Here is a 60948-nt window from a genome sequence, read left to right as displayed (position 1 = left end):
GACGGGTGATGATGCCGGGGAGAGATCTGATTTGTGTTAAGTCCCAAACCCTTAGCAGCCCGGGCTCAGGCCCCAGCTGGATGCCAAGGCCAGCTTCTCCTCTCAGTCCCGGGGCCTTGAGACTCAGCCTCGGAAAGGGGCGCTCCCCAATTACCCTCCTGTGTCGGTCCTACTCTGCTAGGGACTTGAAAACCGGAAAGGTGTGTGTAGTGTATGCATTATATACCGAACTTGAATCCAGGAAGTCAGTGTTGGAGGACCGTCGATGGCCCTTGGCTGGCCCCTTCCCAGGGAGAATGAGGAAGGCCGAGGTGTGGAGAGAAAAGGGACTTACCCAGTCTGGGAGGGAAAAGACCAGGCCAGGGTTCAGAGGTCTGAATTGAGTCCTAGCTCCACCCATTTGCTGGGTGACCTGGGCCTAGTCATGTCTGCTCTCAAAGCCCCCATTTCCTTAAAAGGCCTGATTTGGATGTCTGCGTATGTCTCCTGGTCATGGGCGATGCCGGGCCTTCCCCTCTCCGTGTGGAGCAGAGCAGAACAAGGGCTCTGAAACCAGATCATCTTAATTAGAATCCCCAACCTGCCACTTCCCAGTAAAGGGACTTCAAATCTCTCACTTTCAAATTGAGATAATATACTGACCTCATGGGGTTATGAGGATTAAATGAGTTCGAAGTGCATGAGGCATTGAGAAGAGCTCCTGGCACGAAGCAGGAGCTTGGTGTCGGCTGCTATTGATTGCATGTGTATCTGAACACGTATGAGTGTGTGCACACATGTGCTCATGTATGGGTCGGTATGGCTGAAAGTAGATCAGAGTGTGTCTCTCGTTGTGTGTTTTCTCGGGCCTCGTTTCCCTTTAAGACGCAGGCCCGTGGGCCGAATCTGGCCCTCCGCCTTGTTTTATCGGCCTGGCACCTTGTTTCTCCCCAGCAGCAGCGCCGAGCTCCTTGCCCCTAGTTAAGGAGCAGTTACATATATACAGTCCTACAATTACATTCAGCCCTTTGAAGGCAACCACGAAGCTGATGTGGCCCCCGGTGAACATGAGTTTGACACCCCAGTTTTAAGACCTGTTATAGGAGATTCTGTAACATAGGCACCCCCTGCCTGCAGCGCTTCCAAGTCTTTTGGAATCATCTTTTGGAGTGAGGGTGACCTCCTTCTCTACCTTCCAAAGGGTTTGGCATTCCTGCTTCTTGGTTCCTTAGTCCCCCATTGCGCCTGCAGGGAGAGGGGTCCCTCGGGGTTGTCCCACAGCGGGGAGACTGCCTTGCTGCCTCTGTCCCTCTGTCCTGCCCCACCCCTCTTCCTTCCACTCACCCTTCACGCTTCCCTCTAGTGCCACTGGGAAAGTTTGGATGCCTCTTGGAGATCTAGGAGGGAGACCAAGAAGGAGGAGTGTGTGTGTGTGTGTGTGTGTGTGTGTGTGTGTGTTGGGGGGCCAGAGAGGGGTGGGGCGGAGGAAAGATTTCTCTAAATCATCAGTTGCTTTAAAAGAAAGCCTATATTTAGCCAGACTTAGAAGGCCTGCAAATATGTATTTTGCAACCCAGACAGTCAGAGCTGTGGGAGCTCCAGAGATATGCAGGAAGGTCAAAGAAAAAAAAAAAAACCAACCGGAAAGATTGGGCAATACATTTTGCCATCAGCAGATTCGAAGAATTCTTCCTGCTGCCTGCTTCTACCGTCAGCAACTCACATTCCTTCAGTTTTGATGGTGGCTCCTACTTTTCCTCTGCTCCCTGGATCTCTTGCAGTGGGTGCAGAGGAGGAGGCTGGCTCTCATAGTCACCTTCCTCCGCCAGCCTTCGCCGCCTCACTGGCCTGGGTCGGGGGAAACAGCATCCTGCCCCGGCCCCTGCCGGCTCTGCCTGACTGCGGTGGCGCCTGGCGCAGGTGTAGCCTCCATAAGTCCAGCTTGCCAGTCTCCCATGCACACCTCCTGGCCCTTCACGTGGTCTCCGGGATGAGGGACAGGAGGACAAATCCTGCTACCTCAGGGCAGTTTTTCTTCTCAGAACTCTCCTTTCAAGAAAAATTATTCATCCTTTGTTTGTTTGTTTGTTTTTGGTTTCTTTTGCGTTTAGTTTGGAAAGTTTCTTTAAAAATAAGAAAAGTTAGCCCTGGCTGGTATAGCTCAGTGGATTGAGCACGGGCTGGGAACCAAAGTGTCCCAGGTTCGATTCCCAGCCAGGGTACATGCCTGGGTTGTAGGCCATAACCCCCAGCAACCGCACATTGATGTTTCTCTCTCTCTCTCTCTATCCCTCCCTTCCCTCTCTAAAAATAAAATAAATAAAATCTTAAAAAAAAATAAGAAAAGTTCCCAGAATCACGTCACAAACCGAGTTCACAAATCCAGCATTGTGTCCGTTTTGCTCCAGGTTCTATCATGTAAAAGAAATAGACTGTGAGAGTTTGAGCGGAAGATCCCCTCTCTTCCCAGCCCTGCGGCCTGCCCTGCCCACTCTCACGAATTGGGAATGCGTCCTTAAGAACCCATGCTTTCAAAAGTATTAGTATTCATGGTAAGATATACTTAACACGGCATTTACTATTTTCACTTGAAGTGTATGGTTCAGTGGCATTAAGCACATTCACACGGTTGTGCAATTGTCACAGTCATCTGCCTCCAGAACGGTCTCCATCTTCCCAAATGAAACTCTGTGCCCATTAAATGGTAACTCGCTCTGTCTCCCCTTCCCAGCTCCTGACAACCACCGTCCTCCTTCCTGTCTCCATGAACTTGACTGCTCTGGGCACCCCACATCAGTGGAACCACAGTCTTTGTCCTTCTGTATTTGCCTTACTTCGCTTAGCGTAGTGCCTCCCAGGTTCATCTACGTTGTAGCGTGTGTCAGAATCCCCTTCCTCCTTACCTCTAGCCACAATTTCTTATTTTCCCTACATTATTAAGCATCCAGAAAGCAACACATTGTAATGCGTTCTGTATTATTAAAATGTACTCATGTATGACAACCATGGTACTGTGTTTATCATGTGTGGATTTCTTTTCCCACTTGATACATTTTTTGCAGTGTAGCCACATTAATATATGTGTCTTTGGTTCCTTCATTTCAACTCATGTGTTTTATTTCATCATGTGAATACACCACAGTTTATTTGTCACTTCCTCCATTGTACTTGTCTGAACCATCTTTAGAATATATATACCTAAGAGCAGAAAGCCAGGGTCGTAGGGTGGGCATGCATTCAACTTGACTGTGAAATTGCTGTCCATAGTGACCAAACCAATCTATGTTCTCACCACTCGAGTTTGTACAAGATGTCTGTCTGACTACATTCTCGCCAACATCTGCTCTTGTTAGACTTTATTTTCGCCAGTCTGATGGGCGTGAAGTGGTATCTCATTTGCATCTGCATTTCTTGTCTATGAGGTCAAGCATCTTATCATGCTCATGGGCCATCTGGGTTTCCTCGGGGCAAATTGCTTCTGTCCATATCCTCGGATATCTATTGCAGCATTTGCTACAAGAAAGCCCAACTAGATGTGATTTAAGCCAGAAAGGAATTTTGCTAGCTTACGTCACAAGAAGTACTAGGGTCGGTTCATTCAGAGGCTCACAGACCAGGTTCTTTCCATCTTCCTATCATACCCTCCTCACATGTGGGCTAGCCTCTCAGATTGGCCCCTTGGGGTCCAAGGTGGCAGGCTCAGCTCCCTGTGTCTCGTGAGGACAGCAATGTTTCAAGGCAGAAGAAAGTGAATGGTTCCCTAGTGTCTCTTCCCAAAGTCCCCACAGGAGACCTCTCTTTACGTCTTGGTGAACACAGTTGCACACATGTCCACACCTAAACTAATCATTAATCAGAGAACCTGAATCATCATGCTATTTAAACCAATCCCTGTCTACCTGCTGGGGATGGGACAAGCCCACTCTCCAGCAAAGCCTAGACCCCTGACTCCTGAACCACACTGGGGTTTTATTAGCAAGGAAGAGGGGAAAGCATGCCATTGGGGTGGCACTCAAATGGTCTGTGCTTTCCTGATTGATTTGTAGGAGGTCTTTATATCCTGGATACTAACTGTTACCTGTTTCGTGTGCTGCTAGCGTTACTGCCCAGGCTGTCAATGTCTTTTCACTTTGTTTATCATGGCATTTTCATAGCAGAAAGCTTGCTTTTATTTTTATTTTTGGTAATGTAGTAACATTGATCAATATGTTGTGAGTTATGGTTTGTTTGTTTTTTTTGTCTAAGAAATCTTTTCCTACCCCGAGATCTCCTACATTTTCTTCTAATTGTTTTAAAGTTTTATTTTTTGCTTGTAGGTCTTTCATCCATCTGGAATTAATCTTTCTGGATGGTGAGAAGATTTTTCATATGAAAAGCCAAATGTCACCACACTTTCTCATTGAATAGCTTATTCCCTCTCGCAGAACTGCAGTGCCACGGCCATCATAAATCAAATCCCCACATACACTTGGAACTGTTTCTGGGCACTCTGTTCTATTGATCTCTTTGTCTAGCCCTGCACGGGTACCACATTGTTTTAATTACTATCGCTTTCAAATAAGTCTTGGTCTCTGATAGGGACTTATTATATTTCGGAACTGTCTAGTCTCTTCCTGGTGCTTTGCTCTTCCATATGAATTTTAGAATCAGTTTGCCTTGCTCTCTGAGAAAATCCTCCAGGACTGTTGAGTAGACTCTCATTAAATAAGCAGATTAATATGGAGAAATTGTCTTTATGACATTGAGGCTTCTCATCCCTAAAATCAATACATCTCTCCATCTCTCAGTTTATGCCTTTTATAGCCTGTAGTTTTTCTTCACGAATATCTTCAAACATCTTTTCCAAGACATTTCTGGGTTCTGTATGATTTTGATTTTATTGTGAATTTCTTTTTAAAGAGATATTGTAGTTTCAAATAAATTATTGCTCGTGTATACAAACACGGTTGAATTTTGTGTTTTATTGGGTGTTAATCTTTGTCCAGCAGCCTTGCTGATCTCTCTTAATAACTCGATAACATGCCTGCAGAATCTTAGATTTTCTATACAAATAATCACACCATCTGCAAAAATATGTCAGAGATTTTCTTTATTTTATTTTCCTAATCCTTCTATTCCTGAGTGGTGGCTTCTACACCCGAGTTTTCCCAGCTCTCAGGCTGCACCAGTGGGCTGGCCCGGGGCAGATGGCCTTGCACTGTCAGTTATAAATAAATAAGAGGCCCCTTACTTTCTCCAGAGCTTTACAGTTTACAAAGCACTTTTGCTTCCGTTATTTCATCGACCCTCATTGGTCCCTTTTTGCAGAGAGAAAGTGTCTCAGTGGAAAAGGGCTCTGGACTTGCCCTCCACAGTCCTAGCTGTGCAGGATACTGTTCTGTAGGACCTCTCCTTCTCCGTAAATTAACAAGTTTGGCCAGGGAGGGTCTCGGGCAGTCTCGGAATCACGACGGACCACGTAGGCAGCCACCAGGCTCAAGGAACGAACACCTTTGAGGGCTGAAGTCCACTCGTAAGAAGGGAGGAGGAGGCTGGATATGCCTCAGGCAGGTGCCCCAAAATGTCGTGGGCGGGCGGGGGGGCGGTGACTGGGGCAACACAGAGATGTCCTTGGCAGTCCGAGGGTTGACACAAATGATGGGGAGGTGGGGAAGAGGGCACTGTGTCCAGCCCCCTGACTCCATGCGGGGTCCCTCCCCCGTTTGGAAGAACATCCTTTGGACCCGGAAGGGGAGGAAGAGGTACAGCTAGAGGCGTGGGTCCCCTCCTCCGTCACTCCCCCTAGTCGCCGCGTTCTGACGCGCATCCCCCACCCGGGGCCGGGCGCTCGGCAACCACCCAGGCTCTCCACTCCTGGCCGGGTGCCCACCCGCGAGCTGTCCTCAAGCTGCGCAGGCGCAAGTCCGAGCTGGAGCCGACGGATGCGCCCTCTCGTGGCGAGATGACAGATTGCACCCCATTGTTGTTGCGCGGGGAGCAGCGAAGAGGCTGGCTGAGAAGGATGTGGGTGGAGTCTGGGAAGCAGAGGCGACTATCAGATCACAATGACGGGAATCTCTTTCCTTTGTCCCTCATGATAACATATAATCCTCCGTTTTATTCACAGACGAAGAAAATATGGCCCTCGAGAGCAAGAGACAGGTCCGTAGAGACGGAAGTGGGTTGTGACAAAATTGGGGAGAAGATGCATTCATTCAATCCATCATTATTCACTCAGCAAACATTCACTGGGATGGGGAGAGAGAGGTACAAAGGACCGGGGAGAATAACTGAGACACTGAAGGGCCAAGATCCGGCAGAAATCTGGGGAGACAGGTGCAGATGGCAAAGTAGCAGGGACAGAGACCCAGCTAGCTGAGGGTAGGACGAGCTTATGGGGCAATGCTGAGAGAGACAGAGAGGTAGAGACCCGACCCTCCAGCACCTGAGATGGATGGATGCTGCAACTGGCAAGGACCAAGTCGGCAGCTGAAGACGGGACACTTTAGCACCAAACACTGGTCACAACAGATTGAAGCAATCGAATACGTTCAAAGTCATAAATTCATAATTGTGCTACTAACTTTAAAAAGCTAATTGGTCACCATTTAGAGGATGGTAGGGAACCAACTCATTATTTGGAAATTGGTGAACACAGGACTGGAGTCAAGCATTTATCCCGTCTTTCCTACATGAGCTGTGTATCATTCCACAACCAACTAGGAAGTGAGGGGCAGTTTTTCTGTGTAGAATTGTTCCAGCTAATGAAGGAAAGAGTGATTGCATTTGAATATCACCATTTTGTTTTTTAAAAAATGGGTGGGTGGATGAGGCACCAAGATCAATGTCCACTGTGCCTCTGGGTGGAAGAAGGGGTCTGGTCCAAAAAAAGGAACCTACACCTGATCGGGGCTCTTGACCCAATTACAGTTTATGAAAAGTGGCAATGTGCAGGAAATACAATTTACAAGAAGTGCAGAGGTCAGAGGGACACCAGAAAGAACACCACAGAGATGCAATCAGCAAAACTCAGGCTGTGGAAAATTATACAACAAATAACCTGTTCTCTCAAGGAAAAAGAGAAAAGAGAGAGAGAGAGAGAGAGAGGAGAGAGAGATGGAGCAGGAACCTATAAAGAGATTTAGGGGTCCTCTCAATCAGTTGCGGTGTGTGCATTTTATTTGAATCCTGATCCAAATACACCATAAAAAAAAAAGACATGATAAATTGGAAATTTGAACTCTATAGATCTGATATTAAGGAATTATTAACTTTGGGGTCTACTCATGTGATTAGATATAATACTTGTGATTAGGTTAAAAAATGATTCTCTTCCAGAGATACATACTGATATGTTGGCAGAGGCAATTGAACAGGAGGGGGAGATCGGGAAGGGTACGGATGAAAACCGGTGGGCTGAGAACTGACCGTTGAAGCTGGGTGATGGCTATATGGGGGCTCATTATACGACTCTATGTATCTGTTTTATTTAAACATTTCTAAAACATGTCGATAAGACGCTGTGCTGTGACTCTTCTCCCTACCTGCAGCCCCCAACGAAGAGAAGGTGCTGAGTGTCCCAGCGGCAGTCTGCTGTGAGGAGGGCAGGTCCCCTGCTGGGCCAGGGGAGACCTTCAGGGCACTTCCAGCTGGGCCCTGACACAGTCCCTGGTCCCCCTGGTTTTGGGGGAGGGAGAGAAGCATCAGTAAGGAAGTCTGGCCTCTCTGGGCCAGGTGGCACTGAGTTCGGGCACTGCCACCTTAAGACAGCTGAGGGTATGAGTGGGTGACTCCAAAAATAGCAAGGGAGATGGCAGGGGGTGGGGAGGGAGGGAGTCACATGGTGCTGCTGAGGGGCTGGGGCCTGGGCAGCTGGCCCGGCCCTGGCACCTCCGCCCGCTCCCCCAGGGCCCTCAGATTCTGCCTCTGCCTCCAGAGCCCTTCTGCCTCTCACCCTCCACCTCTGAGCGGGCAGAGAGGGGCCGAGGTGACTCTGGGTCAAACACCACCCTGCCCGAGAGCCCGGGTGGATGCTGACTCCGGAATTTGCTGGCTCTCCGGGGACAGGCGGGACAGTCAGAGGAAGGGAAAAGGACTAAGTCACCTGCTCACCAGACACCCCAGTCTGCAGGCCACCCCCCGCCGCTTCAGGCTACCTACCCAGGGCAGAGCCTAGATGGCCTTGGTCATGGGGGTGAGGTGGTGACATCTTTTTCCCAAGGTCAGCAGGGATGCTCCCATAGGCACCAAGAATTTTGGAAACTTAGCATCTGTGAGCCCCTGCCTCCTTCTGAGGGCAGCTGGGGGGTATAGCCCTCACCTGCTCTGAGTGGAAGCCCCTAGAAGGAAGGTACCCCCCATTACACCCACACTGGGGTCCTTCAGCGGATGCAGAAAGAAGGGGAAGAAGCGCCGTGGATTGAGTCAGGCCTGGGCTGAGGGCTTTACGTGCACTCAGCTGGTCAGCAGTGTGGCCTTGGGGAAGTTACACCCTCTCCGTGCCTCAGCTTCCTCATCTGCAAATGGGGACAATGGTAACTCCTACCTCACGGAACGGCTGTGAGGCGGAGTGAGTTACTCTACGTAAATGCACGTCAAACCTGCAGCAGGGAACAGGCAGGGCTTGGCTGTCACTGCCCACCAGCACTCGAGCCCCACCCGGCCAGGGTCTGCTCACCTCTGCCTCCTCGGCGCCTGCTCCAGAGTAGGTGCTCCGTGGACTTGTGCTGACTTCGTGATGTTGTGGATTCTTCACAAGGACACGGAGAGGCAGGTGTCATTGTCGTTGTGGAAACAATGTCCAGGGAGAGTGACCTCTTTGAAGGCCACATCTCCAGGAAGCAGTCAAGGCGCTTCACACCCAGGCCCGGGGGCCTCTCAGCCTGTGCCCCGCTCCCCTGACGCTCCCTGGCTGGTCCTGTCTGGGCACCTCTCTCCTTTCAGACCTGGGGGACGTGTCGGAGGACCCTGGACTGGGGCTGAGAGCTGGGTGGGCAGGAACCACGCGTGCTGTGGAGGAAGCTGTCGCCGGGTCCCCGGCACCTGCTCATTGTCAGGACCTGGACGAGGATCCAAAGAAAATAAGATCCTGTTTCACCCCACAAAGCTGTGTGGTTGGGCTGTCACAGGGGTTAAGGGGCCCTCCTGCTGGGCCTAGGGGAGAACAGAAAGGTTCAGGGAGGAGAGGATGCTGGTGAGCGGAGGTTTGCCAGCTGGATGAGGGCAGGAGGGGAGCCCGGGCAGAGGGCGCAGCGTGGGCGGAGTGTGCAGACCGAGGACAGTGTCTCAGACTGGGGGGGGGGGCAGCAGAGTGAGGCTGGGCAGAAGCCTGGGGTGGGGTGGGGTGGGGTGGGGCGTGGGTGGTGGGGGGTAGGGGAGGGGATTCTAGCCTGGATGGCCAGGGCCAGGAAAGACCTGAAGGCCCCCAGCAGCTAGGGAGCTCCGAGCGAGGGGAGCCAGGAAGGTTTCCAGTAGGTGGGGGTGAGGGGGGCTGTGGGTAGGAAACACACTCTCACCACCGGGAGGGGTGATCCAGGGGAGCTTGTCACGTGAGGAGGGTGTCCACCCCAGATTCAGCTCTGGGTGGGGAAGGGAGGGCTCCACTGGCTGAACCGGGGCCCAGCTGCTCTGGGGCACCTCCCGTCCCTCCCCCGGCCCCGCTCCAGGCCCCTGTCCCCGTCACTCACAGGGTGCCTGTCTCTGTCACTCTGTCACCGGGGCCGCCTGGCTGGGCTGCCATGGCCGCTGCGCCCGTCTGGACTCCTCTCCTTGTGGGCAAGTCAGGGCCTCCTTCGGGGCGAGGCCCGGGGTGACGGGGTGGGGTTTAGTTGTGATGACAGGGAAACAGGGGAATTCCTCTGAGGAGGAGGCTTCTGGGGTGAGGCCGGGTCAGTAGGACTGTGGTGGGGGGGGGGGCTGGTGGGAGGCCCAGGGGGACGTCGGGCTGGGAGCCGGGAGGTGGGGCTGGGAGCACTGAGGGGTAGGTCCAAGAGCAGGAGAGTCGTGGGCCCTTTAACGGGCTGCGTGGCCGCCTCTCCTCCTCTCCCTGGGCCCCGGCCCTGGCCCCAGCTAAATTCGGCCCTGGGAGGGGGTGGGGCCTGCGGAACACCTTTCCCTTGGCTCCTAGGGGCCTCCGGTGGGGGCCTGCTCCCCTGGATGTGAGGGGAGGTGGGTGAGGGTCCACGAATGGCTGCCCCCTCCCCCGAAGGCCCCTCCCCTGTCCCGCACCCCCAGACTTTCGGGCATTCGCCAAGGGGCTCTTTTCCAAGTGCCCTAACCACACACACACACACACACACACACTCCACCCCCTCCCAGCCACACCTTTGTCTCCACTCACTGTGACCCCCAACAGGGGCCTGAAATTAGAATCAGGGCTCCATGAATTCAAGCCAAACTGAGCTCTGGTCTCATCACTGGTTAAGTTTGTGACGGCTCCAGGGCCCTACCCTGTCTTTTCCCCAGAGCCAGCAAAGGAGCCCCCTCCTCTCACACACTTCTGGTCCCTTAGGGGTGCCAGGGTCATGGTGGGGGAGGGGAGCCCCAGGCTGAGGCCGAGACCAGCTGGGGGGCTGTGGGGTCCACACAGGTCTCCTGGCAGGGCTAGGGGGCGCCGAGGCCCAGCAGACCACTCTGCACCCGGTCGTGGGCCGTATCTTCGTGCACACGCTGGACCACGGAACCTTCTTCAGCCTTCCTGAGCCTGGCGGTGAGTGGGGCCTCCTGAGCACTGCGGTGGGTTGGGCAAGCCTGGCGCGTGGCTGGTGAAGGCTCCTGTCGTGTCTCCAATGCCCTCTCCTCCCTTCCACCAGCCGACCCGCCCACTGTCTCTGTCACCTACCACGCCCACCTCCAGGGTCACCCAGACCTGCCTCGGTGGCTTCGCTATACCCAGCGCAGCCCCCGCCAGCCTGGCTTCCTCTACGGTAGCCCCACCTCAGAAGATCGCGGACGCCAGGTCATTGAGGTACCAGCAGGGACCCCAGTGGACTGTGTCACACGTGGTGGTTCATTGGTGTTCATTGACACTATTTACACGCCTCTAATCTGGGAGTGGCTCAGCCCTTTCCTGCCAGGCCCCAGCTGCACCGCCTTCCTCCGCTAACCCCACGCCTCGGGCCTCTTCCCCGCCCCCTGCAGGTCGTAGCCTACAACCGGGACAGCTTCGACACCACCCAGCAGAGGCTGGTGCTGTTGATTGGGGACCCAGAAGGTACCGCCCCACCCACACCCCATCAGCAACAGTCTTGAAGCATCTCCCCTGGACGGGGTGTGTGGAAGGGAAACCTTGGAGAGCAGTGGGGAGCAGGGCATCTTGGAAAGCCTCTGGAGTTGTAATCTCGGCTGCTCTGCTGGCAGCCTGTGGGTGTTGGGGAGGGGCCTTTGGGGTCCGTGATCGATGGGGTGTCAGGGAGGAAGGAAGGAGTCTGAGGGGACATAGGGAGGAGCTGGGGTGCAGGGAGGCTTGGGAAGGGTCTCTGCAGAGCTGGGTGCAGCCTGAGGTGCGGACCGGATGCTTCCAGGGCCCCTGCTGCCATACCAGGCTGAGTTCTTGGTGCGCAGCCATGACGTGGAGGAGGTGCTGCCCTCGACACCTGCCAGCCGCTTCCTCACAGTCCTGGGGGGGCTCTGGGAGCCGGGAGAGCTCCAGCTGCTCAACATCACCTCTGCCTTGGACCGTGGGGGTCGTGTTCCCCTTCCCATCGAGGGACGCAAGGAAGGGTAGGCACGCAACCTAGGAGGGCCTCCTGAAGGAGGCAGTTTGCCTTCTGTCTGGGTGCTAGGCACAGAACACGGGTCTCCCTAATTTCCAGGTGGGGCTTTGCCCACCTTTGCACCCCTTCGCCATGGTTCTGTGTGTTTTCCCATAAACATCTTTGCTGCAAGCATTTTGGCCACGAGCATTTTTGCTGCAAACATTTCTTCTGCCTAACTAATTGGCCACGAGGCAATTTCGCTGTAAAAGATAAAAGAAAAATAAAAGAGAGACATTAAAAAAGACATAATGAAACATGAAAAATTAATAATAAAATAAAAGACTTTATTGCAAAAAATGAAAATGCATTCTTTTTGGAATCTTCCCTTCATAGTATTATACATTTTCTTTATTGTTAATTACTCTTGTTTGGCATTGCATTTTTTCTGTTCTGCTAAAACTTCTTCCTTAATTAAGGGAGGCATCAGCCCTGGCTGGTGTAGCTCAGTGGATTGAGCATGGGCCTGCAAACCAAAGGGTCACTGGTTCAATTCCCAGTCAGGGCACATGCCTGGGTTGTGGGCCAGATCCCGAATAGGGGATGCATGAGAGGCAACCACACATTGATGTTTCTGTCCCTTCTTTCTCCTTCTCTTCCCCTCTCTCTAAAAATAAATAAATAAAATCTTAAAGAGAGAGAGAGAGGCATCAGTTTCCAACTAGAGTCGATAAATTAGCAGTGCCTCTTTCATATGTGCGTGGCTGGGTAAACTTCTGGTTTTGAGAGGTGGGAAGAACAACTGTACTCACCGAAGGATTTGCAAGCTGAGACGTGGGCGTTTTCTAGCTGAGGATGCAATCTGGCTTCACACGGGCCTTTGCAGCCTGGCTCCTCGGGTCGTTGGGATCGCGCACTGTCTTCAGACCGCCGCGTCTGCTTGGCGCTGAGCGGACCACTGGGAGGGCTGAGACTTGTCTCACGATGAGAGTTCTGGGGGAACTTTGTCAATGGAGACATGAAACCAAGCTGACAAATGGCATTAAGTCTGCTGGAGTAAACCAAGCTGCCGAGCAGTCCACTTGCCTCAGTCAATTAGTTTACAGAGAATGTGCTCGTGGCAGAGATGCTTACTAGGAAGCTTGCAGACATGCCTCTCTAGGCCCATGTACACCTCCCAGTTCCACCGCACTGGCCCACTCCCTCCAGCCACCCCTCATCCCCCTCTGTCCCTGCCTGCACCCAAGCCCGGGCTACCCTGAACTCCACCCTCCCCATTTGCTAACAGTGGTCTCTCTCTGGGTCCAGGGTATACATCAAGGTGGGCTCTGCCTCACCATTTTCCACCTGCCTGAAGATGGTGGCGTCTCCCGACAGCCATGCTCGCTGTGCCCAGGGCCAGCCTCCGCTTCTGTCCTGCTATGACACCTTGGCCTCTCACTTCCGAGTTGACTGGTGCAATGTGTCCCTGGTGAGGAGAGGCCCTGGCTCCGGGTGGGGATTCAACATGGCTCTCATCACCATCCGATCCCTGCTCCCTTCCCATCTCTCTGATTATTCATATTCATTCTCCCTCTCCCTCTCCCTCCCTCCCTCCCTCTCTCTCTCTTTCTACACACACACACACACACACACACACACACACACACACACACATCCACCACCTACCACAAGAGGGCGACAGAGTCCACAACCCAGAGCTCTCTGGCTCGTGAAGGCCCATAATAGTCGTTCCCACAACGCGGTTCCAAAACCCTTACCCGACCACCAAAGGCCTCATGTGACAGCTCTGTCTGCTTCCTTCTAAGGTGTCACTGAGCAAATCTGCCTGCGGCCCATGTTATAAATCAGAGGCGCTCACCACTGTTCCTTGGTTGTTGAGCGGAGGTATCTGAGGTCCCTAGTGCTCTGTCTTTTTGGGACCTGGCCAATAGCGCAGCCAGGGGCTGGTAACCAGCAACACTCTGAAGCACTGGCTAGGGGCTGGGCTCTAGCATGCCACCCGTTTTATTCTTACAAGCACCGCAGGAGACAGGCACCAGTCGAGCTCCAGCTGTCCCGGTTAGAGTGCTGAGGCACCTGGGGGTAAGCACTTGTCTGAGTCAGGATTCGACCCCAGACAGTCAGACCCTGGAGCTGTGTGCTGGGACCAGGCTCCGCCCTGCTTCTGAAAATCGCTCTCCTGGATCCCAGTCCAGGGCGTGTCTTGCTGTGTCCCCTGAGCTGGGAGAGGCAGGCAGGAAACCTGTCACATGGAGCCGTAGGTAGTGGCACCCCGAATCCCTGCCCTGTTCCCCCGGGGGGAGGGTGGTCTCTGTGTCCAGCCAGAGGCGCCTGGCTCAGCCCTGGGCTCTCCGAGCAGGTGGATAAGTCGGTGCCAGAGCCTGCAGACGAGGTGCCCACCCTGGGAGATGGGGTCCTGGAACGTGACCCCTTCTTCTGCCCACCCACGGAGGCCACAGCCAGGGACTTCCTGACCGACGCCCTGGTCACCCTCCTGGTGCCTCTGCTGGTGGCCCTGCTGCTCACCCTGCTGCTGGCCTATGTCATGTGCTGCCGCCGGGAGGGACGGTGAGTGCCGGGGACAGAGGGCAGGGAGGGCCCCGAGGCTGGTGCTCTGTCGTGGAGTCCGGGTGGCATTTGTGCTGTGTGGGGACCCCCCAGGGAGTGGGGTGCCCAACCAGAAAAGGAGGGGGGCCCTTTCTAGGTGACTCAGGGCTCGGGTCCTGCCTGGCACCGGGAGGGGGATGTGGGTAACAGTTAATCCCTTTCCCTGATTTTCCACAGGCTGAAGAGAGACCTGGCCACCTCTGAGTGAGTAAAGGGGGAAGCTGGGGGCTGGGCGGGAGCCTCCGATCCCACCTCGGGGGGGGGGCCCTCTAGCCTCCATGAGAAGCACAGACAGACCAGATTATTTGGAGATGATGGGGGGCCACCCCTGGTCTCAGAAATCCAGTCCTGGGCTGGCTGGATGCTGGGCCTCACTAATCCTGGCTTGGTCTTCTGATGTTTTCGGTTTCCATGGAAGAGTCTAACAGGGGATGGGGCAGGGGAGGGTACCTGGTCAGGCTTGGGGGGGTCTCCTGCCACCCTGGGGGAAAAGGTTGGAGAAGCAGCTTGAGGGGCTTACAGCACACTCGTGCTCACACTCATATTCACACCCACTTGGCTATGGATTCGGTGCTTGGGCTCTAGCCCGGGTTCTGCCACACACTTACTGTGACCCTTTCTGGCCTTGGTTGCTGTGCCTGTGGTGTGGTGAGACCCGCTCATACCTCTGGGTGTTTCCCATTCACGAAGCCCTTCCTAAGTCCATCTCGCCCTTAATTTGCCTTTAATTTGCCCAGGTTTCCCCTACCCATGGCCTCACCCCCATCCCTGCCCCAGCACTCTTCCTTCCCCACCCCCTCGAACTCCAAAAAGACTCCAGGAGACAGGAATTAAATAAGTCAGGCTCCTTTTATTGCCACTGCTCTGAGCCTGCGGTGGGCCTGGCCCCTCTGCGAGTTTTCCTGGGCCTGCCTCCTTAATTGCGGCGGCATTTGGCCGCCCTGCGAGCCCCCTTGATTAGCCGCCTGCGTCCTTGTTTGGAGCTCAGTAGAAACCTCCGCTGCCCAGACCCGCGCTGCCTAGACCGGCACTGCTTCTGCTGTCCCCGTCCTTTGGCCTCGAGCTTGAACTTGGAGGCCTGCTTCTTGTTCATGCGGAAGGAGCCTGAGGTCCCCTTGCTGGACACCCGCTTGAGTATGCCCTTGTCCACCAGCCTCTTGAGCACTTTCTTGAAGCGCCAGGCGTTGCGGGTCATGTTGTAGCCCGTGGTGATGAGAGCCTTCTTGAGGGTGGTCAGGGACACGCGGCTGCGTCCCCCCTTGTCCGCCATAACCTCCAGGATCACCGTGCATATGCTGGGCTTTCTGCAGGCTTTGGGGCAGGCGGCGCGGCACCCGGTCTGGCTCTTGCTAGGGACTCCCGACACATCGGCCTGCTGGCCTGCGCTGAGGGCGCTGTTGGAGGCCGAGGGTGCAGAGGAGGGTGGCATCAGAGTGTCTTTCTGCATCCCTTCCTCGGGGGGCTGAAGGGGACTGGGTGTGAGGACCTCCAGGATGGCGGCTGGGTTCTGCAATCGCTGGCTCCTCTGTGGGTGGGATGCGTCCCGGTCTCTGTCGCCCTCACAGGCTTCCTCCTAGGGCTCCGGCTCAAGCCTTCCTCTGAGTGGCCAGGAGGAGGGCCAAGGGTGAGCACCCACGGCTGGCCTCAGCAGACTTGTGCCTCGGGAGCCGAGGGTGGGAGGCTTACCTCTGTGGTGACCTCAGGGGGACATTATGAGGCCACCAGAATCCTGCGAGGGTCACAATGGCCCCACTGCCCCCTCCTGGGAGGGGAGCACAGGAGATGCCAGGTGCCCTGGGTGGAGGGCCGTGGACCCACACCTGTGTGCGTGTATATGCTCAGTTTCGGGGCGCTCTGCGGCCCCAGTTTTAAACCCACCATTTTCAGCCCCCACCTCGCTCCACGGGGCTGAGAAATACAAACATTTTTTAGTTCAGAATTATACCAACATTTATTTATCGACATGTATACCAAATAAGTTTCCAGAGTGAGTAAAATAATTCCTTGATCTACCTCAGTTGATGTATGTAATCCCTTGATTGAGTTTCTATACAAAGGAATGAACAGGTTATTTTTTTTCTATTTTCATTTTTAATTGATAGAATTTTTTTTCTCCCATGGAGGTCAGTGATTTTTCTACGTCAGTTTTACACGGGAGATTTTGTTCCTCAGTCTGTTTGGCCTGTGCCAAATTTGATCAATCACATCTTCTGTCACAGTGATTGTGGATACTCTCTTCTGACTGGGTATTTCCGCTGCGTCCAGCTTTTCTGGGGCAGTGTTTTAAAAATTAGCTTTTTAATTTTTTTAATTATTTGTTGATTTGAGAGAGAGAGAGAGAGAGAGAGAGAGACGTGACTTGTTGGGCTAGCTGTTCCACCTGTTCACACATTCATCGGTTGGTTCTCCTGTGTGCCCCGACTGGGGATTGAACCCGCAACCTTGGCCCATCGGGGACACCGCTCCAACCAACTGAACCACCTGCCCAGGGCCTGCGTCAGTTTTGCGGCTCAGATGGCATCTAGATCTGTGTCTTCCTCCGATTTTGAGTGGATAACCAATTTTACCACGTGCGATATTAGCCCTTGTTGGTTTGGATTTTCTGATTTATTTCGACGAAATCATTTTTTTTAATCTTGAACAATGACTACCATTTTTCAAATTATCCACAAATTGTGATTCTGCTGCTTGCTTTTCACCCATGTCAGATTTATTGGTTGGGAAGTCCCGCGGTCTCAGCCCTCGGCGGCCCAGGGAGCAGAGGGGGGCGGGGCAGAGCGGGGCGGAGCTCAGGCTGTGCCTGGCGTGGGGGGGGCGGGGGGCGCTGAGCTGCCGGCGGTGGTGGTGTGTGCGCGCGCGTGGTAGGAAGTCTGGCCCTTTGTTTCTTCTTCTGCCCAAGTGCTGATGCAGGAGGACTGTGGGGAAAGGCACCTCAGCTCTGGCTTCTGGAAAAACACCCCCAGAACATTTTTCCACCTGTGTGTGTTGCCAAAGTAACGAGACACAGATGCGGCGCTGGGTGTGGGGAGGGGGCCGTTAACTGCAGCCCTTCCCCCTACCGGGGCGTGGCCTGCCCGGCGGTCTCCAGCCCTCAGCATCCACAAGCCTCTTGCTCCCTCGCTCCCCCCCCCACCCCCGCAGCCTTCCCTTGCCTGGGAATGGAAAATTGTGTTTTGAATAACTCCGCTTGCCAAATTCCAGACTCAAGAGCTCATTTTGACCCTCCCCTAGCCTTAGAGGGTGACTCCGCCTCCTCCCGTTGGCCAGACAGGACTATGCCCTCCTCTTTCCAGGAGTGTGGCCCGCTCCGCAGGATGCTGGAAAGCCCTTCCCGGAATCTAGTCTGCCAGGCTCTAGCTGGAGTCTGTGTCCACGAATTGAGGCTCGGACATGAGTGGGGATCATTTGTCCTCCCCGGTGGATCGGTCGTTCCGTAGCAGGCAGGGCCCCTGCCTGGGGCCCCAGCCCTTTAAGAATCCAAGACTTATCGCTTGTAGTGAAGAGCCCAGGCTGGCTGGCTGGCTGTCCTGGCAATGAGGTAGTCAAGGAAGATCTCCCCAGGCCGGGCCCCACACATGCGGGTGGGTTTGTGCAGAAGGGACTGGAATCATTCCTCCACTGAAGGCCAAGTGTATCAGGCCTCCCTGCACTGGAGGGCAAGTGGGCTCGCCTTGATCAAATAACACCAATGATCGAGGTAGCAACCAGAGGTTCCCTGTAATAATAGCTACCACCTGATGCATGCTGATCAGGAGACATTCTGTTTTCCTGTGGGAACTCATTTCATTGTGTTATCGTCATGGAAACAGTGGCAGAGAGGTTAAGTAACTTGTACAAGGTCTCACGGCCAGGAAGCAGTAGAACTCACATTCGAACCTAAAGCAAGTCTTCATGCTTGACCTTGGTGTGCCCTGCTTGTCAGAATGAAGGAAAACTTGCCCCCGACAGCAGGAAGTGAGCCCGTGAGAGCGTCAGGCCCTTGACAATGAGGCTGAGCCTTCTGAGGAGAAATAGGACCTCGGGCTCAGGGAGGACTTTCCAAGGGGTGGGGCCATCAGCCCTCTCAGGCCTGTGCGGGGTGGAGCTTGGTGCAGGCCTCAAGAAGCCATGGTTTGAAACAAGGACAGGGGGACAAGACTGTGTCTGGAGCTCGTCAGTGCTAGGGGCTGACTGGGGTGTGGCAGTGCGGGGCGGGGGGTAGAGGCCAGTGCACAAAGGGGGAGGAGGACAGGCCCGAGGAGCCAAAAGGACACGGTCAAGGCCTGGCAGGACTTGGGGACCCCAAGCCAGCTTGGACAGAAGCTAGGAGGTGGGAAAAGGCGGAGGGTGTAGGTTCGCCAGACTCAGACAGGGGTGGGGGAGGGCGGGAGGACTGGATGTTCATGGTGGGAGAGAGAATTAGGCGAGGGAGCTGCGTGCTAGAAGGGACCTACAGGATCATCAGAATGTGAAGACAGGAAATAAAGCTCAGCACACGCCGGCCTGTGGAAACACAGATCCACCGTGGGTGTCTCCGTCTCAGCGTCCTGGCAGCTCTGCCCACACGCCACGCAGTTCCCCAAACACTCACTGAATCCCACAGCCAGCCTAGGGGGTGGGCTGTCTTGTTAGACCCATTTTACAGGCGAGGAAACTGAGACACGGAGTGGTGAAGCGCCTTGTGAAGGACGCATAGCTTTGAACGCAGGCTGCGACACCCGGAGCCCGTGCCTCAGCCACCGGCACTGAGCCGGCACCACAGAACTTCCTGTTTGTCCCCCCCCTCATCTCGTGTGTCACTCTCTCCCTGGGTAACACGTAGGGAGACTGCAGGGGGCTCAGAGGCAGTGCCAGGCTGGGCCCCAAGCTTGGGGGCGGATCCCCAGAGCTGACGACTCTGCCGGTCCTGCGCCCCAGCATCCAGATGGTGCACCACTGCAGCATCCTCGGGAACACGGAGGAGCTGCGGCAGATGGCAGCCAGCCGAGACGTGCCCAGGCCGCTCTCCACGCTGCCCATGTTCAACGTGCGCACGGGCGAGCGGCTGCCTCCCCGCGTGGACAGCGCCCAGGTGCCCCTCATCCTGGACCAGCACTGAGGGCCTGCCCAGGTGGGTCCAGCGGGGCAGTGTGGGCCTATTCCTGGGAACAAGGTGGCCTCTGCCTCAAGGCTGGGGCAGGCGGTGGGGGGTGTGGGAGGGCGGGGGGGGGGGCACATAGACCTGCCGCCCCACCGAGGCAGCAGTGAGGGGCCGCTCAGCAGCGCCAGGGCTGTGCCCCACGATGCCAAGTCCTCGGGGCCAGTGTGTCAGGGCGGGGGAGGCAAGAGAACCAGGGCCTGGGCCTCCCCTCTTGCTCCAGCTCCAGGCTTGGCCTCATCCTCCCTTCTCCTCCGACTGCAGAGCAGCCACCCACCCGGGGCCGCATCCTTCCTCCTGACTCTGGCGCCTGGCCCGGAGGGCTCCACGCTCGGAACAAGGAGAGAGACGGAAGTGGGGTGGGGTAAGGGTGTCTGGGGTCGGGACCCCCAGAATAATAAACACCTGCAGTCTGCCCATCTGTTGCTGTCCCGTTTCTCCTCCGCGGCCTCCCCCAGCCCTCACAGCCCGTTTCCTCGCTTCCTCCTGGGAGCCCTCCCAGGCAGCCGAGGGCTGCCGGCCGGCCCTCTGGACTCTGTGGGGCTGTTTCCTCAAATTCTCTGGCGCCGGTCTTTATCCTCACAGAACCTCACAACGAGGGATTACTGGGTCATTACAAACAAGGAAACTGAGGCCCAGGGAGAGGGAGTGACTTACCCAAGGTCACAGAGCAAGCAAGCAAGCGTCAGAGCTTGGATTCACACCTGGCGCGTCTGCCCGTCCCTGGAGGGAGGGCTGAGAGGTTCTGGGAGCGGGGGATCCAGGCTCTCTCCTGCCCAGATCCCGGGAGGGAGGGCCCCTTGGTAAGTCGTGTAGGGAAAGAACCGGATCTAGCCATGGAAAGAGACGTCGGGATGCAGGACCCTGGCTGCCCAGACTCAACACCCCCTGCCTGGGGGGCTCCTCCAGGGGCTTCTTGGCATGGTCCCCGAGGGCACCCTGGAGAGCTCAGCGGGCCAGGAGGGAACCCTAGCCTGTTTTCCCCAGGTGGCTACGACCAGAGCTGGCTGCCATCCGGGCCACCAGCCTCAAATGTGGCCGCTGCCTTGGGAGGACGCACCCGAAGGGGCTCGGAGAAAGGATGCGCCCTGGTGCTGGCTCCAGGCAGCAGCTGCAAGAGACCCCAAACGAGGGCAGGACATCAGCCCGGTGCCCCTGTGCCTCCAGATTCCCTTTTTAGTTCTGTGCACCACTCCGGTGGACCTCGGGGACCCACCACTGCTCTGGAGTTGACTCTCAGCCATTCTTCTCCACCCCCTCTCAGCCCACCCTCCACCCCTACACCCTCTCCACCCTCTCCCCTCTCCCCAGGGGTGGTGAGCGGGGCCATGGAGATGCACCGGGAGTCCCCCCTCACCCGAGACGAAGCCCAGGCTTGGGCTGGCGGGCTGGGTGGACTGGACCATGTCTGAAACCTAACGGAGGTGGCCCCCGGCCAAGGATTCCTGAGGAGGGTTGCGTCTCTGAATACTGTGTCCCAGTGTTCAGAAATGGATAGACAGCGGGGTCACAAGGGCCCCCAAATTGTCCTTGTACCCCCTTCTTTCTCTCCCCAGAATCCCTATCTTCATAATCCATCCCAAATCCATCGCCCCCTAGGCCTCCACTCTAACCTTCCCAGCCCCACACCAGGCTCTCACTCCTGGACCCCACACTACAGCCCCCGACCCTTGTCCTCCCCGCCTCCTCCTTGCCCACCAGTCTCCTCTCCAACAGCAGCTGTGCTCATTCTTTAAAAGGGAAAATCAGGGGTCTTACCCTGTGCTCTCAACTCCCACCGGGCGCACAGGCCTGTCCACCTCCCTGACCTCAGCACCCCGCAGTCCCTCCACTCTCTGGCTGCCCTGCCTGCCAGCACACTTATTTCAGGCCTTGGCCTCTGCTCTGCCCCCTGGCAGGACCCCAGGTCCCCACCAACCCATGCAATGAATGGCCTCCTCCTTGCAAATTCAGATCCCCAGAGAGGCTGTGTCCGCCCTTGGAGAGCCCCAGCTAGCCCAGCCTCGGGGCACCAAGCACTCCCTGCTTTCTGAGAAGGTCTGTTCTGTTAGCTGCCTTGTGGGGGTCTTAAGCTCCCGGAGGGCAGGATTCTGTGTGCCCCCAGGGGGGGCAGTGCCCGCACACAGCAGGCACTCTGGAAAGATGTTCTGAAGGAAGGAGGTCTGGTTGCCCCTCACTGGGCAAAGAGGGTGAGCAAAGAAAGCCATTGCTAACGCTTCTATCACTACGTTCTGTGAGACATCCCCCAGCCCCGCCCCCTGGGGCACCCCATACCCAGTAAGTAGTTAATCCCATAAGCATCTGCAGAGGCTGGCAGCGGCTCAGCGTGTGGGCACTGAGAGGGCTCCACAGATGTTTGCTGTAGACATGGGTCTTTGGGTGTCCGCCCCCAAGCACATGGGTTCTCTGGCAAGCAGGTGCCTCTGACTTCTCATCTGCAATTTCCTCCTTTCTCTGGGGGCCCCTCCTCTGGCTGAAGACCAGGAATCGCACAGAGCCTGCCCAGTGTGGACTCTCCAGCAGCCGGCCTGCAGTCTGGGGTGGCTCCTCCCTGAATTCTGCCCCCTTGGGGAGGGGGCAGCCCTCTGTGCTCCCGCCTCGGACCTCTGCCTCCTTCCTGTGCCAGCCAGGACTGGAAGAGTCCAAGGCCAGCCCCTCGCTTGCTTCCCTCTGCTACCCTGCTCTGCCTTGGGGTCTTGGCAGCGCCTTGCCCTGCCCTCCTCCCTCGCCAGCTCCACACAGCAAACGGGAGTCTGGCTGCCAGTCTGGGAGGAAGTGGCCCAGACAAGTAGCGGGGAGGATGGTGCAACTGCAGAGGACACAAGCTGGGCTGGTCACACATGCACGCACGCACGCCCAGCCACCCCTGGTGGCACGGGGCGGGCCATGGGCACACTCAGCACCCTCTACACACTGACAGGTAAGATTCCACTGGCAGCCGCACCCTGCCCCTCCCCCCCATGGCCAAGGACAAAAAAGCCACAGTGTCCCCTCTACCTCCGCCCTGGGATTCAGTCTCTGCCCCCCCCCCCACCCCAGGATGCTTGACCTTACACCTTGCTCCACCCTCAGTCCCTGCGATCCCTCAGCGGGCACCGCCCACGTGGCCCGGTGAGCAGCCTCCACCTTCACCCTAAATGGTCCCCATGCACGGCCTGACTCTCGATGTCCTCTCACCACCTCTCAGTCAGCAAGGAGGATCCCTGCCAGCCGTGGGGACACGGGGCACTGCCTGTGTCTGGTCCCAGCCCTCACCCGCACACTTCTCCTTTATTCTTGAAGCACACACACTGTACTTCCTAGAGAGTGCCCTTGCTGTAGCTGTTGGGGGCGGGGGCCCAACTGAGCAGCGCTCAAACCCCAGCTTGGCAGCTCCTCACGGACATGCATCAGACCTGCCTCGGGCCCTTGTGAGAATCTGTGAGGGCCCGGGGAGTGCCTGGCGTCGGGCGGCTCCCAAGCACGGAAACATCATTACGTACAAGTGCTCACACGATCACCCCAAAACCAGGGGCCTGTGGGACCTCCCTGCCCCCTGAGATCCAGGTTAAGTGGGCTCACATTCCATTCTGCGCCCTGTGAAGAGTTCAGGCTCTCCCTGTGAGTCTGGGGCGGAGCTGAAGCTCGCAGGCTCCTGGGCACAGATCTGCTGCCCAGCGCTGTGCTGTCCGCTGCGGCGGCTGCTGGCCGCCTCTGGCCACGCAGCACTGCAGACATGGCCGGTCCGAACCGAGACGGGCTGCCAGTGCAGTGAGAACGATAATCTTGGGGGATAGATTGGATTAAATAAAATAAATTATTACGGTTAATTTTGCCTGTTTCCTTTCATCATTTTATTATGGCTACTGGAAAATTAAAATGACTCATGTGGCTCGTGTTATGTTTTTATGGGGCAGCGTGGTTTCATGGCTGTTCCCTTATCTCCACCCCAGATGCACCCACACCCAGAACCCGGCTCCGGCCCGAGCTTCCTCCAGGCCGCTGTGCCTGAGTCGGTCTTCCAGAGCCTCGGGGACTGGGACGGGGCTCCCCACAGCAGTGAAGTCACCTAACACTTGATTGTGTGGCCTCCTTGTTCTAAAATGTGTTTTTGTCACCACTCCATCCCATCCTCCTCTTCCTCCCACTGTGCCACGTAAAGAAAACCCCACTTTCTCCAGCACCCGCGGGCCCCCAACTCACCTCCATGCGTCCTCTGCAAAGCACTGGAATCTCTGTGCATCAAGGTCAATTACCCTCCTTGACCAAGGCCAGCCTTCTTCCGGGGCCTCGCCTCCCTGTCCGTCTCAGGACGTCTCAGGACATCTCAGGACGTCGCTCTGCCTTACTTGCCTTCCTCAGGGCACACCCCAGGGTGGGGACCCGGGGACACAGAGACAGAGCCACTCACCAGCACTTGCCCTGGGACTGCAGGACAGTGGTCTTCCTTTATGCCCAGCCTCTCCTGATCATCCCCACACCCTCCCCTCTCCACCTGCCCCCCTTCATCCATCCTCATTGCCCAGACAGACCCTCCAGTGCCCTCTGCCGCTCCTAGGCACACCTGTCCCGAATGTTGGACCCATGCGTCCTGGGCTCACACAGGGTCTCTTCTGCCACCATGTGCATGGGGAAGCTTTCCCCACATGTGCAGACCCCTCACTCATCCCCAACACGCATGCAGGGCCTCTGTGAACACGGACACATCTGCTCACAGGCGGGTGGGCACCCAGAGAGTGAGGCACATTCCTATCCACACGGGGATGGCTAGGTTGGACTTCTCTCTGGCTCACACATCACAGCCACCATGCAGCACCCCCCCACACACCCCCGCCCACTGTGGATCCCAGCCCCCCCATCCCGCATACTCCACAAGCCCCTCACCCCAAGTGCCTGCGATCCAGCCAGGAAGCCCCTCCCAAGCTCTCTTCTCCCAAGCCTCACCCGGCTCCACCCAGGAGGGTCTTAAAGGCAGCTGGGAAGCTGAGGCTTAAGGAGATAGGGAGAAAAGGAAGGAAAATCCATCACATTTCGGTCTTAGAAACTCCTGCCAGGAGGTGGGCTTGCCTCACAAAAGGGACCCAGGGTTCTGCAAGAGCAGAAAAAAAAATTAAAAATCCAAACAAAGCCTTTTTCCTTCCTAGAATCCGACTGAAAAGTCATCCACAGGAACGTGGCCCATCTCCTCACAGAGCAGCGAAGGGGAGTCCCTCGGAGCAGAGCTGGGAATGGGGAGGGGGGCGCAGTGCCACCACCAAGGGGCAGGAGGGTCTGGGGGAGCCGGGCGGCGCTGCTGTATTTAGGGCAGCTGTGATGTCAGCGGAAAGGAGGGCTCGAGCTAGGAATGTGGCACAATGGCCCCTTTGTCCCCTTCCTCGCGTGTGCTGCACACACACTGCCCTCGCACCACGTGGTACAGGCACTGCCACAGCCACGGCCCTGAGGTTCGGCGTTGCCCTTGGTAGGGATGTGCACGCGCACGCTCGCACGCCCATGGCTGGTTGGCATTCATACACGTGTAGTGAGAGGCGCGTTCCTTCCTCCGCCTAGGGCTGCACTGCCTCGCGCGGTAGCGGCTGGCCACAGGTAGCTCTTAAAATGAATTACAGAGAAATTGCAATTTAAAATCGAGTCCCTCAGTCACATTATCCGTGTGTCCAGGGCTCCACAGCCATGTGGGGCTACGGCCACTGTGTGGGCCGCACAGTGGGACGGCACTCCCACGCTGCAGAAGCACCGGCCCCGCCCCTCCGCAGCCGCCTGCTCGCACTCCGCTGGCACCTGGGGCTCGCTGGGCTTGCTTTTCCTCCCGCACTTGCTCGCTCCCCTGCAGGGAGGCGCACACAGCGCCGCATTCTCACCCAGAAGGCTTGCCTCGCTCTCCTCTCCTCTCTGGTCTTCCAGTGCTTATGCACCAACCCAGTGCCAGACCCGCACCTCAGCCCCTGGCCTCTGGCCTCTGTCCCCTCTGCCTGGCCTGCAGAGAATAATAACAGGGCGAACGTAACAGCGGACAGCAACCACGCCTGGTATTCAGGCTCAGGTGGACTTTGTGGACACGGAGGGCTTTGGGGAATCAGCAGGGGCAAGCTCGGCCTGGGTGGGGCAGGAGAGGGAGGGGACACGAGATGTCTGAGTGTGGCCTGGAGAGTCGGGGGGTGAGGCAAAACAGAGATGGAGGAAGTCACTTCCAGAGACGGGGAGAAGTAAGGGCCTGGCGGTGGGAAGGGTGGTGCACTGGCGGGGATTTCGATCACCCTTGCTGGCTGGTGTGCAGGTGTGGATGGGGGAAGGGACAGGGAGAATGGACAGGTGGGTGGCAGCCAGAAAGAGCCTTGGAGGCCAGGCTCAGGATGCTTCTGGGTGCCCCAGAGGGCAGGTGGGGATGGGGTGAGACAGCCAAGGGCCCCCGGGGGATGGAGGTCCAGGAAAATGGGCTTGCCTAGGCCAGTGCCAGGCAGGGTCACCCCTGGACCAATCCATCACCACAACACCAGGTGATCTGCCTGTGAATACATCTTCCTTTACTTGCCACGATTTCTTACCCTCTTTAAACTAATTCCTTTTCAACACGGTCCTCACTGTGGTGAAGTGCTAGTGATGAATTATTCAAGGCCGCAATGAATAGCTCACCGTGACTGCTTCATGACAGCCATGGTACAAGCCTTGAAGGGCAAGTTCTCTGCCGGCTTTCCATCTCTCTCGATTCCTGCGGGAGGAGCACAGGCCAGTCCTGCCTCTGAGCTCCAGACCCTAAGGCCTTGGGTGGGAGGTGAAGACAAATGTCACCTTCTCCCGGGCTGCAGGTCTCTGGGCTCCTGGTCAGCTCCGGGCTTCTGAGCCTCTGGATCCTGTGTGTCCCCACTGCCTGCACACCGCTGTCCCCCTTCCCTGAGATTGGGGAGCTGACCAGTCGCCCCTCCTCACCCCCCTTAGAGCCTTAGGGTCTCAGGCAGGCAGGGAGGAGGCCCGCTGAGGGGAAGAGAAACGGGAGGGGAGGAAGAAGCAGGAGGAAGAGGCAAGGAGTTTTAAAAGAGTAAGGAATATGCAGGGGGCAGGGGCTGGGAGAAATGACCTCTCCGAGCCTCCCCACACCCAAGGGGGGGTCACGTCCTGGGGACTTGGAAGGCCAAGAGGGATTGGAGCACATGCTCAGCAGGGCCAGAGCCTGCCACCTTCCAGGCAGCATGGCCTGCAAGGGCCTTGGCTGCAGCCCTTCCAGGCGGCTGGGCAGACCCCCCCTCCCTCCCCTGGGGGCCCAAGAGAGTGAGGAAGCGGGAGGCGGTCCTCCCTCCTGGTCTCCTCACAGCTCTCAGCGCAGCAGCAGCTCGGGAAGGCCCTGCCTGTGCCATACTGCTTGGTGCTCCTTTGGGGGTGCTCAGAGAGGGCAGGGAGGACAGAGGCCAGATGACCGTCCTTGCTGGCCCGGGGAGAGGCCTTGTGGAGGGCTTCTAGGGACCCACCATGGTCCCAGCTCCCTCACCCAAGCGTGGGGCTCCCAGCGCCCCGTGGGCAGTGCCCCCTCAGGTCCCCCCACCCTGCAGAGTGTCCGCAGCCGTGGAGAGGGCAGCAGGGTTGATGGCTTTGATGGGAGAGGGGGCCTGAGGTTTGTGCGGCCCGGGGTCTGGAGGGAGGCTGTGTGTGTGTGTGTGTGTGTGTGTGTGTGTTGCTGCACTTGTGCCTTGCCTGTGTCCCCTGTAAGGGAGAGGAGAGGCTTGGGGAGACGTGTAACAAAGGTTGCATGAGGAAGGGAAGGAAACGGTTGAAGGCATAAGAAAGGCAAGAAAGAGGAGACAAGAGGGACCATGGAGGGTGCTGGATGTGGGGGGGAGAGGAGGAGAGGGGCAAGAGAAGGAAGGAGAGCCCGCCCCTCCCCCTCCAGGGCGCCCTCCCCAGGTCTCTCCTCCCCCTCCCCCCTCCCCCCACTCCAAGGAAGGAAATTAGGAGGCCACTGCAGATATCTTTGGGTCATTTCCACATGCTTTATTCCAGCAATCAAAATAATTAAAAACATCTCAAATTATTATACACATACAAAATAGGTACAGAGTCTCTTGGTTCCTCCCACCCCAGGGGGAAAACTGCTTTGTGCTTTGGGGGATTTGTGCTCCGAAACCCAGGAGAGAGGACGAGGGACAGAGGGGGAGAGAGAAGGGTGTGAGGGTGGGAGGCAGCGGAGGAGGGGGTCCAGAAGAGGGAGCGGTCTGGAATGAGGCCCGAGCAGGCGAGGGGGTGGGGAGAGAGGCCCCGGAGTGAGTGGCGCTCTCTCCCCCGTGTTAAATAGCACCTTAAGAAAATTCACATGAGTCCCCATCCACCAGAAAAAAAAAAAAAAGCCAAAGAATTCAAGACTTGGAACAAAAAGGAACATTGGCTGGCCTGGCGGGGGTGGGGGGTGGCGTCTCCACGTCTATAGCACCAGTGATTCCCTGGCCACCCCACCCCACCCCGTCACAGAGATGTAGCACCTTTGATATAAAAGGGGGAGCCCCTCCCGCCCCGCCCCCATCCCGCCCCCACGCAGTTGCCCGGTGACAAAGAGAGGTAGTCTTGCAGCAACACAGTTACACAAGGAACGGAGCGTCGCCCCCGCCCAGCCCTGCCGCTGGCTCGGGAATTGCCGCGTTGTTTCCACTCTGCCTCGGCCCTTCCTGACTCTCCTCCAAACCCTGCGTCGCGTCTCGTCTCGGGGCCGGTGGTTTCCCTCGGCATTGCCCTCCTCAGAAATGAAGAGGGGTGTGCTGCCGGGGCGAGAGGACTCCGATGGTAAAGCTTCTTTGGCAGCTGAGAACCCTAGGTCCCCCCAGGGTTTGGGGGTCCTGGGCAAGGGGCGCGGGCTGGGCGTGGAGGGTCATTTGGGTGTTTTAGCATTGCCTTTGGTTGCTGGGCAGGCAACGCGTGGTGTCCTGTGACTTTAGGGGAGACTTAGATTTGGGGAGCAGTGGAGGGGCAGCCCCAAGAAGGCATGGAGAAAGGAGCAAGAAGGGTGGTGTTGGGGTGTCATAGCCCAACGGGCAGGAAGGGACTTATCCCCAGATGGGTCTTCAAGCAAGTGGACCAAGCTTCCTTTTTTAAAAAGTTATTTATTTATTCTTTTTTTTGTTTTTGGTGAGGTTGAGTGCGTTTTTTGGTTTTTGGTCATGTTCAGCTGGTCAAAGATAAAAACTAAGTTTGAGAGATGAACGCAAAGGAAAAAAAAATTTTCCAAAGTCCATGTGAAATTGTTTCCCATTTTTTGGCTTTTTGGGGAGTTCAGTTTGGGTCGTTTGTCTGTTTCCACGGTCGGGGGCCAGGGGGTCGGGTGGGAGGGAGCCAGGTGGGGGCGGAAGGAGTCTACAGGAAGCAGACAGGGCCGATGTCCATGCCGAATTCCTGGTCTGGGGCGCCAATGTCCAAGGGGGCCACATCGATGATGGGCAGGCGGGAGGTCTTGGTGGTTTTGTATTCGATCACTGTCTTGCCCCAGGCTCCGGTGTGACTCTGGGGTGGGGGGGAGACAACGGGAGAGGGGCGTCACCGTGCGGGGACGAGGAGGCGCGGAGGACGGCGGCCTGTCTACACAGCGGGAGCCCGGAGAGGGCGGGGCCCCGGGGTGGGGGGCACTCACCGAGCAGCCGTCGTGGGTGACAGTGTAGGTGAAGCGGCTGTTGCCCTCGGACCGGAGCTCGATCTCGTTGGAGCCCTGGAGGAGCAGGGACTTCTTGAGGTTGCCTGTCTGCTGGTCCATGTAGGCCACGCTGTTCTTGCAGTGGTAGGTGAGGTTCTGGGACGCCTCGGTGGACATCAGGCGCAGGAAGGTCAGCTGGATGGCCACGTCGGCAGGGTCGGAGTCCGGGCCGCCGTACTCGAACTGCGAGGGGCAGGGAGAGCGGAGGGTGAGTGACCGTGCCGGGGGCTTTGGTCCCGGCCTCCCTTCCTGGAATCCTCCGACGGCAGCGTGAACTCCCACCTCTAGGCATGGCCACCCCTGCCCATGGGCACCCTACGTCTGAGCCAGGGTCACGGGCCCAGGACCCCTGCTGCCCCGCCGGGCTCTGTCCAGCACACCCAGCAGAGGCCGAGACCACCCAGGACCTTGCCTCACGCCCCCTCGGAGCCCTGAGCCACCCATCAGGTGAGAGGGGCCTGGGGTCCAGCTCACACACCTGGGATCCGCCGGTCATGCTCTCGCCGAACCAGACATGTTTCTTCTCCTTGGGGTTCTTGCTGATGTACCAGTTCTTCCGGTCCACGCTGGGCTGAGTGGGGTACACGCAGGTCTCACCTGTCTCCATGTTGCAGAAGACCTTGATGGCGTCCAGGTTGCAGCCTTGGTTGGGGTCGATCCAGTATTCTCCTGTGATGGGGCAGGGCAAGGTGGGGTCAGGGGAGGCCTGGGAGGGGGCGCACGTGGGCATGGCAGCCCCTCGGGGCTAAGCCCTGTGGCGGCGGGAGGAGGGTGGGCACGGGGTGGGCAGGTCCGCACCGTTCTTCCAGTCAGAGTGGCACATCTTGAGGTCGCGGCAGGTGCGGGCTGGGTTCTTGCGGCTGCCTTCGGGGCTCCGGATGTTCTCGATCTGCTGGCTCAGGCTCTTGAGGGTGGTGTCCACCTCGAGGTCACGGTCGCGGACCACGTTGGCATCATCGGCCCGGTAGTAGCGGCCGCCGTCGTGAGCCTTCTCTTGAGGGGGCTGGGGCAGGAAGCTGAAGTCGAAACCGCCGCTGGGAGGACCGGGAGGGCCGGGAGGTCCGGGAGGGCCGGGGGGACCCTGTGCAGAGAGGGAGGAGAACGGGATTTATCCGGAGCTGAGCCTTCTCGGGGCCAGAGGGCCGCGGGCAGACAGCGTGGGGAGCTACGTACAACGGGACCAGCATCGCCAGTGCGGCCACGGGGACCAGGGGGGCCGATGGGGCCGGCAAGGCCGTTGAGTCCGTCTTTGCCAGGAGCACCAGGAGAGCCGGGGGGACCCTGCAGAGGGGAGGATGGTTAAAGAAAGTCTGCCGGAAAGCACAGGACCACCACCCTCCCTGTCTGCTGCTCCTCATCGCTCGTTCCCACGGCTGGGCCAGGGAACACTGGGTGGGAGGCATTGGTGGGAGGGGGATGCCAAGGGCCGGGTGAGAAGGTCGAGGACCCTTCTTCCCTTCCCCCAACCCCTGCCCTGGGCCCATCTCCAAAGAGGCGAGGGACGCCAGGCCCAGGCAAAGGGCCACGGAGTGGGTTCGGGTTTGGGGCCCCAAGGAGGAGAGGGAAGGCGTGACTTACACGGGGACCAGCGGGACCAGAAGCTCCAGAGGGACCTTGTTCACCAGGAGAGCCCTGAGGGACAGACGCAGAGGCAGTTTAGACCCAGTGTGGACCAAACAAGGCCAACACCCTGCCCTCCATGCCCCATTCTTCAGGGTGTCTGTAGGCTGAGACCCCTCCCACAATCCCTCTCTGTGCACCCCTCACCCTCTCAAAAACTCCTTGGAAATGCCTGTAAATCTTTAGATCCCAGTCCTCTCCAGGGAAGAGTGAGAATGACTACCCAGAGGGGGAAACTGAGTCAAAGTGCCCCCTACCATCCCACAGCAAGGCACAGGGACATGATAAGAGAAGACCCAATGGCAGCTGGGGGGCGCTGCTGAGCATACTCACAGGAGGGCCAGGGGGACCTTGGAGACCGGAGAAACCACGGTGACCCTTGATGCCTCTGTCGCCCTGTTCGCCTGCCTCACCCTTGTCACCGCGGGGGCCTTGGGGTCCCTAGAAGAGCGGAGGAGACAGGTTGTCAGGAGGAAGGTCCATTAGCACTGAGTGGGGTGCTGTCCACACCTGGACAGGGGTTCTGAGGACGTGAGGGCCAGGGCAGGGCACTTACAGTGGGGCCGCGGGCGCCAGCGGGGCCGATGGGACCAGCAGGACCAGAAGGACCCTGAGGAGAGCAGAGGGCGTCAGATCCTGGCCAGGGAGGTCCCAGCCGAGGGCTGGCGTGGCGTGAGCTGCAGGACGGGAACGCCCCTCGGCCAGATCCCCTTTCCTCACATCCTTCCCCACTGTGCCCATCTCTCCTAAGCTCCAGATGGGACTTCATGTGAATTCAGGCTTCACATGAGCTGGTGCAGTTACCTGGGCACAACCCCATTCCTCAGGGGAGGTGGGGTACTGCTGGGAGAGGGGCCTCGAGGCTGAGCTGTGGCTTGTGGTTTTCAGGGGGGCCAAGGGCCCAGCCACCTTGTAAGACCTCCTCTCGTCCCCCTCCCCAACCTGGGTGAAGTCAGATGTCCACCTGCAGGACCCAAGGCAGGCCCGGAGGGTCCCTGGCCTGACAAGAAGCAGGACACGGGAGTCCAGCTACTTACAGTCTCACCACGGTCACCACTCTTGCCAGCAGGGCCGACGGGGCCAGGGGCACCGGGAGCTCCAGGAGCGCCAGGGGGTCCAGCGGGGCCAGTCTCACCACGGTCACCCTGGGAGGGGCGAGGAGGGAAGTGCAGGTCAGCCCCAGATGAAGGGGTCACGCTGGGGGAGGGGAGCAGCAGACACAGTCATGGCCTGAGGGTGCAGCCGTCTTACTTTGGCGCCAGGAGCACCATCTCGTCCAGGGGAGCCTTCAGCACCAGGAGCTCCCTGCAGAGAGAGGGCGAGAAGTAAGCATCGGCCAGGAAGAGAGAGGCTCAGGCCAAGGCCAAACTGGCCTTGCTGATGGCATTGGCATGGGGCTGGTGACTGCTTACCTCACGTCCAGACTCGCCAGGGGGTCCAGCCAATCCAGGGGGGCCCATGGGACCAGGGGGGCCACGTTCGCCACTTGGTCCAGAGGGACCTTGCTTGCCAGGTTCACCCTTAGGGAGAAGAAAGCGTCAGGCAATCGATGGGGCCGAGGAGAGCCCGAAAGCCCCCGGGTCACCTAGCACATCCGTCCAACTGGCTCCACACCGCCCCCCCATCCTGCGTCCTCCGAGCCCTGTGACAGTTCTTCTCGGGGTGCCCCAAGGCACGGGGGCACTCACAGAGGGGCCGGGAAGACCAGGGAAGCCTCTTTCTCCTCGCTGACCAGGCAGGCCAACCACACCACGTTGTCCAGCAATGCCCTGAGGTCCAGGGGTCCCGGGAGCACCCTGTGGGAGGCAGACGGCGGTGAGGTGCCTCGCCGAGGCCAGGGACCACGCCCACGCCCCAGACCCCCCCCCCCGAGGCCGGTACTCACAGCGGGTCCGTCAGCACCAGGAGCTCCTTTCTCACCAGCGGGGCCGGGGGGGCCGGGGGGACCGACTTCACCGGGACGTCCAGCGGGGCCAGTCTCACCACGGGGGCCTTTGCCGCCTTCTTTGCCAGCAGGGCCAGGAGGGCCAGGGGGTCCAGCATTTCCCTGGACAAGGAGAAGAGGGGCCGTCAGATTCCAGTGGGTGGCGGAACACCGCTGAGGCCCCTGTCAGGCCTGCTCCACTCCTGACAGTCTCCCCCAGCCCTTCCTCCCCCAGCTGTGGGGTCTCCCCCGCAGATACTCACAGAGGGGCCGGGGGGACCAACTCGGCCAGCAGCACCAGGGAAACCAGTAGCACCCTAGCAGAAGAGGACAAAGAAGCCATCAAGGCGAGAACAGCTCCTGCAGGTGGCCCAACCCTCCTGCCTCCAAACGAGAGCTGGGGAGTCTCAGCAGAGACACCAGGCAGGATACTCACAGGGGGACCGGCAGCGCCACGAGCACCTTTGGGTCCAGGAGCACCAACGTTACCCTGCAGGGGAGCACAGAGGCGTCAAGGCTGGGCCAGGCCTGGGGCCAGCCCATGGGCAGCTCGGGGCCCAGAGGGTGAGGTACTCACAATGGGACCAGGGGGGCCAGCGGGTCCGGCAGGGCCAGGAGGACCAGCATCGCCTTTAGCACCAGCATCACCAGGTTCACCTTTAGCACCGGGCTGGCCATCAGCACCCTGGGGGAGGAGGGAGCGTGGTGAGCAGAGGAGAGGGCTATGCCAGGGTGACAAGTCAGGTCGCTCCCCAGGGCGGGGCTCGGACGGTGAGCCGGGGCAGGAAGATGCTCAAACAGGAGGCAATCCCCTCCCGACTCAGGTCCAGGCCTCTATCTGCATCCGGTCACCTGAGGCCCCCAGTCCCGGTGGGTGATGAGAAATGAAGGCAGTCCTGATACTCACAGGGGGGCCAGCGAAGCCAGCAGGGCCGGGGGGACCAGGCTCACCACGGTCTCCCTGGAAGAGAAGGAGTCAAGCTGGGGAGATGCCCTGACACGGGGGAGGCAGGTGGGGCACACGGAGGGACAGAGGAGGAGGGGGGACCCTGAGGAGCATTCTCCAGGGACCGGGGGTGGGAGCAAAGGTGGAGGGGGGATGGAGAGAGGGCTGGGCAGAATGAGGAGAGGAAAGGGCCAAGGATGGGGCATCAACCAGGCCTTCTGTACTTACGGGGGCACCACGAGCTCCGGTGGGACCAGCAGGGCCACTAGGACCACTTTCACCCTGAGAGGGAGAGACAAGAGGCGCAGGGTCAAGGCCCACTCTGAAGACTCCTGGCGGATGACCCCAGGGTGGCCTCCCCTCCCCCACCTCCTGGCTGTCTGGGCAGAAGGGCAGCACCAGCCTTCCCCTCGGAGCCACGCCCAGGTTTGCTGGGAAAGCTGCGCTGGGGGAGGAGGTGAGGAGGCTGCTACCTCACCTTGTCACCAGGGGCACCAGCAGGGCCAGGAGGACCAATGGGGCCAGTCAGACCTCGGGGACCGTCTTTGCCAGGAGCACCATCAGCACCTTTGGGACCAGCATCGCCCTAAAAACACGGGAAAGCCTGAGACCTCCAGCGTGAGGCAAGGAGACAGCCTACTGTGTCCACCGGTGTCTGGGACCCCTCCCCCGCTCTGCCCTTCCCCCACCCGCGCTGAGAACGTAAGTCTTTTCGGAGGAAAAGAGGCCTGCCTGAGGAAGTTCAGAAGCCCTGCCTTGTGCAGAGCAATGAATGAGGGATGGCCCATCCAGGGGGAGGCCCCACCTCTCGTTGCCAAGGTAACTCATGGGGGAGAGAAGGGCCTGGACCACAGGTAGAGAATTCATCAGCAGAAAGGCCAGAGGGGAAGAAAGGAGGATTAAAGGGAGGAGGGGAAGAATGCAGGGAGGGGAAGGAGACTCGGGGGGATCCAGAGCAGACAGAGAGTGGGAACCACGCAGGGCCCGGGGGGGAGGATGCTCGAACTTACTCTGTCGCCCTTAGGGCCTGGAAGACCAGCTGCACCACGTTCACCAGGCATTCCCTGAAGGCCAGGGGCACCCTGGCCACCGGGGGCTCCGGGGGCACCAGCATCACCCTATGGGACAAAGAGGACTGGAGTGAGGCTTGAGGCCCCGGGACTAGGTCACAGTCTTGAGCCCCCTCTTAGTGTCCCTCAGGGTTGGTTCAAGGGCCAAAGACAGGCCCCTGCGAAGAGGAAGAGCTTACAGCCCAGAACTTCAGGCTGTACCCAATCCCACCCAGCCTCATCCCCCACCCTTCTCGCAAGTCCAGGTGGCTTTGGTCATAGCCAGCTGTCACCCTGTGTGGGACAGGGGTGAAACCTGGCCCCTGTGCTGTCCTCACCTTAGCACCATCATTGCCAGGGGCACCGTTGGCTCCACGGGGACCAGCAGGGCCGGGGGGACCTTGCACACCACGCTCACCAGGGAAACCTCTCTCGCCCTAGGAGAGGAAGAAGGACGGGTCGGAGACAGTGCTGAGCACGGGGCTGAGTCTGGGTGGGTGTCTGGGTGGGAGCTGCAGAGACAATACTTACTCTTGCTCCAGAGGGGCCAGGGGCACCAAGGTCTCCAGGAACACCCTGAGGGGGAGGGAGGGACAGAGCGTGAGCAAAGGCCACCTGGGCCCTCAGCACGAGAAAGCGCCACTGCCCTCCTGCTGTGGGGGCGGCCGCAGGGTCTGTGATTAGAAACCAGTGCCTCTGCCCCACTGAACCGGGATCACCCCCCTACTCTGTACTCCTCCTCGAGACATGTCAGTGAGGAACACCCCCGACTGTGGGTTCAGGGAGAGCCACAGAGTATTCCAGCATCTCTGGAAAGAAGTCATCAGGCTAGCAACCAAATGGCTCCTTCCAGATCATCTCATGCACCGGTGCAGCTCCCAGCTTCCCTCCTGCGTAGTTCCCTCCATGATGGGAAGTCCTTCCTGGTGTCTAACCACGATCCCTCTAGCTGATGGTGTCTGATTAGCTAGGAGGCTGGCCTCTCCCTCTGTACTCTCTACATTCCTGCCTCGCTGGCTGCTGCTACCTCTTACCTGTTCACCGGGTTTGCCTGATTCACCAGGAGGACCAGAAGGGCCAGGAAGACCCTGGAGGGGGGGAAATAAGGGAGAAAAGAGAAGGAGATTAGGATCCAGAAGAGAACAAAGGGAAATGCACAACCTCCCCCAGCCCCCTGACAGCTGAGAGGCCTCACCTGGAATCCGGGGGAGCCGGCAGGGCCTTGTTCGCCTCTCTCACCAGCAGGGCCCTGTCGGGAGAGGATGCTGCGGTCACAGAAAGGCCCAGGAGAGGAGGGGCGGGGGTGTCGTCCCTCTCCTGCTCCACTGTGCCCCCTCCCCACGCCCCCCTGTCAGGGACACTCACAGCAGGGCCAGGGGGTCCCTGAGCTCCAGCTTCTCCGTCTTTGCCAGGAGCACCCTGTGGGGAGACAGCAAAGAAGGACTCAGGGAGGTGAGGGGGCTGAGGAAGAGGGGCAGGTGGCAGGGGCCTGGGGCTGGGGTCCTGGCGCCCAGGGATGGTGATGGGGTGATGGCTGCATCTCCCGCGCCCCTCCTGCAAGGAGGGGAACCTGTAAGACACTTACCACGGCGCCAGGGGGTCCAGGAACACCTCTCTCTCCAGCTTTACCGGGCTCTCCCTGGGGGGAAGGATTCAGAGTTGAGGGGGCTGCAGCGGGAAGCCAGGGCCTCCTGGGTCCCTCCTGTTTACTTGGAGTGGAGTCTGTAAAGGGACTTCCTTATCTGCCAGCTCCGGCCCTGGGGTAGTGCCTTTGCCAACTTCCACGCTGGTCCCTTCGCCTCTCCCCAGACCACTCGCCCGTTCAGGCTCATCCCTCCCCTCTCCCCTGGGGCTCCCTGAGCTGCACAGGGCTTCCATCTCCTCTGATCTCTCCTTTTGGACCTCATAGAACCCCCAAGATGTGGGGGTGACTATTATATTAAGTATTATATTAAGGGCCCGTCCCATCTCCACGTGTGTGGGGGGGATGGCAGGGGGGCCACCAACAGCACTTATCCCCAGGGATGATGGGGCAGTGACAGTAGGGCTGGAGGAAGTCCCTCATTTTACAAACAGGGAGACTGAGGCCCAGAGAGGGGCAGTGAGTGGCCCCAGGCCACACAGCAAGCCAGTGGCAGAGCTGGGGCGAGACCGGGTCTCTCCCCTCCCGGTGTGTCTGTCCCTGGCTCCATGACGCTCCCCGCCGAGTACTCACAGCAGCGCCTTTAGGTCCGGGGAATCCCATCACACCAGCCTGCCCACGGGCACCAGGGGGGCCTGGGGGTCCGGGGCGACCATCTTGACCAGCGGGACCCTACAGGTGGGAGTCACAGGAGCAGAGGTGAGAACGGAAGGTGCACAGTCAGGAGAATGGAAGAGGGCCTGGGTGGGGGGTGAAAAGTGATACTCACAGGGGGGCCAGTTTTGCCATCAGGACCAGGGCTGCCAGGGCTTCCAGTCAGACCCTGAGGGGGAGCAGAGAGGTGTGAGTGGGCCGGGAAAGAGGGGTGTCGGGGGAGGTGAAGGCTGTGATTGGGGGCCCTGCTCCAGAGCGCCTCATCCCAGGCCCAACCCAGGGCAGGCAGGGTCCTGGGCCAAGCTGGGCAGGGGGCCGGGGGCTCACCTTGGCACCAGGCAGACCAGCTTCACCGGGTCGGCCAGCTTCACCAGGAGAGCCTTTGGGGCCAGCAGGGCCAGGAGAACCACGTTCACCGGCGGGACCCTGGTTGGGGGTGGGGGTCGCAGAAACAGTTAGGGTCTCGAGTCTAGGCCTCTTCCTCCCGGGGAGGTGGGGGGTCTGAGGGGCACTGTTGGAGGTGGGAAGGTCAGGTTGAGGCGGAGTGTGAAGGGAGAGGTCTGTGGCCCCAGCAGGAGCCCTAATGACTGGCCGCAGGGTCCGAGGGGCTGACTATGTCTGAAAGGGGCAAGTGAAGGGCAGGGAGCAGTGGGGTCAGCCTCCAGCCACGAAGAAAGGGTTACCTTGGGACCGGCCACACCATCTGCGCCAGGGAAACCACGGCCACCAGGTCCACCCTGCAGGAGGAGAGGAGGTCAGTGAGCTCAGCCACAGGGCACTGGGCTGGCACTGGGGATGGAGAGGGGGGCACTTACACGCTCGCCAGGGGGTCCGGGCAGGCCAGCAGGTCCAGGTTCACCTCGAGCTCCTCGCTTTCCTTCCTCCCCAGCAGGGCCAGGAGGTCCTTGAATACCAGGGGCACCCTGGAGAGGGCAGAGCGGAGGGGACAGCCTGTCGTGAGGGGCCATCCTGGTGCCACCTCCCCAGTGGGCTTGAGGCCGCGCCTCCGGCACCAGGGGCTCTCATTCCGCCCTGGGGCTCCCTCGAGGGGCTGAGCTGCAGGGGCACTTACCGGCTCTCCCTTGGCACCAGCGTCTCCTTTGTTGCCAGGAGCACCAGGTTCGCCCTGTGTAGGGGGAGGAAAAGAGCATGAGCGGAGAGTTGGGGGTCCTCAGTTGGCCTCGATCCCCAGACAAGGGCCACACTGGAGCCAGCACCGAATGGGGCAGAAGTAAGAGAGTGGTACTTACACTGTTACCTTTGGGACCAGGGGGACCGCCGGGGCCCTGGGGTCCAGAGGGGCCTCGGGCGCCGGGGAAACCGGGAGCACCAGCAATACCAGGAGCGCCCTGTAGGGGGCAGAACGATTTGAGCCTAGGAGTGAAGGGCACAGGGCAGGTGGGAGATGGGCATCAGAGGCAGCTCTGAAATCTGCAGGACACTTACGTTGGCACCTTTAGCACCAGGCTGTCCATCAGCACCAGGGTTTCCCTGCGGCACAGAAAGAGGTGGGTCAGTGACAGGCAAGGACTCTGAGTTGGTGGGGAGGGGCATAGGACACTGAGGAGGCAATGCTTACAGCAGGGCCAGCAGCACCAGCAGGGCCAGGGGGGCCAGGCTCACCACGCACGCCCTGGGGACCTTCAGAGCCTCGGGCTCCTTGGGGACCAGCTTCACCCTGGATGGGAAGAAAGGGCATGGCAGAAGCCACTCCAGGTGCCCAGCCTCACCTTTGGAAGGTGGGGGGTAGAGGGCAGGGAAAGGAGACCACGAATCAGGACTCCAAGGCCAGAGAAAGGGGCCTCGGGACAAAGGTGTTGGGGAATGGGCTTCTCTCTCGCCACTCTAGGTTCTTCCGGTTTGGGGAGCAAAGGGGACACCTTGCCCGTGGGAGCTATGCTCAGAGGAGGGTCTCACCTTAGCACCAACAGCACCGGGGAAGCCAGGAGGACCAGCGGGACCAGTGGGACCCTGCGAATAAAAGAGAGATGTTGGCAAGGAGGAAGGTGGCAGCTGCAAGTCACACCCTGGGACAGAAGAGATCTGGGGGTTCAGACCAACATGGCCCACCCCAGTGTTATCCCCAAGAGCTAGCACCGAGACCCCTGCTCGCTTCCAGGCACTGGGGCCTAGCAGCCATACTCACAGGGGGGCCAGCAGCACCAGTAGCACCGTCATTTCCACGAGCACCCTGCAGAACAGAGGGGAAGCCTTGGTCGCATCCACTGAGCTTTGACCGGGCCTTGTAGCTCCTGGGGAACCCCTTCCGGAGCCCAGGGATCCCCCAAAGGGCCAGGAGTACTTACAGCAGGGCCAGGGGCTCCAGGGCGACCTCTTTCACCAGGCAGACCTCGGGGGCCCTGACAGCCAAACCAAGAAAAGCCAAGTGAGATGGGAGGCATGTCCCTGTCCCCCAAACTCCCAGCTCGCTCCCCCATCCTGCTCCCCCTGTTCCTTCTAGAACAGGACACACTCACCATCTGACCAGGAGCTCCATTTTCACCAGGGCTACCAGGCTCTCCCTAGAGAGCAGAGAGCAGAGTTAGGGATTCATTTGTGGTGGGACTGGGCAGGAGGTGGATGACCATGACATTCAGACAGCCTCTTACCTTGGGACCAGCAGGACCAGCATCTCCCTTGGCACCATCCAAACCACTGAAACCCTAAGACAGAAAGGAGGGCCAAGGTAAGAGTCCGTGGAGGGGGCAGGCCAGCTTGACGCCCACCCAGACCTGAGAAGGAGCCTCAGGAGGCCACCGCAGCCGTCCCCCGTCTCCGAGCTGGACTGAGCCGCAGCTGGTGCAAGTTCTCACGCAATCCCTCTGTCTGGATTTCCTCCCCCGTGGAGGGAAGTTCTTTGGGAATCTCTGTCCCTTGGGACTGCTGCCACGGTCACCACAGTAACACACACCAGGGCCCTTTGGGGGAGGGGCTGGGAGCTTAGATGACTCAGAAGGGACTCACTCTGTGTCCCTTCATTCCAGGGAGACCAGCTGTTCCAGGCAATCCCCGAGCACCCTGGAGGGGAAAGAAAAAAGAAAAGACAGGCAGGGCCATTAGAAGACACGCCTCTGGACACAGCTCCCAGAGGAAGCCCCAACACAGCCGAGCCGGGGCCCGCCGGCCACGCCGTCTTGCTCACCTGAGGTCCAGGAGGCCCACGCTCGCCAGGGCGACCGGGCTTTCCAGCTTCACCCTGAGAGGGAGAGAAAAGGCTTTGTGCCCATCCCCCTGGGCTGGGAAGGTGGGGAAGGCTGCGTGCTCTGGGGCTTCTTGAAGGTCAGGCTTAGGGGAGGAGAATCTTATCTTTGAATTTAGAGTGCAATTTACATCTACCATGAGACCCTTGTTGGGTGAATTTTAATGTCCTCCGATGGAGTTTTGGTCTGTGTCTGTCTGTCACCAGCATTTGAATCTCACCACCGGGAGAGCAAATCAGAGGTGTGCAGAGAAATTAAGTTTAAGGACGTCATTCGCCCTGAAGGGTGGGCTGGGAACTGCTCTAAGGGGGCTGGGGTGAGGGGGGGGAATAAACACTCCTGTTGGAGAGAAGGGAGAAACATCCTACAAAGGGCGAAGACTCCTTGTTTAAGGGAAGTCTCGTGCCTTAAGGAGAACTTTCTTTCCTTTCTCTGGGTGTTACTCCCAAAGGTGGTAGAGCGTGCAGCGTGGAGATGACAGGACCCTAACTCATACGGCCAGTAAGGGTCAGATGGTGTTTTCTCGTGAGGGTTACTTACATCATCTCCGTTCTTGCCAGGGGGGCCAGCGGGACCACGGGGACCCATGGGACCCTAGAGGAGAAAGGAGGAAAGGAGGTTAGAATTACCAGAATAAGAAAAAAAGAAGGGGAGGTTGGGCCTGGATGGAGGAGGTAGGGTAGACTGCAGACAGGGGTGGAGGACCCGTGTGTGTGCACAGAGAGTTCAGGTCAGGGGGACACTTGCCGAAGCTCCGGGCTCGCCAGGCTCACCGGGAGGGCCCTGGAAACCTTGGGGACCCTGCAGGACAAGGAGAGAGGGTGGGGTTAGAAGGGCGGGTCCCTGCCAACCTTTTCCCATCTCGCCAAGAGACCCCCATCCCTCATCCCAATCCTCTCTCCCAAAGCCCAAAGCCCAAGGTGGTGTATAAAGATATTCTGGATACTCACAGGTGCACCAGGGGGGCCAGGGAGACCACGAGGACCAGAAGGACCCTAAGGAAGAAAAAAAAAGGGAGGCCATTAGGGCACTTCTATGGAAAAGTGCAACGTGGGTGGAGCCTTGCTACCTCCTATTGACTCCTGCTGAGACCACCCAGGTGTCTTGCATCCTCTGGACTCCGAGGTCCCAGCAGTCATCTTGACCTCCTAGATGACCTGTGTCACCCCCTCTGCCATCACTGGCCCATCTCCTCTGGATCCCCATCAGCTCTTCTGTCATCTCTGCTCCCCCTGGTGGCTTACCATGGGCCCAGGCACGGAAACTCCGGCGGATTTCTCGTCATAACCATAAGACATCTGGGGAGCGAAGTTCTAGAAAAAAAAATAAGAGAGAGAGAGTATGAGAAACTGGGGTTGGGACAGTGCGTTGAAAGGCAGACGACGCCACCAATAACAGGACAAACAAACATTAGGCGCCTCCTGATGGGATGCCCTCAGCAGGAAAACCACACCCCCTGCGGGACAGTCCTGCAGAAAGAGGCCACGGGAACCTGCTTGCAAAGACACACCCGCCAGGCCCAAACGGAGGGACAATGTGCCAAGCAACTGGCCTCTTCAAAAAATGTCAGTGTTGTAAAAGACAAAGAAGGTCTGAAGAATGTTCCAGGTGAAGGAACATGGGAGAGATATGGCGATTCAATGTAATTCCTGCCCCTGGGGTGGATCCCACATCAGGAAAAAGAAACACCATAAAGGACACTAATGGGATATTGGTGAAATCTGAATATGGGCTGCATATTAGATACAGCATTGTATCGATGTTCAGTTTCCACAACTCGGTCATTGCTCCCGCAATGGTCATGTAAGAGAATGTTCTTTCTCTCAGGAAATGCCCACGGAAGAATTTGGGACCAACGGGACAGAACACTAGCAACTGACTCTCACACCAAGGGCCCCGAAAGAAAAAGAACCGGAATTATACGTAGACACCAAGACTGATAAAGCAAATAGGATACACTGGGAAGGGCGGATGAGAGTTCTTTGCACTATTCTGGCAACTTGTCTTTAAGGCTGAAATGATTTCAAAATATAAAGAATGCCATCTGCCAAAAAAACAAACAAGCAAAAACGACGGGGGTGGGGAAGAAGGAGACTCTCCACTTACTCCTCCGAGGCCAGGGGGTCCGGGAGGTCCGGGGGGGCCGGGGGGGCCGGGAAGTCCAGGCTGCCCAGGGATGCCATCTCGGCCAGGGGGGCCTGCGGGTCCCTGCAGCGGGAGAGGGCAGGCGGGGTGAGCGCAGGCCAGGGCCACGCCCACCTGCCACTCCCCGCGGCCGGAAGCGCAGCGCTTACCTTCGGGCCTCGGGGGCCGGTGTCTCCTTTGGGTCCCTTTGGGGTTGGGGGAGAAGAAACAGAAGAAGGCGCATTAGAGGGGGGAGGATGGGGGGGGGCTCATGGGAGGAGTGGCAAAAGTCAGCAGAGGATTACCTCGACTCCTGCAGTTTCCAGGTCCGTAGGCGACACTGGGGGGAGAAGAAACGCGGGTCAGAGGCAGGGTTTGCTCTGGTGTCCCCGGAGGCAGAGGCCCCCCGGGCTCCGGCCGAGGGAGCGGCCCGCCCACCCCAGCCCCAGGCGCAGCCCCAGGCCCAGGCCCAGAGCACGCGTACCCTCGCCGTCGGGGCAGACCGGGCAGCACTCGCCCGGGGGCGCTACGGCGCCGGGGCAGTTCCTGGTGTCCTCGCAGATCACGTCATCACACAACACGTTGCCATTGTCGCAGACACAGATCTGACAGACCTCGGGTTTCCATACTTCTCGGTCATGGTACCTGATGCCGTTCTGTACGCAGGTGACTGGTGGGACTGGGGCAAGAGCGGGGCGGGGGGGGGAGCGGGGCTGTCAGCGGCGCCCGAGCCCCCATCTCAGGGCTCCGGGGACACCGACCCTACTCGCCGGTCCCATTCGTCTTACAGACATATTTACTTTTTCCATTTCCCGCCTCCTCCCCCCCCGCCCCGCCTTCCCCAAATCCTTAAAAGCCCATAAGCTCATCTGCTCCTCATCAGCGCCAGTGACAGCGCCGAGGCGCCAGGCCAGAGCGCCTATAACTCTTTCCAGTTCTCAGGAATTTAAACAAAGCTTTAAGCGGGGGTTGCTTCCAAATCCAACCTCAGCGCATTGGTGCAGAGGCCAAGTGAAATAAAAAAGCCATTGGGTTGGGGGGTGATGTGTGGGGAGGAGGAGAGACAGAACAGGAGGGGCCCCGACGAGAGGGCAGGCTTGTGGGGAGTGGTCTGGGTGGCCAGAGGAGGAGGGGCTGGGAGGAGAGACCGCAGGTCCGGCCCCCACTCCGCCCCATTCCCCACGCAGGTGGGATGGCGGGGGCAGGGCTAGGAGGCTGGGGAGGGGCTGATTGGCGTGGGATCCCACCCAGAGACATGAAATGTGCCCTCGAAGTTGGATACGCCCTAACCTTCAGCGCCCAGGAGTCTTAAAAACCTTCTCTGGGGCAACCCCTGTCTCCCAAAGCCAGCCAGTGCCGCTGGGTCGCTCAGCCAAAGAACCAAGAAGTCCGCAAATGTCAGAGCAATGAAGTTAGTTAACCAGGCCAACCGCACGAGCGTCTGCCCAGACAGCCACTAGGTGGCGGGCAAAACTAAGCAATGTCCCTGGACTGGACACTTCCTTTAGAGACAGGGGCCACTCCACCTCAAGCTTTATTTTCTAGGTCTAAAGGTGGGGTCCGCACTTGGCCGTAACCCCGGTCTTCCGGCTCCAGCTCCTGCGCGGGGAAGCGCGGGACCGGAGGAGCGGTTCTCCATATTGATCAGCAGAGGGCGCAAGGACTCCGCCCTACCCACTCTGCTCCAAAGTTTCTCACCCTCCAACCCGCCCACTCTCCGCGCCCCCTCCCCCCCTCAGCCCAGCACCCCCGCGGCCCCAGCAACACTGTCTAGCCCGCAGAGAGAGCAAACAATCTTTCCTTATGAATCATCCCACAGCCTCCCTGATCGTTTTTACATCTTGGGCTCCAAATTCTTAACTAGGCGCCCCCATCCCGTCTTCGACGCACTTTCCCCGGCCCCGCGCTCAGACCCCCTTTTCCCTGGTTGTAATCCACTGGGCGCGCTCGGAACTCTCTGCTGTGCTAACTCAAGCCGCGCTCCATCCTCCACTCCCGCTCCTGGGGGCGTTCATCTTCGTCCCCTACCCAGGGTGCACTCCCGTCTCTCCCAGGACGCCAAAGAAGCGCCCTCACCATCTCCCTCCCATCCCCGAGTCTCCGGAGCATCCCGAGTCTCCGCCTAAGTCTCAGACTCCCGGCACTGGGCGCAGGGTGAGGCACCAAGTGGCCCTGGACTCTCCAAAGCTCGGGACTTACTGTCTTCTTGGCCGTCCTCTTGGCCGTGCGTCTGGAGGGCGGCGGCCGCTAAGAGGAGCAGGAGCCGGAGTTCCACAAAGCTGAACATGTCTAGACCCTAGACATGTAGACTCTTTGCGGCTGGGGTGGGGGTTAGCGTCCGCTCATGCGTGGCCTCACAGTCCGCGTGCCTCCTGCTCCGACCCCGAGGAGAAACTCCCGTCTGCTCCGACCCGCGGCCCGGGCCCCTTTTATACCATCCCGAGGGATAGTGGGGAGGAACCCGGCCCCTAGGAGAGGGGGAGCCGGCAGCCCGTCCCCCAGCCAATCACAGCTGCCTGGCCCGGCCCCCAATTTGGGAGTTGGAATGGAGGGGAGGAGGAGGAGGGAAGGGAAGGAAAAGGAGTCCACCACACATCTCCCCCCTTGGCCGCTCAGCCTCCCCAGCCCCCCAGCCCATCTTGGGCCAGGCATGCTGCTGCTGCTGGGGTACGTCTAGGTCCTGGATACAGCGAAGACTACAGCGTGGGCAGGGGCCACCCTTCCACTTTCCTCCTGGGACCCCCAACCTGGAGGAACTGGGATTGGAGAGCTGGGTGGGGCGAGAGGGTCCCTCCTGGGTGTGCCTCATTCACCCTCCCTTTGACAGCCTCCGCAGGAGCTGAGGGCCCGTATGAAGAGGCCAGCTGGGGACCCCTGTAGAACAGGAGAACCAGAGCATTAGAAAGATGTGCCCCTGTAGGGGTGTCTTCTGGGGTGGCTGGGGCATGGAGCTTAGGAATATTTGGGGAACAAGTTAGAGGTGCCTTTATAGACATTAAGAATCAGGTACGTGGAGGGGTGTAGGTGAGAGGGTGTTTTGTTTTTTTTAAGATGTCAGTTCTGCTACCATACACGATGCGACAAGGCACAAACCCCAGGCACGATCGGCAGAGATGGGGTGGGGAGCCGAGGCGCTGGGCAGGAGGGGGAGGGGGCTTCATGGTCTCCCCAGAAGGACGCTTAGGTGTTGAGCGATGGGGCAACACGGTGGTGGCAGGCAATTGCTAGGACCCCTCCACCCCAGGGTGAGTGAGTTTACATGGGAAAGGCTGTGACGGCTGGTGACTGAAGAAAGGATCTGGGGTCAGGGGCTGCTGTGGCTGTGGCCAGGGCCCCGCACAGCCAAACAGGACAGAACTCAGGTGGAAGGACGTCACCAGAGACTGGGGGGTCCTTCTGGGAGCCCCACACAGCCCTGTCTCTGGTCGTGCGTGCACTCAGGTTGGGGGCGTGTGAGAGAACTTGGGGGTCTGGTGGAGACTTGCACTGGGAAGTTTGGGATGGAATTGCAGGGGCGGATGAGTAACATTTTAGAGGCTGTTTCCCACTGCCCAACCTCTTTCCCGAAAACCTGAGGCTTTGCTCTTTGCCTCTGAAACCCGAAGAGAATCATATGTACCCCAGTACCATGGGGGGGACCCCCAAACCAACAAGCTATATTTGGAGAGGGTGCCCCTAGAAGACAATGTCCTTTCTTCCCCGCGTCCCAACCTCCCCACCGTGCTCCATCCCAACCCCAGTCTCTCCAGGCCCTGGTCCTGCCAAAATCTGTGGGTCCAAGAGAAAGTAATGGGGGTCCCTGTGCAGTGCCCAATCACCTCCAATCCTTTCCACACAGCTCCCCCGCCCCCCATCACTCTAGAGCTGCAAACGTGGAAGCGGGGAGTCCCTCCTCCCCCAAACCATCCAAGATTCCATTGCTTCCCCCCGCCCCTCTCCACGCCCTCCCCCAGCTGGTTTTGTGCAACGAAGGCAAAGGGGAAAAAAAGACCAAGGGAAGAGAAGGGGAGGGAGCCACGTCGGCCGTGGGCAGCCAGGATGAGCAGTGCGGGTGGGGCTGCGGAGGGGACTGCAGGGGCTATAATTAAAGGGAAAATATAGAGTTTCCAGAGAGGCAGGCTGGAGACAGCAGTGGAGGGCCGGGCCTTCATCAATTATCCCCACCATGTGGCAGCAACTTGTGGCCCAGGATCTGCCCCCGCCTGGTGCCAGGGCAGGACCAGGGGGCTGAGGTGCTGAGATGGCAGTTCCTTCAACCTCCGGCGCGGGTCGTTGGCAAGGGGTGCTGCCCCCCAACAGAGGCCGAGGGTCTTGTTCTTCAGCGTGGTCGACCCTCTGGACTGGTGGTCTGGGGCGCAGTGTCACAGGCTTGGGGTGATGGCTGGTGCTACTTGGCCACCTCCCTGCTTGCTGAGACTTTGCAGCCAGAAAGACTGCTTCCTATAGCCCCCTCCCCGTGTGCCCCCTGTCCAGGCTGCTCCACACCCCCACCCCCCCTTAAAAAAGAGATTAAGCCTCCTCAGAGGTGTGGGTTGGAAGCTGCTTCATCATGGGCCTGGGGTTCTGAAGGGTGTCCGGGGACCCCTGGGGGTGGGGGTGGGCTTTGTGGGTGTAGTATGTGACAGCCACCGCCCCCAAGTCCATTTTCAGGCCTCCGTCCCAGGGGCTTCGGGCAGCGGGTTTCCAAGCATCCTTTACACGTGGCACGGAGCTGAGGCCCAGGGCCTCCTCTGCCACTCTTTGACTTGAAACGCTTGGCGGGTGCCCAGCCCGAAGATGTGTCTTTAATTTCTGCAGCATGACAGTGAGAGGAAGAATGTGCTTGGGGTCTCCTCCCAGCCTGGCTGGGCCTCCTTGGCCAGGACCGAGGGCTTGAGACTGGGGGGAGGGAAGGGGGAGGGAGCTGGGGCTGGAGAGGGGAGGAGACGCCACCTCATCTTTAGGAAACTCTGAAGCTCTGGCTTCTTGTGGAATGTAAGGCTTTGTCCGGCATTTGGAGTGGGGGGAGTACAAGCCAAGATCTCCTTCCCCCCACCTCTAAGAAATGGTAAAGTCATCAGCACTTAGGGGAAAAAAATTCCTCAAGAAGAAAAACAGAAAAGAGGAAAGTGCTGAGCTCTGAGTTCGCTCCTCTCCAAGTTTCCCCCAGTGCCCTCCCTCCATGACGGTGGTGGGGGGGCAGGCCTGTTCTCCCCAGCTCCCCTCTGCTCTGGAGCCCCTCGAGGCCCCGGCCCCGCCTCCGCTCCGTGGTGGGGGACAAGGGAAAAGAGACAGCCCAGGTGTTGGTGCACGTGGTGAGCAGGTGGGTCGGCCCTTCCAGCTGCTCTGGTTCCCAAGGTTCTGTTGCCCTCCCTCCCATGTGACCCTCCAGAAGGCTCCTCTCTCCCAACCCTGGCCCCAGACGGGTGATAGAGCAACGGTCCCTAGAAGAAGGAGGGGGTGGGGAGAAAGAAGCAGCGGGTCTGAGAGAGAGGCTACAGAGAAGACCGTGGGCTGCTTTGCCTGCTGGGAGAACCTGGGGGCAGCCTGGGGACAGACCCCAGGTGTGGGGACTCCTCCCTTCCTCCCTTTCCTCAGCGTCGCACCAGCCAGGCCCTTTGGTCCTCAGCTCAGTTCCTTAGCTTCCAGGTGCAACGTGGCTTTTCTCTTTACGCCTCAGCTCAACCCAAGCTCTTTGGCATCCTGAGATTTCCCTCTAACTCTCACCCTTTCCAGGTTTAGAGGGAAGGCGATGAATTAAGTTCGTCCATGGCTGAGTGTTAGGCGTCTGTGAGGCATCCAGCCATCAGTGAGGAGGGAACCCGTGAGCGTCTGGGTCAGGTTCAGAGGAGACAAAGGTGGGCCCCCCCAGCGCCGTGGTGGGTGGCTCTGTTTCTGGAGAAAGCCTGGAGGGAGGAGAGACCAGGGTCAGGACAGAGTCTGGAGGGGAGGAGGAGCCTGCGCAGGAGACAGGACAGGTGAGGGAGTAAGTGGGAGGGCCAGGAGGAGAGGGACAGTGGGAGTCACCTAGGCAGAGGGAAGATTGTTCTAGAGGGACGGACAGTTATATGCTGTGGAGAGAATTCGTAGGGTAGGGAGGATGGATAATGTCCACTGGTTTTAGGAACATGGCAGCTAACAGTGAGCGGTTTTGGTGGACTGGTGGGCAAGGCAGCCAGACTTTGGAGTGGGCCTGAGGAGTGGGGCGGGAGGGCTAGAAATGGGGTCAGAAGGCAGGCAACTCAGGGAAGGATTCTAGCCGTGAAGGGGAGGAGGGTAGCCACCCCATTCTCCCTCCCTGCCTTCTCTTGTTCCTTTCTATCATACACCCACCCCCACTCCTGTCTGTCTGTCTGTCTGTCCCCCAGCCTCCTCCTCTTTCTCTCAGTGGGACTCTGCTGCTTTTAAATCCTTCCCCTCTCTGGGTTCCGTTTGTCTCTTTTGCCCTTCCTCCCTCTTTTCTTCCCAGGTGATCTGGGCCCTCAGATACCTGCACTCGGGTTCAGCCCCCGCCTCATTCTCTCCGAGAGCCAGGCCTCAGTCCAGGATCTTGAAGGGGAGGCTTGGTCTCTAGTCCTGGCACATCCTGCCCCATTTGTGGCATCCCCTAGCTCAAGAGGGGAAACCCCGGGGGGCAGAGGAACCAGGACAGGCGCTGGGATGAGCTGGGAGAAACAGGCTGAGGCTCCGTCCATTGGTGATACTCGGACTGTCCTGCCAATGCTGCTCCCCAGCCCCAACTCGGGCCGGCCCACCCGGTCCCAGCTGGTCTCAGCTGAGGATAGTGGGTCAGATGGGGACATTGTCGGGTTTGGGGACCCAAGTCCTCTCTCCCAGTCAGTGCTGATCACAAGTGAGGGAGGGGTCCATGCCCATCTTTCCTGCAGGAGCATGAGCTCCAGGGCAGGGACCGGTCAGGGTCTTTGTCACTGCACCTCTAGCCCGCCGCTGGGCCTGGAGGCAGAGCCCGTTCTCACCAGAAGTTCCAGCGAGTTAATTGAAGTGTCATCTACCCCGTCCTGGACTGGTCCGACACTGTGCTTCTTTTACCCCACCCCACACTTCTTTTCGCTTTTCTATTTTTTTTAATCACCCCCACCCTTAACCTTTTCCATCTTCAGGTATTTTCCCTCCTTTTCTTAGTTCTTATCTTTCCCTTCCCCACTGTCCAGTGCCTCTGGCCACTGATCCTACTCCTCCACCCCACCCCACCCCCCGCGGTGTGTGCTCTTATTCTCTTCCAGCGTCTCTGGGGCTCCAGCCGTCCTGTCTCCCCGAGCCTAAGCCCCAGCAGCAGACAGCAAAGAGCGCTGCTGGGAGGGGCGGGGCCCCGGCTTGCGTCACAGCCAGATGTCTGGTAGAAGTGTGCAGGAGATGGATGCAGAGGTTCCTTTGAAGCTTGGATTTTTTTTTTTTAAGTGAGTGAGCGGAGCAGCCTGTTCGAGGCAGAGGCACCTGTCCAGACCCTGATCTCCTTCCTTCACCCCGACTCCCATTCCCCCCTTGGATGAGCCTCAGCCACAGGGGTCTGTTGTCTTCCACTTCTGTATGAGTGACCAGCCCTTCCTCCCAGCAAACCTGAAGTCCCTGGATGCTCTGGGCTGCGGTGGATTGAGTGGGGTGGGGCGGGGGTGGGGTGAGGGGGGATCCCACTCTGCCCACTGCACCAGCTCTGGGAAGGTCACCCCTTTGGACATAGTTTGGACTGGACACGGAAAGGATCCAGAATAATCCACAAAACAATTATTTGCCAGGTGCTGGGCATTCAGTGTCTGCCTTCACGGAGTTTATGTCTGGTAGAGACAGACATGGGTGATATCACATTTATAAACGTGTAATTGTAACTGTAACATTTGTACAGGGAAGAAACCCAGAGGTCTGAGGGGCGGGCATTCCAGAGAGGCCACCTTAGACCTGGGGGCTCAGTAAGGCGTCCCTGAACAGGTTGATGGATGAACAGCGATGACTTAGGGAGGGAGTCAGTGACAGGGTGGGGGGTTGAGTGGGCACAGTGGTACCACATATGCAAAGGCTCTGGGGCAGGAAGGAGCTTGGCAAGTTCTAGATGCCCACAGGAACCAGAGAAGGCTAGTGTAGTTGGGGCACAGGAAGCAAAGGCCGGACGGGCCCAAGAAACCCACTAGGGGTGTTAGCTTTTGTTCTTAGAGCTTTGGCCCCTAGAGGGTATCTGAGGCAGAGAGGGTCTCAGTCGCGTCTGCATTTGAAAAACACCGCTGTGGTCACTCGGTGGAGTAGGTTCGGAAGGAAGGCCGTGGAGGAAGGGGCTGCTGCAGGTGCCCAGGTGAGAGCTGAAGAGAGCCTGGACCAGGCTGAAGAGAACGGAACCAGAGAGAAGAGGATGAGTTCAGGAGCCCATTGCACAGCGGAACCGACAGGCATGGGGGTTGGATTGGACTTGGAGTGTGGTGCTGGGGGGCACGGCTGTTTCCCGGTCTTCTGACCCGAGACACGGGAGGTGTGGTGCTGTGGGAGAGAGGAGGCTTGGCTTGGACCCAGGCCGAGGGAGAAGGTCCTGAGTTCGGTGTCTACTGCAGACACTCTAGTTGACTCTAGTCAATGGATGGCCACTACAGACTTCCCGGGGTCAGCCTGTGCTGAAGAAAGCTCTGGGGACAACAGCCCTCGGAGACTGGGGAGTTAGGCAGGGAAATAAACACAACAATGTCTCTCACCCAAGGCAGCACGGCTGTGTGATTTTGAGTAAGGTACTGCATCTCTCTGAACTGCATTTCTCCAATCTGTGAAATGGGGTACTAGTATGACCACTTTGCTGGCCTGTGTCACGCTCAGTAAATGGAATTCTCCAGAGAAATGCAGAGTGACAAGAATGCCAATGAGAGATAAGGTGGGCTTTATGGAGGAGGTTGCTTTTGAGCTGAGCCTGTGAGGACAGGTGCCAGGGTTTGAATGCGGAGTTGGATTGGAATGGTGGGAGGGAAGGCATGCCAGACCTGGGAAGACACACACACACACACACACACACACACACACACTTTCGTGAGGGGTGAAGGGGGAGGGAAGGAGAGAAGGTCTTGGGCAGAGAAAACGTGGAAATCTGGACAGGTAGACTGGGGACACCTTAAAGGTTTAGAATGCTAGAAGAGGGATTTATAATCAATTTGGCGACCATAAAGCACCAGTGACTGCATCTAAGCAGGGCATGGCTGTGAGCCTTTCGCCAAGGACTTGCCCAGAGAACGTAGGCCTTGATGAAGCAAAAGAACTCAAGTTAGAAGGCTGTGGCCCTTAAGGGGAGGGGGAGATGCAAGGAAAGTGGGTGGGATTTGTGGATCTCCAGCAACAAGAAAACATGTCTTGAGAGCCGGCAAAGAGGTAGGCCAGATGACCCCTCCAAAGTTGGGTTTCAACTTCTACCAGATTCTGGAACCTTACAGTCCTAAAGTGGGAATATCATAGATGTTCAATTCAAAAGAAATGTTGAGCCCATTCTGCCCTGACCTCCCTAACTTGCACAGAGGAGAAAACTAAGGCCCAGAGAAGGGAAATAACCTACTTAACGTCACACAGCTGAGTCTGAGGGGTCAGACGTAAGATCCTTGCCTCATTTCAAGATCCTAAGTAGTGGGGGCTGAGGAGCTAGAGGGGTTAGGAGGGCAACAGAGGGTGGGGAGTCGACATGACGTGGGGATCCCACAGAACACCAGCCCAGGCCTGTGGGGACAGGGTAAGAGCTGCTCCGGACTCCCAGCTGAGCTGTGTGGCCAGAGGGGGAAGGGAGCCTGGTGGGCAGGGTAGAACTGCCACATGGTAGAGGCTTGATGTGAACCATCTGGCCTGGGCGGAGTGTGGGCTGCAAAGAGGGAGGAGCAGGAGCCGGGAAAGAGGCCATGGTGGGCGGGTGGATGGCGGGTTGGGGCTGGGAGTGGCCCGCCCAGAGGCCCCTACCTTCTAGACTGCTGCAGCCCAGATGCCTTCACAGCCATGGCCTGGCCCATCCAACCCGCTGACCTCATTCCCAGCTCCCCTCCCTCGCAGGCCCCCCCACCGCCTGCCACGTAGACTGGGCTTTAGCTGCAGCCTCTGCCTGGGGAGGAGGAGCAGACAGACATGGGTGCCCCGAGCCCAGAGCTGGGCCAGGTCAGGCAGATCTGGAGGGGCTGTTGTGTTCCCTGAGCCCCCTCTGGGCCTGTGTCCCCTCCCAAAGATGAGCCCAGTAAGTGGACTGGACTGAGGTCATGGGAGGAGTGTCACTGTGAAGCAAGTTGGTGTGAGCAAAACCAGGGTCAGGGGTGCTCTTCGGAGGTCACGCCAGCCGTTTCCCTGCCCCCCAGAACAGGAAGGTGTTATTCTCAGGCCCAGGAAGGGATGGAGGCAGGACAGCTTCCTCTTCTCAAACGGTTCTCCAGAAATGGAGTTCCCTGGAGGCGTGTGGGGGTCATCTGTCTGACCTAGGCTCGGTGCCCCTGCTGCACGGTGACCTCCATTCCTGTCTAGGCTGGAAGGGGGGAAGCACGTCCTCTCCCTCCCCCCAGGCACCTCCCGTGACCTTCCCTTCAATCCCGCCACTAGGCTAGAGAATCTCCTCAGCCCTGCCTCTTGACCTTCTGCCTTCCCCTTGCTTCCCTGCCCCCCAGCTCCTGGGTCTTCTCTCCAGCTGCCCCAGCTGAACAGGGGGCTGTCCCCGCTGCCTCTCAAGACGTTCCAGGCCTGTGAGTCATTGGGAATGTCTGCTCTGGCTGCCGCTGCCGCTTCCCTCCCGGGGCTGTGGACCCTCTTTCCCCTCCTCCTCCACGCTAAGGGCAAGGGTGCCCCTCCCAGGCAGGGGCTCTGGACTAGGGGGAAGGAAGCCTCGTGCAAAACCCGTGAGGCTGGGCTCCCCCAGTGCAGTGAGGAAGGGGCTTGGAGGACTCCCCAGACAGAATTTCCGGTCCTTTCCCCCATTTCCTAGGTGGGGAAACTGAGGAGGGGCGGGCAGAGCAGGGCCAGAACTCCAGTAGGCTCCGGCTCCTCCTCCCTCTGTTTTAGGGCTTAGCCTGGCCAGGCTGGGAACCGGCCCAAGCCTCTTTCCGAAGGGCCCTCCCTGCATGCAAAGCCAGGCCTGGCAGGAAAGCTGGAGAGGGGCCCTGCTACTGCCGCAGACTCCGCAGATGACACGTCCTGGCTGGGGTGGGGAGTCCACGTCTGCAGGAGGGAGGGAGGGAGGCCGGGCGCCCGGACCGTCCCCACAGGGCTCCTGCAACCTGTGAGGCCGCCTCCCACCCCTCCTCCTCTCCTGTCTGTCCTCCCGTTCCAGGTCCTCCTCCCTCCTCCGCCAGAAGAAACGAGGCTGGGTGTGGAGGGGAGACAGAGGGGAAGGGCAGGAGTCGGGGAAAGTTCCCGATGCCCTCCTCCCCAGCGTGTTCTCTGGTCCCCCTCTTCCCCAGGCACCTGCCCCTCAGCCCAGATTCAACGTCTAGAGACCAAGGGTCTAGTGTTGGGCTTCCGTGGGTCCTGGGTAATGGGCGTCTCGTACCCTGTTGCGGAGCCTCATTTCCCTCACCTGCAAAATAGGGTCTGGGCGAAAGAAGTCCCTTCCAACAGGGTTGGTCTGTAATGCTGTGTCTTCCCAGAGAGACAGACAGACATTCAGGTGTTTACGCACACACACGAGTAGCCGCATACCCTCTCACACACCCCTTCACACACTTGAGTACATACTCTTTCACACGTACATGTGTGTGTGCTCAGGGCCCTCTGCTTGCTCTGCGTGCAGTGGCCTCCACATTTCGTATTTCTCTCTTTCGAACAGCCCCCCACCCATTTCTTTTCTCATTCCTATCACTCCTCCACCCCCTTCACCACCTCGCTGTAATCTCCTCCTCCTGAGGTCACCAGCAGGGTAAAAGCAAGAAGAGAGTGGGCTGCGAGATGTGAACTTCAGAGTGTCAGACATCTGACCCTGCCAAAGCCCGCTCCCCCACCCCCTCGGGTCACTTGGCTCTTGCTGAGGCTCTGGGCAGGAGGGGTGTGAGGAGGGCAGAAGGAACAGCAGAAAAAGGCTAGCTCTCTTCCACGGGGGCGGGGGGTGGGGTGGGCTGCAGGCAATGCCTTCTACTTCTCTTCCCTGAAGTTCATTAACATTCACTTTCAAAAATCTCTGTGCCCCAGACATCCTGGGGCCTCCTTTTCAGTATGATGATTTTAGCAGCTTGCGCTGGCTGCGTTGCCCCAGGCTGCACCCTTCTAGGAACTTCCACCTAAGGGAATCTGGTCAGAGCTCAGAAATGACTGTTCCAGGGGATGAGCTATCTGTTGGCCAGAAAAGGCGTGGGAACTGGGGCAGCAGCGCTCACCCCTCAGACCCGGCCCGACTCAGGACTAACCGGAAACATCTGTACCAGGCTGGGAAGTAGCACTTCACACGTTTGAACTAAAGTATTCCTCACAGAGCCCTCTGAGGTGGGTGCTGTTACGGTCTCCAATTTCAGGAGAGCAACAAGAGGCACAGAGAGGTTAAGACAGTTCCCTGGAGTCACAAAGCTGGGAGGTGGCTGAGCTGGGTTTCAAACCCAGGCAGCCTGGCTCCAGAGCCAACAGGCTTAACTGCTACTCTCGACAGGTCCAGAGACCCGGGCTGGATCCCAAGGGATCCCCTCCTGCCTGGTCTGTAGAAGCCACTGTTTGCACACACATGCCACTCCCTCTGTGTGCACATAGGGGAAAGAGTACAGCGGCACGTGGCTGGGCATGGACCTCAGGCACCACCGTTGCAGCTGGAAGCCCCTCTCGAAGTGCCATCTCCCTCCTGTTTGCAAAGGACCTTCTGTGAGCTGACAGAACCCCATGTGTCATCGCATTTGGCCCTCCCAATGGCTCTGGGAGGTCAGTCTATTTTACAGATGGGGAGCCTGAGACTCATAAGGGTCAAGGCATTGTCTAGGAACCTCTTTTCAGAGCCAAGAGAGAACCCAGATACCCCAACATCCAAATCAGCCTTCTCGTCATTGCCCTGCGAGTTCCCTTGTTACAAATCCATACAACCACTAGGCACGCATAGCCGCACACAGCAGACCGCATGCAACTGGGAAGATTCAGCCCTCAGTCCCGTGACAAAGGACCCTTTGCTCCTCCTCACTGACAAGCCCCCCAGGAAGGCCTTATACCCATTCTGTAGGTGAGGAGAAGCCTTGTGCTGGGGACCCGCCAGCCAGGAAGGGGTGAATCTGTGACTAGATCCCATGCCCACCTGGCCTGGCCACAGAGCCAGCGTCCTTCTTATTGCACTAAATTACCTGCCACCCTCACTGTCATCCAGCCCAGGGGGACCCTGCACACACCTCATCCCCGCTGAGCACGTGGGAATGTAACAGACACAGGAAAATTATACCCATGATGCATCTGCATGATGCAGGCTCAGTTTCTCGGTGTTTTCTGTGCGCCAGGCACTGTGCTAAGGGCTGCATATGCATTAGCTCACTGAATGGCCACAACAGTCCTATGATGTAGATTCTGTAAATATCCTTATGCTTACAGATGAGGAAACTGAGGCTCAGGGAGGCTAAATAACTTGCTCAAGGTCACACAGCTAGGAAGTTGCAGAGCTGGGATTTGAACCTAGGCTCTCACTGCTATACTATAGCCCTGTCTCTAAGACTGACCGGGTACTACTCACTCAGCCACTCGGTCAGCAGCCACTACTGAGCACCCTGTTGTGCCCAGCACTGTGCCAGGCCCTGGGCCCACAGAGATGAGCAAGGCCTCTTCCTCCCGCTCCTGCCCAGCACCACGCGGTAGGTGGGGGCTGTGCCCACACTCACTCTCCTTCCTTCCCAGAGAGCCTCTTCCCTAGCCAACTAGGACATGTGGATCTTGGCTCTGGTTTGCATTCAACACCTAATGAGGGAAAATACTGAACCGATGCCAAGGCCTGGTGGGAACACAGAGGCGAGAGGAGAGGCAGAGGGGGTAGGACAGAACTCGGGGTGGGGGGGGCCAGGGCTGGGGCAGGGGTTGGGGTGGGGACATCGCTCTACCTCTGCCTCCATTCCGGTCTTAGACTCACATCTATTCTGTATCTCTTTATCTCAGATCTGTTCCTGACAACTCTGGCTGATTCTCTCTAAATCTGTCTGTCTCATTGAGCATGGGCTGTGAACCAAAGCATCTCAGGTTCAATTCCCAGTCGGGCACATGCCTGGGTTGCAGGCCATGACCCCCAGCAACCGCACATTGATGTTTCTCTCTCTCTCTCTCCCTCCCTTCCCTCTCTACAAATAAATAAATAAAATCTTTAAAAAATCTGTCTGTCTATGTGTATCCATCCACCTCCTGTCTTTCCCTGTCCCTTCTCTGCTTATCAGATGCTATCGGCCCCCGGGGAGGTGACGGGCCAGAGACTTGGCCACCCACCATCAGGCTGGACATCAGCTCTGTCCCAGGATCCTTCCTACCGGCCTCCTCTCTGCCCTGTTCTCTTCTCCTCAAGCCTTCCTCTCAGGATATTTCTGTCCCTGAATACGAATATCTGAAAGCCAGCCTAGGCATCACCAGGCTACATGTCTTGGATGTGCCCTGCCTCCCGCCTCGGACTGGGGGAAGAAGCCGTGCCTCTCCCATCAGACAGGAAGCTCCCAAGGATAAGCATTGTGTCTCCCTGTGTAAACGGACAGCTCCCTGAGGGCAGGGACTGCATCTCCCGGGCCAGTCGAGGTCCTTTGAAGGTACACCCTGGCTTTCTTCCCTAAGCCTGGGGGCGGGGACTATGTCTCCTCCTTCCTCTGGAGGCTCCTGGTCTTTAGCTTGGGCTCTGCCTTGGGAAGTATGTAGCAGGGAGGAAGGGACTGAAATGCTCCCCACACTCCACATCTCCTCCCAAAGCCCATTCAAGCTTTTATGCTGTACTGTCCACCCCACCCTAGAGAGCCCAGCTTTAGTGTCCTCCCTCCCGGATGTGTCCTTTTTTCTCTGGAGCAGCCGGAGATAAGGAAGACAGAAATACTAATATAGAACAGTGCCCAGGCAAGGATCTGGGCAAGGATCCTGCCCAGTCACCAGTGTTCCAGCAGCCCAATCTACCCCACGTCTAAGCTTGGCCTCCTCCTGGAAGACTTCCTGGACCAGCGAAGTCCACCTGTTTTTCTCTTCATTTCTGGAAGTATTTAGAGTTCATGCGTCTGATGGTTTCCTGAAGCTATTTAGGAAAAAAAAAAATAGCCCTTCCTCCTGGAACGACTTTAGATTTACAGAAAAGCTGCAGAGAGTGTACAAAGTTCCCATATACCACTCATCCAGTTCCCCCGATGTCAACATCCTACATCACCGTGTACATTTGCCAAAACTAAGAAGCCAGTATTGGTACACGAGTATTAACTGAACTCCAGACTTTAATCAGATTTCACTAGTTTTTCTACTAATGTTCCTTTTCTGTTCCAGAGCCCCCTCTGGGATATCATGTTGCCTTCGGTCATCATCATCTCCTTGGTCTCCTCTGTTCATGACTGTTTCTCAGTATTTCCTTGTTTTTCACAAACTTAATGGTTTTTGAGGAGTCCTGGTTAGGGACTCTGTAGCATTTCCCAGTGTTATTTCTCAACAGTGTAAGCCTTTCCTCAAACAGAACCCTGTGCGGAGTCCAGGAATGTGAGCAGATAAAAGCGGAGCTCCTTTGGTCCCAGCACCAATGGGAGAGGCCGTGGGGAAAGCCCGAATATGGATCTCCCTGTCCCCCTGGAAACTCTAACAAGCCCCTGTGATGTCATAGAACCCAGTTTGAAAACCATTCATTGAGGCCAAGCTCTGCTCAGTGCATGGTTTTATTTTTCTGTAACACCCTGGGCAAGTAATGATAGACTCAGGCTCACATACTCCTGGTAATGGGACCATCACTGTTTTCTGAGGAAACTCTGATGGTTGGAAAGACCCACCCCTACTATGCAGATAGCCCACCACTGCGGGCACTGCATGGCCTGCTCACCACCTATGTCCTTACCCGCCCACAGATGTCCTACCTCCAGGGCATGAGCGATCTTGCCTCGTCCATCCTTGCCATCGTGGGTCATGAAGACCATACCTTTGTCTGCTTTTGTGGCACCATGAAATGCCTGGCCATGAACTTCTATCCTGATGGCTGCACCATGGCCACCAAGTTTGCCCACCTCAAGCTGCTGTTGCAACACACTGACCTTGACTTCTACCGGTAACTGCAAGCCGGTGTCTAGGATCTCTTCTGTTACTGCTGGCTGCTGCTTGAACTCAAGCTTGAGTTTGCCTTTGATGATGCTCTCTGCACGCTTGAGGTCACTTGGAGTTTGCTGTCCCCCCATCTCAATCCTTCAAAACATGCAGTAGAGCTCGTTGGACCCTCCAGCCAAGTGGCAGACACTGGCTTCAATAGCCACAGGGGGCATTCCATGTGACAGAGGCACATATCGAGGCCTGCTGGTTGGGGATCCAGGGCTTTTGAAGATGGAGTTGACCACTTGGCCATGATCAGCCAGGTGGTGTCTCTTGAGACAAGCCAATCTGGATGACCTCCAGCAATTCAGGGACAAAACCCAGTAAGCATATCGAGAATTTGTTTTGGTGGGGTTTTTTTAAGATTTTATTTATTTATTTATTTTTAGAGAGGGGAAGGGAGGGAGGAGAAGGAGAGAAGCATCAATGTGTGGTTGCCTCTCGAGCGCCTCCTACTGGAGACTTTGCCCAAACCTAGGCATGTGTCCTGACTGGGACTCAAACCAGCAACCCTTGATTCACAGGCCAGCACTCCATCCACTGAGCCACACCAGCCAGGGTGGCATATAGAGAGTTTAAACCAATATTATCTAATGGATATATATGTTACACAACCAATGAACCCAACAACTTCAGAATATACATTCTTTTCATGTGCATGGAATAATTACTAAAAGTGCCCTTATACTGGGTCATAAGCAAGTCTTGAGAAATATCAAAGAATAAAAATCATATAGAATATGGTCTCTGACAACCATGTAGTTAGGCTAACAATCAATAACAAAAGGTTAACTTGAAAATCTTTAAATGTTTCAGTGCTAAGCAATGGACTTCTAAGTCATTCATTGTTTGAAGAAATCACGCTATATATATAAAAATATTTTCAAATGAATTGTGATGAAATATGCTAAAACTTTGGGATGTAGCTAAGGCAGTTCTTAGAGGAAAATTTATGAACATATATACATACATTAGAAAAGAAGAAAAGCCAAAAATCACAAAGAATAAAAAAATAAACCCTGTAGTAAAGCAAACCCAATAAAATAGAAGGGGTGATAATAAAGATCAAGAATGACCAAAAACAAACAAACAAAAACAAAAACAAATGGCACCAATTGTCAACATCTAGAACAAAAAGAGGTCATCACTATCCTATAGACAATGAAAATATTATGAGAATATTATATAATGACTCTATGCCAATAAATTTGAAAAATTGTAATGAAATTGGCAAATTATTTCAAAAACACAACTTACGAGTTTTACAGAAGACAATAGTCTCCTACTCCATACTTATTAGGAAAATTGGTTAGTAATTAAACATCTTCCCGTAAGGAAAAAGTCAAGTCCACATAGTTCACTGGTGAATTCTCCTGAACTTCAAAGAAAGAAACAACACCAGTTTTACACAAACTCTTGAAGAGAAGAGAGAGAGAGAGAACATTTCCTAACTTTTTGGATGAGGACAGCATAACCTTGGTATTAAAACAGAGCCAGACATTACGAGAAAGGATAATTACAGAATAATTCCTGTAAAATCATAAATATAAATTCTAAACAAAATAATAGCAATCAAATTCAGTGTTCTATAGTGCTTCATGACAAGTTTGAGTTTTTTCCAGAAATGTGAGGTTGGCTTCACATTTGAAAACCAATTATATAATTCCCCACATGAAAAGTATAAAGGAGTAAAGTCATACTTCAATAGATTTGAAAAAAGCATTTGATAAAAGTTCAACATTTATTGCCCTGGCTGGTGTGGCTCAGTGGATTGAGCACTGGACTTTGAAACAGAGGGTTGCTTGTTCGATTCCCAGTCAGGGCACATGCCTGGGTTGTGGGCCAGGTCCCCAGTTGGGGGTATGCAAGGGGCAACCACACATTGATGTTTCTCTCCCTCTCTTTCTCCCTCCCTGCCCCTCTCTCTAAAAATAAATAAATAAAATCTTTTAAAAAGTTCAAAATTTATTCATGGTAAAAATTCCCAGTAAACTGGGAAAAAAGGGTATTTTCTTAATTTGATAATATGAAACCAAAAACACTACAGCAAATATTATACTTAATGATAAATTATTGATCAAGGGAAGTCTATTTCCTTTGAGACTGAAACAAATGAGAATGCCCACCACTACTTCTATTTAATATTGTATGGGAGGTCCAAGCCAGTGCAATAAGGCAGGAAAAAAATATGTAAGATTTGGAAAGGGAAATTAAAAAAGCAATGATTATTTATTGATGGTATCATTAGGTATATTTGAAATTTTTTAAAATCCACAGATATGGTATAAGATTAAGTAAATTCAGTTATAGTTCTATAAGTTGACAATAAGCAATTAGAAAATAAAAAATATTTCATTGACATTTTTAAAATTAAAAAAATTAATTTTAATTTTTTAAAGGACATATTTTTGTCAGGAATAAATCTGACAAAATATGTTTCTGATTCTAAATGGTAAATCTACAGAATATTCCTGAGAGGAAAAGAAGTCTTTTAAAAATATATTTTAGCCCTGGCTGGTGTAGCTCAATGGATTGAGTGCAGGACTGAAAACCAAAGGGTCACAGGTTCAATTCCCAGTCAGGGCACATGCCT

At 57.2% G+C, this 60948-nt stretch overlaps 3 protein-coding genes and 1 pseudogene across 8 annotated transcripts; 2 read left to right on the top strand and 2 right to left on the bottom strand.

The window, feature by feature from the left end:
• The first annotated feature begins 9532 nt into the window (after nt 1-9532).
• On the top strand, nt 9533-19796 carry SGCA (sarcoglycan alpha). 2 transcript variants are annotated; one of them, XM_036033769.1, is made up of 10 exons: nt 9533-9732; nt 10547-10666; nt 10770-10924; nt 11098-11170; nt 11481-11679; nt 12960-13122; nt 14014-14222; nt 14439-14465; nt 19158-19350; nt 19642-19796. In XM_036033769.1, the coding sequence occupies exons 1-9, from the start codon at nt 9696-9698 to the stop codon at nt 19336-19338; spliced, it is 1164 nt and encodes a 387-aa protein (XP_035889662.1). In that variant the 5' UTR covers nt 9533-9695; the 3' UTR covers nt 19339-19350; nt 19642-19796. The 2 variants fall into 2 exon arrangements, with proteins under 2 accessions (XP_035889662.1, XP_028376393.1); XM_028520592.2 differs by having other exon boundaries at nt 9534-9732; nt 19601-19796.
• On the bottom strand, nt 14865-15923 carry LOC114503162 (spermatid-specific linker histone H1-like protein). The gene has a single exon (XM_028520593.2). It carries the CDS (start codon nt 15706-15708, stop codon nt 15178-15180), a length of 531 nt encoding a protein of 176 aa, XP_028376394.1. The 5' UTR covers nt 15709-15923; the 3' UTR covers nt 14865-15177.
• A 7522-nt stretch (nt 19797-27318) lies between the features above and the next one.
• COL1A1 (collagen type I alpha 1 chain) lies at nt 27319-44625 on the bottom strand. Of its 5 annotated transcripts, XM_028519643.2 has the most exons (51): nt 44382-44625; nt 42667-42861; nt 42488-42522; nt 42353-42388; nt 42165-42266; nt 41303-41371; nt 41009-41053; nt 40806-40859; nt 40599-40652; nt 40001-40054; nt 39823-39876; nt 39468-39521; nt 39336-39380; nt 39165-39218; nt 39005-39049; nt 38776-38829; nt 38438-38536; nt 38305-38349; nt 38109-38207; nt 37931-37984; nt 37674-37781; nt 37542-37595; nt 37186-37284; nt 36974-37027; nt 36778-36876; nt 36148-36201; nt 35928-35981; nt 35758-35811; nt 35597-35650; nt 35094-35138; nt 34901-34999; nt 34524-34631; nt 33992-34099; nt 33742-33795; nt 33475-33528; nt 33145-33252; nt 33004-33057; nt 32831-32884; nt 32529-32690; nt 32332-32439; nt 32056-32163; nt 31895-31948; nt 31681-31788; nt 31200-31253; nt 30977-31084; nt 30602-30655; nt 30197-30304; nt 29822-30104; nt 29502-29692; nt 28964-29206; nt 27319-28836 (listed from the first exon to the last, which is right to left on the bottom strand). In XM_028519643.2, exons 1-51 carry the CDS (start codon nt 44467-44469, stop codon nt 28690-28692), a joined length of 4377 nt encoding a protein of 1458 aa, XP_028375444.1. In that variant the 5' UTR covers nt 44470-44625; the 3' UTR covers nt 27319-28689. The 5 variants fall into 5 exon arrangements, with proteins under 5 accessions (XP_028375444.1, XP_035889660.1, XP_035889661.1 ...); XM_036033767.1 differs by lacking the exons at nt 30602-30655; nt 30977-31084 and having other exon boundaries at nt 30197-30307; nt 31230-31253; nt 44382-44603; XM_036033768.1 differs by lacking the exons at nt 32332-32439; nt 32529-32690 and having other exon boundaries at nt 44382-44602.
• A 13402-nt stretch (nt 44626-58027) lies between these two features.
• LOC114503830 lies at nt 58028-58682 on the top strand (annotated as a pseudogene).
• Nucleotides 58683-60948: the final 2266 nt, after the last annotated feature.

This window comes from Phyllostomus discolor, chromosome 8, assembly GCF_004126475.2.
Source record: "Phyllostomus discolor isolate MPI-MPIP mPhyDis1 chromosome 8, mPhyDis1.pri.v3, whole genome shotgun sequence".
NCBI classification, from domain to species: domain Eukaryota; kingdom Metazoa; phylum Chordata; class Mammalia; order Chiroptera; family Phyllostomidae; genus Phyllostomus; species Phyllostomus discolor.
Note: the sequence above shows the minus strand (reverse complement) of the source record. Positions and strands in the feature narration are given on the sequence as shown.

Excerpts from the sequence above, each read along its gene's own strand:
- SGCA (XM_036033769.1), top strand. The coding sequence starts at position 9,696 with ATGGCCGCTGCGCCCGTCTGGACTCCTCTCCTTGTGG. Across the intron at positions 10,667-10,769 it reads CAGCCTTCCTGAGCCTGGCG|CCGACCCGCCCACTGTCTCT; the intron begins GTGAGTGGGGCC and ends CCCTTCCACCAG. Across the intron at positions 14,466-19,157 it reads AGAGACCTGGCCACCTCTGA|CATCCAGATGGTGCACCACT; the intron begins GTGAGTAAAGGG and ends CCTGCGCCCCAG.
- LOC114503162 (XM_028520593.2), bottom strand. The coding sequence starts at position 15,708 with ATGCAGAAAGACACTCTGATGCCACCCTCCTCTGCACCCTCGGCCTCC.
- COL1A1 (XM_028519643.2), bottom strand. The coding sequence starts at position 44,469 with ATGTTCAGCTTTGTGGAACTCCGGCTCCTGCTCCTCTTAGCGGCCGCC. Across the intron at positions 39,381-39,467 it reads CTGGTCCTGCTGGTCCCAAG|GGAGAGCCTGGTAGCCCTGG; the intron begins GTAAGAGGCTGT and ends TCTGCTCTCTAG. Across the intron at positions 32,691-32,830 it reads TTGGTCCCCCCGGCCCCTCT|GGAAATGCTGGACCCCCTGG; the intron begins GTGAGTATCTGC and ends CTCCTTGTCCAG.